This window comes from Acanthopagrus latus, chromosome 18 (assembly GCF_904848185.1).
Source record: "Acanthopagrus latus isolate v.2019 chromosome 18, fAcaLat1.1, whole genome shotgun sequence".
Taxonomy (NCBI): Eukaryota; Metazoa; Chordata; class Actinopteri; order Spariformes; family Sparidae; genus Acanthopagrus; species Acanthopagrus latus.
This window is the reverse complement of record NC_051056.1, coordinates 7,151,060-7,211,050: the sequence shown is the minus strand read 5'-3', so window position 1 is coordinate 7,211,050 and position 59,991 is coordinate 7,151,060. Positions and strand designations below refer to the sequence as shown.

The 59,991-nt window shown below is 40.3% G+C and overlaps 1 protein-coding gene and 1 long non-coding RNA gene across 4 annotated transcripts; one reads left to right on the top strand and one right to left on the bottom strand.

The window, feature by feature from the left end:
* Window positions 1-34,852: 34,852 nt before the first annotated feature.
* On the bottom strand, window positions 34,853-37,003 carry LOC119007733. The gene is made up of 4 exons (XR_005071216.1): window positions 36,516-37,003; window positions 36,257-36,335; window positions 35,867-36,155; window positions 34,853-35,047 (listed from the first exon to the last, which is right to left on the bottom strand). It is a non-coding gene; the product is annotated as an uncharacterized LOC119007733 (long non-coding RNA).
* Window positions 37,004-44,511: 7,508 nt separating this feature from the next.
* Window positions 44,512-47,483, top strand: LOC119006908 (golgin subfamily A member 6-like protein 22). 3 transcript variants are annotated; one of them, XM_037076042.1, is made up of 7 exons: window positions 44,513-44,808; window positions 45,098-45,418; window positions 45,522-45,785; window positions 45,916-46,161; window positions 46,293-46,556; window positions 46,687-46,950; window positions 47,084-47,475. In XM_037076042.1, exons 1-7 carry the CDS (start codon window positions 44,779-44,781, stop codon window positions 47,276-47,278), a joined length of 1,584 nt encoding a protein of 527 aa, XP_036931937.1. In that variant the 5' UTR covers window positions 44,513-44,778; the 3' UTR covers window positions 47,279-47,475. The 3 variants fall into 3 exon arrangements, with proteins under 3 accessions (XP_036931938.1, XP_036931937.1, XP_036931939.1); XM_037076043.1 differs by lacking the exon at window positions 45,916-46,161 and having other exon boundaries at window positions 44,512-44,808; window positions 47,084-47,483; XM_037076044.1 differs by lacking the exon at window positions 46,293-46,556.
* The last annotated feature ends 12,508 nt before the right edge of the window (window positions 47,484-59,991 follow it).

The following is a 59,991-nucleotide window of genomic DNA, read 5'->3' as shown; positions in this document are numbered from 1 at the left end:
TGCATTACACAGTGCCAAATGTTGAATGCTACACTTCCTTGTACACCTCATTGGATGTTGCTTTCATGGCATCAACCATAGCTATTAGGTTGAGTAGGTGTTCGTCGAATAGGTCATCGTTCAGAAGCACTGACACATCAGCAAACTCCACTTCTTCACTGTCCTCATCCTTTTCTGGTTGAGATGCATCACCAGGATCACCATCACTTTCAACTGCCTTGTTTTTGTCATCTTCACCAAAAATTTGGAATGCTTTAATGAAGCTGTCTGTTGTTCACACAATCTTCCCCCAAATTTCAGTCAGAGTGGATGTCCTTCGAGGTGTTTACCAACACATCAAATGTGCGTGAACCTCTCAGTTGTTTTCAGGCTAGAGCTGCTGAGTATCTTTTGAATGTGGGGATTAATCCAATGACCAGTAACACTAATGAAGTGCTGCCTTCTGACATCCGTCGGTAGTGATGGCGATATGGTCCACTACCCTCATGGCCTCAGTCATGCCTCCTTCATTCCCTTGGACATCATCAGTCATGGAGCACAAAGTCAGATTAGGTTGCAGTGCATTCACAAAATATCGAAATGGTTGTCGTTGGACAACACTGAAGGGCTCTTGGACCACATACTTCAAGATAGCTTTGCCAATGGACCTCAGAAACCCAGTCCTGGTGTTTACCAATGTGGTCTGCCTGATGGCGGAGGTGGTGGGGAGAGTCTCAGGAGCCTTTTTTCTCTTTGTTGATGTCAGCTCTTAATACTTTTTGAGTTGGTTTACATGCTCTCTCTGAAACAGTGAGAAAAATACATTTTATATGCAAAACAACTTTAGCTACATGATTTATATATTACTCAACACTAACATGTGTGTGACATCTTATTCTTCCTCCTCTTCCTTTTTAGCTTTGAGAACTTGGCAGTTGCCAACAAACAGGCATTATGTCATAATTTCGAATGGAGCGTGCATTAACTTGCAGTCTGATTCACCAAACCTTCTTTCTTGCAGACTAACACATTTCCTCTAATTTTATTTGCCAGAAATAAAAATAATGAACTAAAGTACAGATACATAAAAATGCTGACAGCAGGTATGTTGTTCTTGGATTTAAAGGTCTAACTTAGGAAAAAATAGTAAAGACATTTTAGCACCGGACCATCAAAGATGTCATTTCTACCATGATGGGGAGTAATCCCACACAGGAGCTGAAATCCATCCCATTCAGCAATGACACTGTGGTACACATAAATGAATTGGGGGCAGATAGAGAGGAACAGCTGTGTGACATCCTGTGGGACTCTCCATTCAGCCTTCAGCTGGATGAGACAACCACCTCAGAGAACAGCTCCTTGCTTACGGCCCATATCTGCTACAGGCTCTCATACAGGCAGGAGATGGCAAATGAATTTTTGTTTTCCAAATACCTTGAAACAGACATCATGGACATTTTTTTTTCTGTACTGTTCTGTCCAAGTCACCCACATTCTCGCATGCACCTTTGATGGTGCCCCCTGCATGTTTGGCAGGTACTGTGGCTTCACCCCGCATATTCTCACAGTTCACCATGTCTTCCACCGCCACAACCTTGTGGCCAAATCTAAAAGTGCACTGCTCTGTCTCTCAATGCCACAGCCAAGGCAATTAAACAGAATAAAAGCCCATGCCCTGACCGTTTCCACAACTGTGTCAGGAATACAGTGACACATTTGAGTGTCTTTTTCTCCATATTGATGTCTGCTAGCTCTCTTTTGGGAGCAGTTTGCGGAGTTCCTGGAGAGGGGTGATGCAGCTCTTGGGGAAAAGGTGTCATCCAGATAAACGAGTTCATGCTAAAGCTACAAGAAAATTGTGTTACTCTGGTCCAGTGCAAGGCAGTCAATAAGATTCTCATCTCCAGGCTGGATCTGTGCAGGGAGAATATAAGCAGAGGACTATTTCCCCCTTTCCAGCAGCTGACCAAGGAGATATACTATTTTTCAGAAACAAGGCTAAACATATATAACAGGCCTGCTTTTGTTATCATTAATATATGGTAGTGCTACAAATATATAAAACAATATATATTTTCGTTGTATGAATGCATTACGTTGGAAGTCAAGACATGACTTCTCTGAAAATATTGACATGTATGCATTATTATGCAATGTATGAAGGTCTAATAGACTAATTAGCATTACTAGATCATTATAAAAAACAATTAAAAATCTGATCATTTCCAAAAATATACACCAACAACAATTTGCTGGTTATACTCATTGGCCATGTCTGAAGCTCTTACTGTTGACTGCCTCGTCATTTATACCAACCACAAGGCCGACATGTTGATCTGCTTTAGGGACCTCCAGGACCTTGATATGCATCCTAGGTGGTGCAGCCATTTCAGGTCGATTGTTAGGCCTCCATCTAGTAAAATCTTGTGGACATCCGGTGCAACGACCAGGCCAAAGGCCATTCTTCGTGACCCTGGCTGGAGCAGCATGTGGGTCAAATTTGCCCAGCTGGCTCTCTGGCCAAGACTCCTTCTTCTTGTTTTTCCCACAACATATCTTGTTGAGTAGGGGAATAGCCAGGTTCTCCAAATGAATCGCTTGAACTTGACAGCTTCAGACACTGGCTTAAAAGCACCAAGCAAAATTTGACACAAATGTTGCAGGTCAGTAATCAGTATATCTACACAGAGATATATAGAGGAGGCAGAAGTAAGAAATATGCAGCAAAGCTTCGTATCCATTGTACCGCAATGTGCAATCAAAAAAAAGTTGACGAGCCAGCAGCGTTGACAAAATACAACTGACTTTTTCCATCAAAAGAGACTTTTAATGCTTCACAGGGACATTGCTGACAAATTGGATCGCTACAGTGCACACAGAATTGGACAGATTCAGATCAGAGTTTGACTCTATGTACATAATCAGTGGTGTCACCCAAAATGGGAAAGGGTCTGTAACAAGAACACTGAACTGCTGATGGTGAGTTATAGGAGCTTAATACCTACCCCCCTGAATTTCCCAACATTATAGTCCTAGTGGTCGCCATTCCACTATCAGCCATTTCCAAACATATGCCACTGACACAACATACATAAAGACGTAAAGTCTGTCATGATATACAAAGCAGATTACCTGGTGCACAATTATTAATAGGGACTTCAACCACTGGAAGCTCAGCTCCTCCCTGTTTTAAATCAGGCAATTTGTTGCCCACCCCAGATGAAAAAAATGAACTATCTATCTTTTCTATGCTAATGTAGAGGACAGTTACTCACCCACTGCCCTACCTCCTCTAGGTGGCTTGGACAATAAGTTGGTGCTGCTGTCATCTAAGTATGACCTATTAGTCCACAGACAGCCTACAGCTAACAAATTGGTGCGCGTATGGTCAGAGGAAGCACGTGAGAAACTGTAGGGCTACTTTTAATGCACCGATTGGTCCGTTTTTCATGATGAGGACAATAATGTGGGCAATGTTGCCAACGGTGTCAGTGAGTTTTTACAGTTTTATGTGTTTGTTTGATTGTACAGTGTAAAACTATTAAATGTTTTCTAAATAATAAACCTTGGTTAACCAGTGACACAAAGGTTGCCATTAATAACAAAGTAAATCAGCACAGGAGGTAATTAAACGTGTTATCAGACGGGGTAGCTGAATTGTAAACATAAGGTTGAGTGAAAACAGACCTTAGCAAAGTGACATTGGAGGTTAATGGAAAGGCATGAAGCAAATTACAAGTTATGTGCCAACTGTAGCCAGGTTACAGGAAGTGGCTTCCAGGGCTGAAGAGGCTAACCACTTTTTTGCCAGGATTGATGAACATCATTTTTCAAGCTGAGCTTGGATCTTTCCAGTCTACTCTCTTTTTAAGGGGTCTCATGGTGACCATAGTCCCCCAACAACAGTCAGCTCTGATGAGATGCACTCCCAGCTGCAGAGGCTCAGAGCAAATAAGGCACCTCGTCCAGATTCGGTCTCACCAAGTACCCTTAAAAGTAGACAGTGTAGAATGTAGTGGCATCTAGCAGAACAAACATGGCAGAAATGGAATATGATATTCATAAATGTTATAATTAGTGTATAATCACCTGAAAATAAGAGCTGTTGTATTACCTTAGAATGAGCTCTTTCTATCTATATAGGGATCAGGTCTCCCGCCATGGACTTTGCCATGTTGCACCGCTATGTTTCTACGGTAGTCTAGAACAGACAGACCTGGCACTAGTGAGGGCCTTTCACAATTTTAAATTTGGTGGGCGGCCGGTGGAAATGGCTGGGCTGGAAGAAGAAGAAGAAGAAGCTGCTGTGTCCCCCCAATCAATATGAATTGTGAGATGTTAGAAACCACAATCCAATAAAGGATGGCAAGAAAAAACACACGAATCGTTGTCGAATTAACAAAAAACTGTAGGACACCAAACGAGATCGGGAGTGACAGCATGAAACAAGATTAAACACTTAGGCTGCCTTTCCCAGATGGAAATCTCTGATGGTATAGAAATGTTTGCAGACGCTGAAGGGTTCTGCTCTGCTGGACAGGTCAGAGTAGCTTTAAAGATTATTATAATTACACTGGCTGCTAACGGTACACAACCTAAGTAATGAACAGTGTTTATTAACAATTAACTACTGAATATTAATATAGCCTTGGTTTGTGCCTCTGATCCGCAGGTGGTAATGTTGGGCTAGTAAGATTTATTAAGATTTTTTTCTATGTCTGTTGCAGTGAGACAGCACATGAAACGATTACTAATATTTTTGGGCTGGGAGTGTGCCAAAGACAGTCAAAGTAATGACAAGTAATGTGGCAGAAAAACTGAGGAAAAAACTGTCTGCTCATCGCCCAGGTTATAAATCCTGTGGATATTTTTCACAGTTCTCCATAGGTTCTTTGTATGAGTTCTAACCTATAGTTTTATAGATCACTTGAATTAGTAGAAATACTCAATGCTGTTACCACAGGGTTCTAACAATACAGCGGGCTGCGTGTCGACCAGAGCCTAAATGTGGCATCCTTACACTAACAAAGCCTGGTAAATAAAGGAAAATGCACCAACCTTAGTGTCCAGTAGGTGTCGCCGATTTTTAAAGTTTTATAGTTTAGCTGCTGTAGTTGAATGATAGATGTTTGTTGATTGAAGTATTATTGATCAATTTGGTATCATTAATATATTCTATTCTATTGTACAGAGCAGATTTCTGTGATTATTCATGCATGTGTTTTGTGGTAATTGCTGGCTGTGATGGTCAATTGCTTGGATTCATTCCCTTCACTGTTCCTTTAATTCTAAATATTAAACATTATTTACATTCGAAGGGAACTCTTCTTTTGAGTTTGGTTACTGGTTCCTGATCCAAGTAATATACTTTGATGATTTGATTATTCATTTTTATTATTGATTGTGATAATTATTTGAATTAATGGCCACTGTAGCGTCTGGAGCTTCTCCAACATGTCAGGAAAGGGAGGGGTGAGTGATGGAGTGTTGCAATCTAAACTTTGCCGCTAGATACTCCATATATTGCACACTGCACCTTTAAGTTGTGCCCAGACCAACTTTGTGATGTGCTCCAGTTTATTTTCTCTCTATTTTACTGTCAGGCCCATAGCTGTCAGCCCTCAGCTTATGAAATGCTTTGAAGTAGTTGTTCTGGGGCGTTTCAGCAGGTTGGTTGGTTCACTCCAGTTTGCATACAGGAAGGGTGTGGGAGTGGATGACACTTTACTTAATATTCTTCACAGAATCTACAGCCATGTAGATTCAGCCGGTGCATCTGCAAGAATCTTGTTTTTGGATTTTTCTAATGCTTTTAATACAATACTACCACATATTAGTTTGGCCGAAAAGCTTATTGAGTTAACATAAATAAGCACAAATATTGCATGAGTTTCGGACTACCCCACATCCTGACTCCAGTATGCCATGCTTGGTATGACGTATCAAATACAATTGCAACCAACGCAGGTGCACCCCAAGGCGCTGTTCTGTCTCCATTTTCACTCTGTACACCTCAGACCGCAGGTTGACTTTGGCGTGTGGCTGTCATCTGCAAAAAGTTCCTGATGATCAGGATGGCAGGCTCCATTATGATGACCCCTGACTCACTTGATGTGGTCCTGGAACAAAGAATGGGTAGGAAGCTCAAGAGTGTCATGCAAAATGTGGAAGTCTTTTGTATTGGCTTGCAGCGAGTTTTTTAATGAACATCGTTCCTGTCACTGTATGATGAGGTGACCATGTGCTGTCGATGACTTGGACTTTGACCAAGCTAAGGACTGCTGAGGAAGGCTGCTAACTATGAATATGTTGAATATGTTAGGTTGCATTCACACTGATGTTTAAACTTTCAGTATGTATGGTGCTGTGCTCTCTTATTTTGTACTGCCTTGAGTTGTGTATGTCTTCTTTATTATTGTCTACTTGTGTGTCCTATAGTTTTGGTCACACTCAGTTTCCCCTTTAGAGAATTAGTCAAGTATTTTGTATCTTATTGTATTGCATAGTTTGTGTGGGACACATACTCGAGGACAAATACACTATTGTGTAGTTTACATATTTTGTCAAAATGTTAGATTTATTTATGCTCGGCCACTCAGACGTTGCTTTTAGGCCAATTGTGTCCCACAGTCTGCCAGTTGATTAGGCCGGCTTTATGTTGTTCTATACATGCTGTTTATGTACACAACAGAAATGACAGCTCCTGAATACAAATCCACCTCCGTCATCTTTAGTTTTGTTCGAACTGTTTAGTTGAAGCTGTGCTATTCTGGACTGAAGCAAGCACTGCTCACTTGGAAGAAAGGAAAACAAATTAAAATTAAAATGTTCAGAGACAGACATGCAAAAGAGGAAAAAACTGAAGGGGAATGAGGGAAAAAAAGTGACAAAGAAAGTGGCAAAGAAAGTCAAAATAAAGGCAGAGACAGACAATTACCGTTTTTCATCTACATTTCTGGCTCTGAACTTTTTTTTCATATTTATTCCCTTTTTCTCTTTAAACGCCAACAAATTGAGCTGTGCAGAAACGATAAGGAGACTGATGGCTTCCTTATCTCCACTTCATATACCTAAATCAACTAGACAAAAGCCATTTAAAAAAAAAAAATAGAAAACAACCACTTCATTTCTTTTAGTTATGATTTATTAGATTCATTTGACCCATGCTGTGAGTGTGGAGGAAAAGAACACACTGTGTTTGGATTGGCCCACCTACTGCCTGAAAACACATGCACACACACACAAACACACACACACACACACACACGTCTCCAGAAATTGCCTCAGATTTACTTTTTTGTTCATTTTTTATCTGTTTTCAGAGGAAGGTGACCTGTCAGTGGCTAATCTGTTGCTGGTGCTCTGTGGCCTGTGGGCAGCCATTGTCTCCCAGCTTCGGACACAGACATAGAATTCCCAATATGTGCATGTGGGGGCGAGATCTGCAGTTTGCTGATGTCATCTGTACTTAGATTCCAGATGTTTTAATTGTACATTTTGCTGCGCTGGAATTTTGTAATATCCAGACCTCTCACTGTGTGACCAAAGTACCTACCTAATTATTGTTGTTTAATGGTGTATACCAGTGATGCAAGTTTGGCGGAATATTTGTGTTGATTTGTGTTGTCATAGTATGTATTGCTTGCCAGAGCACACCAGAGCATTACATTATTATACATGATTATTGTCATGATTTCATTCTGTCGTGGTCTCCTTGTGTTTTGTTGCTTGTTTTTTTTCTGTTGTGCTTGCAGCGGTGTACTGAGAGGCTGGGTGGAGTTTACTGTCTCTGGAGTTGCTTTGCTTTGCCTTGCATTCACCTGAGTGTCTTCATGCCAAGCAGTACACCAGTGGCACTGTGAGCTACCTCTCCTCCTCCACCGAGACTCAAGCCTGAACAGCTTCTACCTTTGCCTGCCTTGCACTCCTGATCCTGCCTCGTATCTGCTTTTGGGTTCAACAAGCATCTACGCAGTGTAACACTTATGGCATGTTTTGAGCAAAGGTTGACATCTTCTCGACAGAAAAGGTGAACATCTCTTGCATTACATTATGTAACATATGTGACAAGCTGGGCACATTCAGTATCATCCTGTCATTCACTCTGTGAATGAGGTGAGAGAGGCTGCATTTTACCTGACCTACACACTCAGAACAAGAACAGGAGCAGAAGCAGCCACTGTGTTTCAGGCTTGAGCCAATTCTATTTCGGTCTAATCACCAAAGACTGCTGGCATATAACTTTGGAATATACCAGGGATGTGTGTACTTTCCTTTTGCATGCGTGCAGGACAGATAATACTAACATATCTTCACCTCAGCTTTGGAGGAACGTTAGTGTTTAATCAAATATATGCCTCTCCCCTCCGGATGTGGTGACCTGATGTAAATGCTTTGTGCTCATGCATAAAGCCCGGAAAACCGCCATTATACATAGTACATACATCAGCAAAAGCTCTGCCAACTGCATTGTGTTAAACATGTAATGATTCTGTCAGGATTACAGTAGAAATATAAGTAATAACTTTGCCGGGTTCATTATTAGCCATTGAATGGAGAAACAGCAGAAAAATGTCCTGATAAGGACATAAGCCAAGCCACTGTCCAAAGCCAGGAAGTATATAAAGCAAGAAGCACGAACTCAACTCGCTCCAGCCTTGAATCAACACATCAGACGGAGTATGAAAGCAGCCTAATCACTGCAGAAAGGACTTCAAGAAATCTTCAGCAGAAATAGACAAAGAAAATAAGAGTGCAACGGCTTTACCATTTTTACCATCAAGCTGTGGATTACAATTTGGACATTGGAGTACTTTTGTTCACTCTGCTGGCAGGAAGTTTGAACTTTGAGGAAATTAAGAGACCTCGGGCAGGGTTGTGATTTGCCTCAAGGATCTGGTATTTCAGCAGGAAGGGAAGGGCAAACCATGGAAAGACCTGACCCCCTCCATCTCACCTACATTCAAGTCATTTAACCGGCCTCATCAACTTTACCATTAGGTGACAGTTGCGTCCACAGTTTGTAGTTACTTATAGTCCCTCAAACAATATAATGAAGATACGCATATGAGGGGATTTAGAGGTGGGTATCCACAGTGCTGACTGAAAAAATGTAGTTACACGACGTATAGCTGCTTCATGATAAATGTTGCACAGTTAACAGCGATCTTCATATACCTTTACCATATACCCCAGACTATAAGTTTCACTTATAGGTTTATGCAAGAACAATCAGTAACATTACACATCATTAGCATTTGTCCACTTCCTGTGAAGTCAACCAGCCGAAACAGCGTGAATGAGCACATGAAATATAATCCTGTCATCACAATTTAAAACTCTGCTGCCACCTACCGTCTACAGTAATCAAGTGCAGCTTGACTACCCCCCCCACAGCCACGTAAAAGAGAGACAGCTGTTCGCCAGAGTCTTTTTTTTTTTACAGTCAATTAGATATTTCAAAATTTCAGCCACAATAAAAAAAACAACTACCAAACAAGTTTTTGAAATAGTTGTAATAGTGCCGAATGTTTGCATTTCACATTTAATCACATGTATTTCATCTTTACACTCCCCAATGGTGTGTGTGGTGCCCCTGTGCTCAGCGCCCTGAACAAGTTAAGCACATTAAGAAGGAAAGCAGCTATACATGCTGTCTGGCTTTGCTTTTCATAGCTGAAAGGCCACTGTTATTATCCCGAGCGGCGAACAGCAGTATTTTCTCTAACGATTCTTCTATTTTGTTCATTTTATTTATCTAATCTCTAATCATACACATCATAGATAAGTAAAAAAGTCAATGGTCCAGCTGAGACAGCAGCATCAATTGTAACGTGAAAGTTACAGTCAAACAAAATACATGGAAGCACAAAGAGAATGACATTCACACAAGTTATATAACTGTGGAAAGGGGGAAATATCAGAGGGGGAAGAAGTCTGACCACATTGAACCAGTGTGCATGTTCCAACTCTAACCAGTGAGATGGCAACAAATACTGAGAAACTCATTGCATAAGATCATTCCAACACATGGAGCAAAAGACGGCACCAAACCAACACTGAGTATGAGGTGGATGAAAAAAATGAATAAATCATGGCGCAGACTGAACGGACGGGAAAAACTGGTATTTTCCTTTGTTTAGGCTACCATCACACAATAGTGGACAGCAGGTCCTGACAAAAGCAGTTTTGGTGATGTTGAAGGACCATGTGTTTCTCTGCAGCAGGGCTTCTGCAGGTTTGAACAAGTTAAATTTAAGACTTTTGTAGATAACTTTGTGGTCAGAAAGTATCTGTCTCTCATTAGATCAAATGATTCCTCTGATTGGAGGTGAACAGCGTGGCAGCTGTACATTATGTAGGAGACTGCAGTTTTGGTTTGAGGAGAATTTCTTTGAGGTCAAACTGCTCTTCGACCCTTAATTTTCAAAAGAATCCATAACAAGCTTCCCTGAAACTATGCGTTGTTGTGTGTTCACACAGAAAGTGCTGCGCGCCAGCACAGACCTCCCAGGTCGGCTCACGATCTGTAGTAATTGTTCCAGCATCTGTTCTATTTTTTTCACGTGCCACGGGAACAATAATCTATTAAAAATTGTGTCTCTACTGTTTGTGGTTGTGTTTTTATGTATTCTACAGAAGTGAGCAGACACACACGTTCATACAGGCTGCAGGCGTTAGAGAAACCTCTCCCCGCAGATCATCGCACAAGTCTTTCATCCTTTCAGAGTGATTGGTAGAATCTTTTGATGTGGGGTTGTATGAAGATTTATCCCTTGTCAGTGACTGCTTCTGAGATTTGGACACTGCACTTAGCTACATTCAAGATTCAAGATTCAAGATTCAAGAAGACTTTATTTATCCCGAGGGAAATTGTCTTGCAACAGTAGTAAAACAAAGTGAGAAAGGAATACAAAAGTAATAAATAATGGTAAAGTAATAAATAAACTAGTTACTAAGTACACAGAATGCAATCCAACCGTGAGCAGCATAAAACTGAAAAGAAAGTACACAATAAGATTGAATAAATAGTGATTTTGATAGTATTTCAATTGACTGTTCAGCCTAAATTTAGATGTTGCTGAAAATTCAAAATGCTCTGCAAAAAAGATAAAGTAAGAACAAGTAGATCTTATAACAAAAACAAATTGCTGTCCATGTGGGTGTGTGGGTGCTTTGACTTATATGGCTGAAGGATAGTCTCTAGCTTCGGCAGTGTGTCCCACTCAGATGTGGTCTAACTTATGCTTCCCTATTGTCAGAGTTGTCTTCACAGCCCCCTCCACAAACCAACATTATGAGATCAAACAACAGTGATTGGGTAGAAATCAGTGTCCTGTGCTTTTTCAAAAACATGGTGAATTTATACATGGAAAAATCGCTGTCTGTCCTGTCTGTCCTACCGAGTCTTTGCGACACGCCTGGCAGCTCCCTCTGATGACTGGCAGTGGTTATGTAATGCAAATTCAAGCAAATTAAAAAAAAAAAACTCACATGTTTTCATCGTCATCCACTATTGTGTTGTTGTACTGTCTTCAGAAACTTAGAATGTAGAATCACATAATTTAATGTGGAAAAGTCACCACAACCCAGTCAGCCTTCCTAAGTCTTCACTGAGCCCCTGGTGTAATATAGTGCCAACACACACTGCTGTTATGATGTTACACACAGAAATGTGTTACCTGGTCGAACCAAAGTAAATGTGAACAGAAACAGTATTCACTGTGTTCCGAGTCTTCTATCATCGCGCAACACGCACACTGAATCAGGACAGCACAATAAACGGCAAAACTCTCCATGAGTGAGAACCAGACAGGGTCCGTTATTTACTTCCTGGTTATTCTGTGATGTAACTGAGAGCAAAAAATAACTTTCCACGATGAACGGTGGGCTATAGGCTTTTTGTTGCAAGAGTGTCTCCAGGCTCCTTTTGTGGTGCCAAAGCAGGCTGGTTGTCAGCATAACAAGCTGCTGCAGGGCTCCACCAACCAGTTTGTCTGCTTCACCCGACGAGCCCAGAGACAATGCAGCAGTGACAGCAAGAGTGACAGAGAAACTTCAGCTCACAATCTGCTGCAGCAGCTCGCCCACTGGCTGCTTGTTTTTTATGAGCCAAATATAAGGGGAAGACATGACATCTCTGTAACTCCAGAAATCCACTGACCTTTATAGTATTAATGAACTAACAACGGAACAGTTACACTGACAGAGATGTTTGAGGCTTTGGTGTTCTGCTGGAAAACAAGAGGGAGATAGAGACTGCGGCCAAGTACTTGTTCTCTGCTGTCTTTGGCCTTTTATTAATGTGATTAACATGGTGTCATGGACTACTCATGGTGATAATATCATACTTTTGGTAGTGTTACATCCTTAAAAGACACATTTAGGCATATGGATATTTTCACCAGTTTGATACAAATTCCTGGGATCTTTTGAACATGTTATGATTTTTTTATTTTTTTTTATTTTTTGCAAAGAACTTAAATTAAATACAATTGTAAGTTCCCAAGTCAAATTTTACTGACTCTTTCTTCCCTGAGTGTAGCAAACACCAAATCTATCATGCTATTTTTCCCTTGCCTGTACCACACACCCCACAATAAAATGTCAGGAAATGACCAGTAGGTGAATAAAGGTGAACTGACAAAAAGAGTTCTTTCACATCACCCCTAGCTGGACTCAGATGCATGACCTCAGTATTTCTAAAATCCTGGCCAAGGCACTGCTTGTGGGGTGAGAGAAACATTGTGGAATTCAGTGGTGTCAAAAACAAACTGTGCATGATATAAGTTTAGATTTCATTAATCTGTCTTAGAAATATATCTTATAGGTCAAAACCAATATTAGGTTACTTAATGTTAATGTTACTTTATGTATGTATTTTTGCATAATTCGCACCAGACATTTTGGCTGTTGATATTGTTATCTCCCAGACAATTACATGGCATACCGGCAAAAGCTGTCTAACATAAACCCTGCGTCACTTTATGGTAGTAGGAGAGGTCAGCTGACTGGCAGAGATGGTGACCGACCCAGGAGCAGGGATTTTGGCTAACTCAGTAGCAGACTCATGAGCTGGAGCGATGTCGTCTGTGGAGAGCAGAAACTCCACGATGCTGAGCAGTGCTGAGGGCGAGGAGCTCAGCATGCCGACAAATAGTAATAAAATTATCATCTTTCTATTACTAGCACTTTCCTCTGTATTGTAATTTATGACAAAATCTCTCCCTCAGTTGCCGACGGTATCCCCAGTATGTCTCGCTGTTTTTGTCTTTGTTGCCTCATATTCCCCAGAGTCCTTCACCCGCTGTTCTCCTCCCACGTCTCCTCCATCCCTCAAGTCATGTAGATTCTTGCTCTTCTTGTCCTTCTCCTCCTCTTTTCTCTCTGGTGAAGTGGAGAAAGGGTAACATTTGGATTGGTTCAAATCGTATATCTGAGAAAAGGCCAGCCTGACATTTTACACAGCTGCTACATTTTACTACAGTGTGTCTCAGTGTGTGTTGTGTGTGTGTGTGTGTGTGTGTGTGTGTGTGTGGGGACAGGGGGTGTGGAGGGACAAATGTGCATAATGAAATTGGATATGAAGAGAGAAGCGAGATGAAGATATGGTTTATAGATTGAAGCATCCCCTCTCCCTCCATCTACACCCTTTTCACCCTCACAACCCCCTTCTCTATTAACCTCATTCATTCTTTTTTACATCATTCTTTGAGATTCCTCACCTCTTCTCATGTTTAAATCGTCTCATGTGGAAAAAAACGATTTTCACTGAGATGTGTTGATTCTATGAATGCTGGCAGTTTATTCCCTTGTTGTTAAAATTTCAGAATTTTTACTTGAGGGTTCATTACTAGCACCTTCTGGATCAGCTGTGTAAAGGTTTCCAATATTCAGTCACACAAACAGGCCATGGAATGACATTCCCCCACCACCGCATAACCCTGCGGCTAATTACTGCATCGCCTGATTCTGTCTGGATGAAAACCAACACTACACCAAAGCTAGTTCTGTTTTTCTGCTGGTGCCATATCTAAAAGTACTTGACAAGAATTAATATAAAAGCATTTATAACAGTGCTCATTTACAAGCTACTGGAAATTAAATCAATCATTACTGGTAGATGAGCATTTATCATATATCACGACAACTTATTTAGAAAATAATTTCTATAAACAATGGTTCTGTAGATATCGTATGGGAGGTTTTTAAATGTGCATTTCTAGGTCATGCTATAAAGTACTATTCTCTAAAACATAAAAAAAAAAAACATGTTGGATGAGTTGCAAAATGGTGTAACATCTAAATCTGATCATAGTGATGAAGATCCAAAAATGAAAACAATTACTGGATCTGTAACAAAAAGAATTAGTGAGACTCTATCAGCATTAAAGGGATTAAATGTAGAACTAAGGCGACAAGGATTTAATATGGTAAATAATGTACCAGACATTTTCTGCAGCTTCAAAATTTTGAAAAAAAATAAAACCTTTGCACGAACATGGAACCCTTGTTACATCTGTGAGTACTATTCTTAAAATTATAATGAATTATTATCCTAGTATTTCTGAAGATGAACATATTCAATCAACACATTTTTCATTCTCTGATCTTGTGAAATCTTGCCCTTTAAACTTACAGATGAGCAGTGGCCTTTATGTGAAGGTCCAATTAAAGAGAAAAAGTTATATGATGCAAGGTATTCTTTTCAGAATGGCAAGTCTCCTGGATTAGACGGGATACCTGAAGAGATCTACAGAACCCTCCTCCCTGAAATTAAGGAGGTTCTATTTGCCTGCATTAATTTATCTTTGGAAATTGGTCAGTACTCTCATGGAGAAGAGTTAAATTCTCTAATACTAAAACATGGTGCAGAAGCCCAAATGATCCTATGAAGTAAAACAATTAGTGACCCTTGACACTTTTGTGCTGTGGTGCTTGTATTTTAGCCAAATGTGTTGCAATTAGATTTGTGCAGGTTATTCATCAACCAAGACATTTCAACCAAACTGGTTTTCTGGAAGGTCGATTAATTGGTGATAATATAAGGCGTCTTCTGAAATAATTGAATATCATGACAAGTGTCATTTGCCAGTCTTGCTATTTATAACTGACCTTGAGAAAGCCTTTGACACGAAATAGAAATGTGTTTGCAATACTATAACTTTGGTGTTCATTTCATTAAAGGGGTACATGCATTATATCCAGATCCTTTCAGTAGAATTGTAAACAATGGGCATGTTACTGACCCAGTTAAATTATCCAGAGGCGTCAGACAAGGCTGTCCTCTTTCAGCTTATTTGTTCTTTCTTGTTACAGAAATATTGGCTGTTAAGATAAGAACTGAGGGTTTGGTGATTAATGGGTTGGAGTCAAAAGCTTGTTTTTGTGAGGATGATGCTAACCCTTCCATGTAAATGCAGATGGTCTCTTTGTGGAAACACTTCTCCTTGAGTCAAATTGTTTTGCTTCTGCTCTGAAAGATACCAATTTTCAAGTACCCTGTCAGGTTCCTATTAAATGATAAGATGGCCCTGACAGTCTTCTGGAAATACATATTCCAGCTGCTAAAAACCTTTTTGTTAAATACAATATTGATATAAAACTCAAAAAACGAAATAGAATTCTATAGGCCTGGAGGGGCAAACGTGTCAATACACGTACTGTCTTTTGTCTTTGCCTTCTCGAGATGTTAACTTTTTCAGAGCATATTAATAAATATATATCTAAATTCATTTGAAATGATAAACCAGTAACAATTAAATTACCTGTTTGTATAACATGGGTGAAAATGGCAGTCGTTAAACATGTCTTTCAGCTGCTGATAATTATATATTAATCCTGATTAGTTTTCATCCAAACTATTAATTTCTCTATGTGTTACATTCTTCACTTGTGCCAGCTTATGGTGAAAAATGTACTCACTATTTTTTTTTTTTTTTTTTTTTAATATAGATTCCACGTGTTGAGAATGTGACAGACAGAGTGAAGCAACGTGATTTTTTTTTTCTTTTTTTTTTTTCTTTTAAATCATTATGAAAACGAGGTGGGACCAGTGGGACTGGCCGCAGTCATGGTAATTAATGGAAAACGCTGTCTTTAAACACTTCGACCTGAAAAAGCTAACAGGAACACTGACGACTGGGTTGCCATGACGTTTGCTGACATATTCCTGCCCCTCAGAGGATTCATGTGAATGTCCTAGGTGAGTCTTTGAGCTCTCCTCGGCGTTATTGCCGACAAGCAGATAAAACAGTTCAGGCATCAACATTATAACTAATGTATCAGAAAATATAAGATAGAAAATTAACCGTTTATTTAATTTCATACCACATGTGGTTTCATACATAGTTGATAGAGAGATAAGAGTGGGTGCAGCTGTTTGTTGTGGACACTGAGATTTAAACATCAATTTGTGTCAAATAACAGATAAAACCAGAATCAGGACACATTGATCAGCAGTTTGAATGGAACTCCCGATCCCAATCCAATCTATCAGTAACACTGTGATATATGATTTTATTAATTCTCATAGCAGTGTGTCACTCACTTTATACATACTCCAATCTCATGTGGCTTCTTCATACAGATTTATACATCACTACATTTATGGCAGTTCAACATTTTTTTTTTTGTTTTTTTTATGCACTTGGACATCAGATCCTGCATGTGAAGAAAATATATTTGATGGGACACTAAAATGATCTGATAGTATATGATTACAGTACAAATGCACTGTGGGCTTAAGGACCTTGACAGAAGAACACTGTAAATGCAAGCCAACAGGCTGTGGACAACATTTTGAATTGAAAAACACTCCAACTCTGTGGGGATGGGAAGACACCATTTATGAGATAGAAATGCAGTGACAGAACAAAGCATAAAAAGGCCTACTTTGTGGGTGAATATGGAAATAGGGCAGTGCAGTGCAAGGGGTCCTCTGAGGCACTTTAATTATGAATAGAAAATGAGAGAGACGGAGCAGAGTGGATGATTCTTTTTGTCTTTTTCTCTCACTGATGTCTGTGACAATGACACTAGGACATCTTTTGGAGGGGAAGGAAAGCAATATGCTTCGATGTGTCTGATGGAAACACAATGTCAGGCGGGTCAGCGTGGTAGTGTTTCCAGTTGCACACCAGCCACTCTGAGGATTCATACACAGCACAGGTCAGGCTTTAGATGGAGTCCGCTCATACTGGGGATACTGTTCTTCTTCCCTTCCAAAAGAACAGACAGAAACAGGCCAGTCCTGTCCCTTATTGTAACAACATATAGTACGCACGCTGAACATTATAAACTGATTGTTAAACAACTAGGTTTCAGTGAGAGTGACCTCCTATTGAGGAGAGTGTCTCCTGAACCCCTTAGCGACAGGCTTATGCACTGATACTGTCTGTTAAGTCCATGTGTGGAGGGCAGTTTTTACACAGACAGTACAGAAAGACGTCTTAGGGATCACCTTGCCGAGCATATATAACAGCTAACAGCAAATTATTCTTTACTGCACAAGCTAAGGCCCTTCATTTTTAACCGTACCACATTACCATCCCATACAGTCTGGTCCTCTGTCTCATTTATCAGTCTAGTGCTTATAGGGTGCATCACGTTTTTTGCAGGTTGGGCTGGGTACAGGTTGGTGATTAGCGCGTATGTTAACAGGTTGGCGGGTTGGCTGTCATAACAGATTCGGTGGGTGTACGTATTAAAAAACATTTGCATCATTAGCGGCCGGTAATATTTTCTGTCATCTCCATGTCAGGTTGTCTGGGCGATTCATACTATGTGACACTCGACTGTTCCTTTTCTCATCTGCCTTCTTTTCTCTGTCGGAGAGATTTAACTTGTGTGACACACTGAATGTAGAGGGAAGAGAAAGTATCCAGGGACGCACACGCCAACATAGTCTGTCCATTTCGGAGCACTGTGAGAAATCCTGGTGGACTAAATCGCTCTGTGGGCCTCTTGAGCATCCTCTCTCTCAAAGTGCAGCCCCCACAATGTACCGTGTTCCACTCTAGTGCAGATCATACATTATGATTACTATTTAATGCTTAAGTTGATCAAAAAAAACTGAGTCACAATATGAGTTAAGGTGAGAAAGGTCAAACAAGTCACATGTATCACATTTGACATGTCCAATGATTGAATAAAGTTGTGAGAATTCTCCAGAGCTGAGCCTTTGAAAAAAAAAAAAAGAAGAAGAAGACTGAATGTGAAACTGAAACACTGCTGCCACAAATTAAACTGAGTGTCTTGTGTTCGCCAATCTGAGCTGGTTTAATAAGAAAATAATAAACGGGGCATGTAGACGTAATGTCTTCTTTTCATTTCCTCTCCCACATATCACAAACAACAACAACCATTGCAATAATGCAACTCTAATGGGGCAAGGCAATTATATGTGCTCCTTTGAATCACCATGTTACAATGGTCAGAGATCAGTAGTAGTCCATGGATGTCGGCAGCGATCCGCAGATTTGTGGTATATCCAGCGGAAAATCTGTGGATTGGGTGGTTCACGTCAAAAAAAATAAACGTTCTGAATAATATCAGACGAGCTGCTAGAGGGTGAAATAAAACATGTCACTAATGAGGAAAACATCACATTACCTGCACTATAACAAAAATATGTGTGTCTCTCTATTAAGAGGGTTGTGTGCAATTACGCATGCATGCAGGCTTTGTTGGCAGGCTTTAAGTTGACTCAAACCCTGCCAACTCCCCTCCAGTGAGTTAGAACTGAAGAAGCCTCTTGGATGAGAGGTGAAGCGTCTTCAAGAAACTGAAACAAGTCCAGCTGGCCTACAATACAGCACTTAGATTTACCATGACCTGGATGACTGGGAACCTTCATCAACATGCGGTGAAGTACATTTTTGAGGTACATGTTCTTTTGGTATTTCCATCTTATGCTTACTTGTACACTGATCCTTTTCAGAGGCAAATGCTGTACTGTTAACCCCACTACATTTATTGATAACTATCTTAATTAAAGTCTAATATGCTTAATACAAAATGTCATCAGCAAATAAATTGTGATCCACTGTTAATGATTAAGATAAAACTGTATCGATCCATGCAGGGAAATTCAAAGCCACCCAGAAAATAAAGTAAGTAGATCATTTAAACCAGCTGTACCAGCTTCAACGTTAATGTGCACATTAATGCATGAATCATCTGAGGTTAGCAATATTCATTTTCTGAAATGTATCATTCAGCATGATAAATACAGTACACATTTGGTGTCTGAAGTATATATTTGATGCTTATAATACTGTACTTTGTCAAAACCATACACATGCAGGACTTTTACTTGCTATAGAGTATTTCTACACTATTGCTTTGTTTAATTAAGTACAAGAGCTGAGTACTTTGTCCGCAACTTATCATAAATTGGATACCATAATTGCCATAATTATCATAATAAGGGTCTATAGCTTTGTCTTGTAATCCCATGATGCAGTGTGGGTGCCTGACCAATCCGAGTGTTTGAATAGCTGGTCAATCCTGGCGCTTGGACGACTAGCCAATCCTGGTGCTCGAATGCTCCAGAGGGGTGTGTCTTTGTGAGACTTATAGCTTCCATAATAATGCATATGCTACTTACAACAACTTCCAGATGCCAACAAACAAAAATCATCTCAAAATTGAGAGTGAGGACTTCCACACACATTTGCATTTAATTGTGTTTATTAGCACATCAAAGAAAATCAGATAATTAGTCTATTTTTTTCTTTTACAAAAAATGGAAATTGGATTGTTTGGTTGTTGGAAAACAGCTTGTTTCCAGATTTTGGTTCTCTCATTCAAAACAGAAATCCTTTGGCTGCCAAGCACAAGGACTAATCCACTTCTGTTGTTATGGGTATTGGCATTGTTTTAGGGAGATAAGTCAGTATTTCCTACCATCCAGGCGTTCTAATAGGTGTTCTTTGTTTTAAAAACAACTCTTATAGTAGTCCAGTTCACCTAAGTAGTCGCTATCTTTGGTAAGTGTAGTCCAGAGAGAACGCAGGTCGAAAATAATCAGTCTATATTGTTAACATGTGACAATTTTTATTCTGATAGGTTGATAAAAAGGATTAAACGTACCCCTTTACAACAGAATTTCATTTGGTTTGGGCTCATTAATCCTGATTTAGGTGTTAATATGGAGCATATTTATATGTTTGGACATTTTAAAGATTGGCTCCATGTAAACGCACCCAATGATAATATTCTGGAATCAACTTTCCAGAGGGACCAGAGGAGAGTTCGAGAGCATCTTATAATGTCATTTGTGTTTATTTAACAGTTGTCATTACCGAAAGCTTAAAAAGACATAAATTATAAAAGAATACATCCTGGTTTCAAAATGTGGCCCAATACAGTTTGTATATGAATAGTGCTGGTCTAGGATACGGGAAGAGGCCAGCAGCTACTTGTGAATGTAAAGAAACTTTGTGTGTTTGCTGGGATTTCATGAATATTTTGGAGAAGTTGCATTCACTACAACAGCAGGACAAATGTTTTCTTCTGGAAAGCAGGACTTTAGTAGGCCAGTGTGAAGCCTTTGTATTATCTATTTGTTTGAATCGCAATTCATTATTAGAGCAACCTGGATACAGGAGAGGAGAACAGATGTGTAAACAAACATTAAAGTCTTCTGCTGCTCTGATTGGGGTTGGACATGAAATATTCACCAATAGGTGTGTGTGGCATGTCACTCGGCTCTCAGCCAGGACCCTCATCACTCCACGTCTCTGTTTCCTTCACACCACCACTTCCTTCTTAAATGGAAGAAAGGCAATACATGAGCCAGATGGCCACAGCTCCCAACCACCCCAACCCACATGAAATATTCAACCGGGATCTGCAATCTTTATGATTGTCTTAAAATAGGATAGAAAATAAACAAACACCTTTTTATAGGTTCAGCTGCCCTCCCCCGAAAACACCATTCTTTCTGCGAGTGCAGAGCTTTGCCTTTTCATTACTTGAATCAAGTGGATGTGAAGACCTTTCTTAACGACAGGTCTGCATAATCCATCCCTCCTTTCAGAGCGATGCTGCTAGTTGTCAGCATGAATATGTTAGAGTGAATATTGTTACTGTACTTCTTTTACATTCATTCATTCATTTTTTTCAGTCTCTCGAGTCCTAAAGATGGCATTTTTATGACTTTTGGCCATTTTTTTGTTTTTTTAAGCATAGATTGAAAACTTTCAATCAAAAGAAAACTTTCTTTCATTCCCTGCGCTCCCCACAAAGGTGTACTATGTTCATATTTGAGAAGAGTTGTGGTGCTGTCAAATAGTACCTCCTATGTCCTTTTCTAACCGCTTTTCCTTATCCCCCAATGGAAAAAGTCTTGAGGTCAAGGAAAGATGTGATGGGCAGCTACAGTGCTGAGAATATACTGCACTTACACTAGGCTAGATGATTACGATAATCAGCAGATGTTATTGACTAGGGCCAGCTGTGCAAATACAACATCTGGATGCTCTCAGTGTTCTTTGTTTCTGGGATGCTTCAACTGTGTGCTCTTCCTACATGGTGCGTGGAAGGCTGCAGATAAAAGTGGTGAATAAAATGTACAACATAATGAATAAACTTATATATCTACATTTAGCTGTTCTTGCTCATCAAACTAGTTTGACGAGAATTAATAAAAAAAAAATTCAATTAGCAAATTCCAGTAGGTTATATTATTAATGGTTATAATCTCCACCGTGCTGTGTTCCAAGTGTGTCTTATGATCATGAACAAGAACAGGCACATTAAATTGCTTCTACCCAGGGCTGCGCCCCCTTTCTGTCATGATACATGCCAAAATCTGCTGTTCGTAATTCTGGTACATTTCCTGAATTCAGTCATTAAAGGTACAAAGAACATGTCTTGTTAGCAGACACCAGACAACATTTTAACATCACTTTTCCACTGTCGCGCTCCCCGTTTTTTGCAAGAAAGCAGGTACTTTGACTGGAAGGTCACAAACTGTTTTTGTTTTTATCCCAACAAAGAAACAACTCCTCCCTGTAACGGCAGCACTCTACAGTTCCGGCTCCTACCTCCCGTTTCTCCTCAATAAAAGTTGACTGGTAGAAGGACTGATTGTGCCTGCTTGTGGCCTACTTTCTAGGTGTTATGTGTTGTTGTTCATCATCGCAATCTTGGGGAGAAGAGCAAGTCTTCAGGGAAAAAGCCTCCCCGAGGGAAGAGAGAAAGATCTCGGTCCCCACTGATTCTGAACAGATACTCTCTGAGGAATAAGGTAGTGTTATTAAGGCCGACACGCTCACACACACACACACACACACACACACACACACACACACACACACACACAGATGCGGATCTTTAACCACAGCATGCGCACACATATATTCACTGTGTTTCACTGAATACGTTTTATGATGTTTAACAGAGAATTTATGGATAATGGCAAACCGCTGTTGATGTCATTGCTGATATCTGATGCACTGCTTAAATGACCCATTTGCAATTAATATATACTTTTGATTACATCTAATTGCATGTGCCTAATTAAAAGACCAACTCCCCTTCAATGCTTCATGGTATACTGCTTACCTCATTAACTGTCATATGAGCTTATTCCGAGGGATTCCCTGGTGATTACTGTGCAACACTGAGCTAATTCAAATGGGGTGAATAGGTTAATAGTTTGTACATGTGTCAAGATAAAAAAAAATGCAGGGGCGCTGAATGGGCCTTCATAGATTTGATGCCTTACATAACTCATAAACTACCGATGTCATCATAGCCATAAGAAAGCACATACCTCCTACAGTCAACCTTGCTTGTGTCTCACTTGAGAACATTACCACACTGAAAGAAAATCCCCTATAGAAAATATCAATATGTGCAACTACACCTGTGTGTGTGAAGTAAGTGCATGTACGTTTTGTATGTGCAGTATTTAATCTTCATTTATTACTATTAAGCAGCAATAAACTGCCCAGGCAGTATGAATGTTGTCGTATGCTGCAGTACAATGACAGTTGCAATCTGTTCTATTCTGTTCTACATTTATCTATATTTACATTTCTTTATTTTGTAAATTGCAGCAATAACTGACATACAGAAATAATGTCAAGGGAAAAAGTCACAGCACACATCCACAAAGAAAAGTAAGATGTTTTTTAATGAATTAATCCCAAGTGAAGGACAAGATGTAAATCATATTTTTTTCACAGAATTTAACGATATGGTTATTGAGTAAGGTGGATTTACCACACTTACCAGTTGCCTCCCTGTTAGCCCTGTTAGAGCAATGCAAGCATGGTTATCTCTGTCATGTCTCAGCTTCCTTCAGGTCATGCTTTTATTCTGTTTTGTTTTGTTTTGGGTTTTTTTGTCTTTTAGTCCTGTTTCCTGTTTTATTTTGGTGTCTAACTCTCTTCTCGTTTCAGATCCCCCCCTGCCCCTGTCTGTTTTCCCGCCAGTGTGACTGTCCGCCTCTCCCCGATGTGCTACACCTGTGCCTTGGTATCCCCTCCTCCCTTGTGTCTGTACTCTGCATGCTCTCTGACTTCTGTGCCAATTTGTCTTTGTCTCCCCATAGCAAGCATTCCAGCATTTCTCCTCCTGATAGACTTTCTAATGTTTGACCCTGTTTTTCGATCCTGACTTTCTGCCTCTGCCCCTTTGTCCATGTTTGCTCCGCTGACTGATCTCCTGTGCACCCAACTTGATTCAAGTTTTGTGCATTTTTAAACCTGATTTGTCTTGAGCTGTGCACTTTGGTCCGAGTGTATTGTGTCAGAACTTGTTAAGTCAACTGCCAGTCAGCTGCCGCCCCTTCGTTCAATTTCAGGGTGGCACCATGAGATGGTATTTCCCTCTCAAAAAACTTATACTGCATATATAACCTTTAATCCTATACACATCTCCTTCTACCCCATTACATCTCAGTGGCAAATATCACACTTTAATCCCATTACATTTATTTTAAAGTTTTAGTTAGTTCAGTTAGCGTTAGCCCCACTGGTTACTTAAGTTTACTTAGTTTTTCTTTTTTTTCTTATTTTTATCAATAATCTTAAACTGAAGCGAGAATATATTACTATAAGTCAAGCAACCTAGCAGTATTCACAGTTATTAAAGTAGTCCATCCTTTACCTGCTGCAGCCGTAAAGTTATGAACACATTCAACATCAATAAAATAACATATATTATTCTGAAATAGACCATTTGTATATTTGGTCATGAAAATGAGGACCATGTGTTTATTTAGTGTGTTTAAGCCCATGAAATGAGTCAATGAAGATCTTTATCTTCTGATTAAAGCATCTTCCTCTGATGCACCCCAGTGGCTCAGTTGGTGGAGTGTGTGACTCATATACTGACAACCTGTAGAGCCCCACCACTAGAGCCCGACCCTGGTCTCTTGTTGTGTGTCATCACCCTTCCGCCCGTCATCTCCCAAGCTGCTGCGCCTAGAGCGGGGAAACATCTCTGCAACTGGATTTCTTGATTTGAGCGAGGAAAAACTTGCCATATTGAGAAAAAAAGCCTTTTAACATGACAAAATAACAAAATATAAATGATGGAAGAAACCTCAGGAGGAGCCACAGACGAGGGATCACTCCAACGGGCAGACAATAGATGTAGAGAAAAGAGCAACGAAATCATACAGCAATACTAAAAATGTGGTTAAATGTCCCTGGGCCATATTTTCTTTAATAGGCACTTTTGATAGCCATCCACTTTTTGCAGTCCTCTGGTTGAATTTTTTACCATTCCTCTTGACAGAATAGGTCAAGTTCAAGTAAATTTGTTAGCATCCTGGCACATACTTGTTTATTCAGCACAGTCCACCTGTTCTCCATGGGGTTCAAGTCACAACTTGTGAAGGCCATTCCAAAACCCCAATTCTAGCCTGATTTAGACACTTCTTTACTACTTTGATGTGTGTTTGGGATTATTTTACCTGTTGGAACACCCAACTGCACCCAAGATTCAATCTTACGGATGATGATTTTAGATTTTAGGAATTTGGAGATAATCCTCCTTCTTCATTGTCACTGTCAGAAAAACAGCCCCACAGCATAATACCATGACCACCATGCTTGACAGTAGGGTTGGTGTTCTTGGGGTTAAAGGCCTCACCTTCTCTCCTCCAAACATATTCCTGCTCATTGTGGTCAAACAACTCAATCTTTGTTTCATCTGACCACAGAGTTTTCCTGCACTTTATACTTAGTCATGTAAGCAAGGACCGCCACTGCAGCCTGCACAAGCTGCATGAAAGTCCTGGTTTGCAGAGAGGTGTGCTGGAGACGTTCTGAAAGATAAACTGGAAAAGACAACCAAAACTAGGGAGGGAAGACCACTGGGGGAATATTTTGTCATCTAGGACTATGTTTTGGCCGGCAAAGTAGTGGCTACAAGCTTGAGTAGTGATACAGCAATGATGAGCAAGCTGTGTCCTCTCAACATGTGTGAGGTGATATCTGGTTAAAAATAGGCTACAGCAGTATAGAGCAAAATAGAACCTATTAAGCATTCACTTAAATCCTAATTCATACAAAACAAAAAGAACAATATGTCAGCACATATGAAGGCTTATTTTCGGTAAAATAAATATGCTGTAGATAACAGGGAGGATTTTGTTTTGGCAGCGATCTGTTTGCTTTCAGTTCTACAAAAAATGAAAAAATAAACAAATGGATATGGATGTATGGATATATATGTGCAACTGCTGTTTGTGTGTTTGTCTGCAGAAAACACACACCGAAGTTGATAGTAATTAATAAACACAATGCTCGTATCATTCAAAGCACATGCTAAGGACTGCAGAAAGCACTGAACAGCTGAATGTCTGTTAGCCAGCCACCTGGTTGAGGAGAGAGAGAGTGTGTGTGTTAAAGGAATGACATGATGTGGCAGGTTAAACTGAGCTTTCAAATTCATCTCAGAGTCCAGTGACTGAAAATAAACTTACATTTACCCAGCTTTCTGTCCTATGCTCAAAAGCCTATTTTCCTGTTGTTACTGCCACTCTGATATTAAACACATTTCCCCTGACTGGTGTGCATGTACGTGCCCGCATATGTGTGTGTGCATGTTTGTGTGTGTGTGTGTGTGTGTGTGTGTGTGTGTGTGTGTGTGTGTGTGTGTGTGTGTGTGTGTGTGTGTGTGTGTGTGTGTGTGTGTGTGTGTGTGTGTGTGTGTGTGTGAGCTTGTGTACTTCTGATGCAGAGCCTCGGGGCAGGGCAACAGCCATTCTCTGACCTTAGCAGAGTTTGGAGAGATTCAGTCCCCTGGCTGTAGACCATCAGTCTGCAAAGAGGCTCACAGTGGTGAGGGAGGGAACACTGTGCTATGTCTACTCTATCATTGATCCAAATGCTCGTTTTGTCATCACTCCAAATATGAATACAGAAATGTAACCAAACACAAAGCATAGTCCCATCACTGGACTGGGCTGTGGTAAAGGTCAGAATGAGTATTTGGTTAAAGGCCAGTTCTACAAACTCACTGGAAGGGGAAATGTTGCATTTTTTCTCTCTCTGGGCTGAAACTTTATGGCATGTTTTACTTTTGGCCACATGTTAATCTCAGTGACACTGACTTATATTGCAAGTAAAAATCAGAAGAAATCCTGCTATGATGCGATATCGCTAAATGGGGTTCAGCCAGAAGTATAACATACACTGTCAGACATAGAAGTACAGAATCCATTTCTGTCCCCCGAGGTACAATCTACACTGATGTACCCATAGGCCTAAATAATGTATTTCAAGTAAATATGTGTAACCTTTAACGGCCAATAAGGTATGTATATGTACCTTTTTTTTCTAAATGTCCAGCTTTTAAGAAGGTCATTTTTTTTTCCCCTTAAGTGATAGAGCCGATCTTGTGATTGTTATTTTCTGATGGATCATTAGAATCAGTTCATTCAACAGATTTGTTTAAAATAATTGTTCAACAAATTGTTCAGTGTGTGACAGTAGCACCAATGTGAGACTCACATACTGACCTGAACTACTGCCCTGTATTAAGTCAAGCAAACTGAGCGTGGAGATTTGTGGAATGTGAACTTATCACTGCACCATTCTCTCATAGTGTAATGATCTGGGACAGTCTCAGGCTCTGGCACCAGTTTACAGGACCATCCGGAGACCAGGGTTAGCATCCAGTTTGTGACCAAGAATCAAGGGTAATTTGACATACAAGTTAATGTGCCTAAATGACATAACCTACGATACCTCTGTAACTTCTCTTATGAGCCTGAATGTAGTTATGCTAACTGCATCTGCTCACCGAAACACCTATTAGGAAATAAACGGTCTGATTCTGCTTCTTAGTTTAGGATTTTAAAGACAAGAGAAGGGAGAGGGGCAGGAATGGGTGACCATGAAGTACATTCAGTAGAGATGGTAACTCAACTATACCATCAAAGTTTTCCTGAAAAAGAGCAATGGACAATGTGACAGCAGCAACCATCATTAGGCAAATTCAAAAGTGTGCCACTTTTTTCCCACAGAAGAATAACACAAAGGACATCCCAAGCCATGGTAACTACAGAGCAACTTCTAACTTCTTTTTAGGATAGGATAGGATAGGATAGGATAGGATAGGATAGCATGGGATAGGATAGGATTGATAGGATAGGATAAGGTGGGTAGGGAAGGTAAATCATTTTGTCTTTCCGCCTTTATAGAGCCCCAATAACCTCCACTGCCTATGTTCAGCCTGTGTTCATGAAATGGACCGAGGACTTCACAGTCATTTCTTCCTTTGATTTAACTGCCCGTTGCTCTGCCCACTCACAAGGTGTACTAACTGATGAGTGTGTAACTAGCAGGAGGTCCAGGTGTCTACATCTAGTTTGTGTTTGAATCACTGTCTCCTCCAGGGGACGGGAGCTTCGCCTGGTGCTGGGCATGCCAGACTGGAAAGCACGGCAGGAGGCAAAACACTGATTTTTAATTGATACATTAAACAGTCAAACAGATTGCACAACCTCAGGCCATGAACAAAACAGCATGCACAACTCATAGCCCAAGGCAAGCAGAGAAGCACTCTCTCTCTGTCATCTCCCTGTCCTTATTCTTAGACGTATTCTCTATTCCGCAGGGATGCGCTTTTATTGTGTTGTCTGGTTCAGCTACAGAAAAACAGTCTTCAAAAAGACCTACACAGTTTATGGAGGAGCAGCTACTTCTGCAGCACAGGAATGGGATCTATTGACCCTGTTTTAAGGAAATGTAATCTTTAATTTTAATTATTGTTCCAAACCGGAAAACAAAGTTTCAAATTGCATTGTGTTCTTTCTTGTGCGTGTGAGTGTGTGTGTGTGTGTGTGTGTGTGTGTGTGTGTGTGTGTGTGTGTGTGAGCAATATGATTTGCAGCTCCCACTCCAACCAATGTGCTTTAAATAGAAGAGTGCTTGTTGTTTAGCCGGACTAATTAAAATGATTTATGCTCACATTACAGTGACAACAATGGAGCCAAACTACAGGCCACCAGATAAAAAAACTAATTAATTTATCTGTTTACCAGACACATATACCAGGATTTATATTAGACGGTATATGGCGACATTTTGCTGTTATGACATGTAATTGTCTGGTGGATGAATATCAACAGTGAAAATTTCCAGCAAGAAATATGCCAAATAAATACATTCATTAACAGCATATTTGAATAACTGAACATCATGTAACTGTGTGTGTTGTCAAGATAGCTTAGATATAAATTTATTCTATTTATACTACCTTAAATACTAAATTTACAGTAACCGGAGTTTAGAGCCTAAACTTCAGCCTAGACCCATCAGTCCCCTTCTGTACTAGCTCATAGATAACAGTCATACATATATATGAATAATACATAAATATATATAACATAAATATACATAATTTTTGTCATCAATATCAATGAATTTCTCCATTATAAATGTTTCTGCAATCTGTGAGTCTCATCCTCCGTCCAATCTTGCAGACAATCGAACCAACAAACGGTCGTGAAAACACAACTTCCTTGGCGAAGGTAATAACAAGTGATGTTTTTACAAATACTGCAGGCCATTAGGACAATAGAAGAGTTGAGATAGAGGAGTCAATCTGCTCTTCAAGAAAAGGAAAACATGACAACAGTTTCAAACCAGAGTGGAAGGCGAAGTTTAACTCGGCAGCAAAACTATTGTTTTCAAGTGCTGTGCATCACGATTTTTCAAGCAGTTTTTTGGAGTTGAAATATTCTCAGCTTTCCAGCTGAAGTCGCAGAGTCACACACTTGACATGTCACACTTGCTCAAATAGCCCTATTTCACAGCCACACCACACACACCATCTGGGTATGAAAAGGTGAATTGAATAAACTAAATGTCCCAAACGATTTTTGAGAGCGCAGGTCGGACAAATCATAACAGATTGTAGCATTTTTTGTGCTTTATGTTTAATTGCCATGGGTGTCATTTATTCTGGGGGCTGCTTGGGAAATGTAGACAAAAAGCGTGAAGTGAACCTTAGAGAAAAATAAAAAGAATTGCCAACCAGGCCTACCAGTCTTAAGGTCAAGAAATAAATTTCACACTCCAGTTGTGTGATCGACTAGAAATTGGTGTTGGCGAAATGGCCATTTTGTCCCCATCACGTGTAGAAAGCATAATTTCTTCAAAATGAAAAATAGCTTGCACTACTAATTGTTAACTATAAGATGGCTACTCACATTACAGTGCAGCATGCCATTTGAACTCTCTTGGTACCAAATAGACTGAAGCCTATCAAGCTGCTACTTAGGAAAAAGTGTACATCCAAAACAGCTGGTTAGAATGCCGGAGACAACACCAATTTCTGGTCGATCACACAACTGGAGTGTGAAATTTGTTTCTTGACCTTGAGACTGGTAGGCCTGGTTGGCAATTTTTTATTTTTTAAAGGTTCACTTCATGCTTTTTGTCTACATTTCCCTTGACTTTTACCAAATCTACTGGACTTTATCAACGGATAGGGTTGCCTCAGTGGTAGTCGGGTTGGTTCAGTTGTGATAGCTTGCTTTAAATATGGAACTTCAGTCAGTGAATCAGTGAAACAGAAAGGCCCTCGGACAAGATATTGAGTGAACAGCGGAAACAAACAACATGAGCTCAGCTGTCTGTGACCACTAGACCAAAAGCACGCCGTGCATCCAGCGGGAGGAGGTCAGAAGTCCATCTACATGGTGGTGGTAGTGTTATGCTGTTGGGCTGTTTTGCTCTCAGTGGATCTGGTGCGCTAAAGAAAGTAAATGTAATAATGAAGAAGGAGAATTATCTCCAAATTCTTCCGGAAAACCGAAAATCACCAGCCCAACAAATTCAGTTGAACCTCATCAATTCTGTCAAGAAGAGTGGTTCAAAATTCAGCCAGAGGTCTACCAGAAGCATGTGGATAGCTATCAAAAGCACCTAATCGAAGTGAAAATGGACATTAACCAAATTTTAGAATTACTGTATGTATATTTTTGACACAGCAGATTTGGTCACACAGATTAATTACTGAACCAAACTTGAACCAAAGAGGTATGTGTTCGAATCTGATCCACAGGAATGGTCCAGTCACACTGGAGGAGGGAAGCAGGAACAGTAGAAAGCTATCAAAATACATAAACTCTAGAGATGCAGAACCAGTATCGCTGGAGCTGGCGACAGTAATCTGGCACCGCGCAGAGGGAAGGTCTGGGTGTAAGAGTAGGCGCTGATTACACTCAATGCACTGCTGGTGTGTGGATCGGCACAGCTCTGACCAGCAGCAACGCCACGCCCAGCCTCACCAAGCACCTCTGAAACACAAAGCACAGAAAACAGACCTCAAACAGGCGACCACAAAGTCCAGTCATAACAGAAATCTTTGGACCTCAAGACTTCCATGATATACATGTTTTTTACAAGTGTATGTAAACATTCTACAACGACCATACAGTGTGTCTGCAGCATTCCATGTCTGAACCTATGCTTACACCATTTCATCAACATATCCCATTTTCACTTTTGAAACTGCAGATTTGAAAGAAATACTATGATCTCTGTGTACAGTGGACACCAAGTTGACCTTCCCCATCTCAGACACAATGGAGGTCGAAGAGCAACTGAGAAGACTGGAAGACTTTTTGGTTGTTTGCTTGATTATGGCAGACTGGTTTGGTGTTTTTTGTTAAGTATGGTCATTCTGGTGTTTGCTGTATGTTGCATCAGGTCACATTCATTTTGTTATGGTCAAATACACTATTATTTGTGATGGATAGCAGTGGGGGGATATTGTGCTAACCCACCTGCAATGTGAATTGACTGGTTTGTGCAAAAAAAAAAAAGATGATTTTGAATAATTTAAAAAATGAAAAATAAATATGCAGGTGTTTTTGCAGGAAACACATGTTCTCCACAGGAATCAACTAAATTGTGCTGGGATTGGGCGGGAATTGTATCCTATAGTGCTGGTTCATCAAAGAGTCGGGGTGTGGCTAAATCAATATTATTTATTTAATCAATTAAGTGTACAGTTTAAGGTCAGGAAAGAGGTTAAGGATGAGGTGGGCAATGAGGAGAGTATTTATAATACTTGCAGATTAACAAGGATCCTGATTCTGCTCCCAATATGGATTATCCACATTTTTTTTGTAAACTTTAATGCAAGTTGCATGATATTGGACAGTGCAAACAGTGCTTGTTTTAAAAGAGCCTTGTATCTCTGACACCCAGTGAGACCATTTTAACACAGATCAACTCTAATTTCTACTTTAATTCAACAAAGCCTTTCATCTATATTTGTAAGTAGTAGCATTTACTGTACACCTTTTCAGATACCCGTTCTTAGACTTTGTCTGGTGACATACTTGATAAGGCAAAAGCAACACACACCTTACACAAGTAGTAGTCTAATGGATGTGTTTGTTTGTGTCTGTGAGTTTTCACACTTTAGTCAACAATGTGAAAATCTCATTAACTGCTTTTGTAGCTTTGACATTTCATTTGCATCCAGCAGGACGAAAGCGCATCTCTTGATTTCACACTTTACTCTCCCAATTTCCTCTTCGGTTATGCCAGCACAAAAGGAAACAATGTATGACAGTAATTTCCGCGGCAGTTTGTTATTGCACAGATGTCAACTGCGGCAGCACACACTACAGCATCTGTCTGTATTGTTCCCTGGGTGTGGTAGTGAAGCTGTCAGCACTGTTAATGACCTTAAATCCACCTCGTGGATGAATCCTCTGTTCTCATCTCAGTTTCAGATTCGGGGCAGTGCAGTAGGTACTGTATGTTTGCCATTTCCCACGACAGGAACAGAATGAATGCATCCGTTTTCTTTCAGGACTATCATGCCTGGTGAATGCTTGCAGCGTAATCGTGCTTCAGTGAGGAGCAAACAGAGGTACCTTAGCTCTGTCAGGCTGAACAACACTGAGACCAAAGGCTGGACTGGCACCGTGCACTAGTGGACTTGTTGTGGGTAATATCATTTTATCTGCATGATTAGGGGGTTTCCTGTTTCAGTGCCAGAGCTGCATCAGTGGATTTGCATCTCTGTGAAAGTGTGAAGTGAGATCCGCAGTAATTTACTGGTTTCTCTGTATAAGGTTGCAAGCGGGAATACAATATTCAGTGGGTAATTACAGCAAGCAAAGTGTTGCTGTGAGAATTTCAATAAATAAAGCTGCTTCTGTAGAAAATCACAATAACCAATTATGTCATACCATATACCTATAATTACTGTGAAAATTACATTGTGCTAACCACTCTGACAACCGTAAGTGAACATTAATATTTTCATATTTAGCTCAGTTTCTTCACATTTGGGAGATTCATTAAAATGACGCAAAACAACATGATGTATGTAACTGTAAAAATAATGTATATGTTTAAAAAAAAAACTTTAAATGTCAAATCTAGATATTTAATTTAAATGAAAATGATAAATCTAAATGATAAAACTGAATATTAAATCTAAACCTAACTACTTGATCTACATATAAATATTAAATCTACATCTAAATGTTACATTTTAATTTTAAATATTAAATATGTTTAAGGCAGTTGGTCTTAGTCTCACAGAGTTTCCTTCAGTAAGGAGTTCAGTTCATCATTAAAAATGTTATCAGATTTAGTGGGCCTATATATACCAACAACTGTAAAAGACATAAGAGGGGACAATACAATGAGAGACAGCAATGCTTTACAAGTCTTACAATCAATTAGGATGTACTTCTACACATTAAAAATGACTTTGAACACACAGGGTTACTCTTTCTTCTCTGTCTATTTTTTTTTATCTTTCCTAAAAACTCCAAGTGATCTCCAAGTATAAAAAAAAGCAGTTCTTTGGGATAGATTAGTTAAAATGATTCCAAGAGAAAAAGAAAGTCCAAATTCAAATAACTCATGTTGAAATGTCTGCCAAGCAGTCCTTTTGGTTTCATTATTTCTTTTACCGATTGTCAATATAGTGTTCTCTTCTATATCCCCTTCTATATACATACGATATGTTACCTGTAATATTTGATCTGTGACCACCATAACATGTTTGAAACCTTGTTCCCTGGGGTGCCGTTTGCCTCAGTGGGTAGCACGTGCGTCCCATGTGCAGAGGCTTTGTCCTCGCTGCAGCGGATCCGGGTTTGACTCCCGGCAGGGGTCCCTTTGCTGTGTTTTACTCCTCCTCTCTCTCATCCTGTTTCCTGTTGAAATCTTCAGCTGTCCTATCCATCAAGCCAAAAATACTTTTAAAAAAACAAAAAAAACAAAAAAAAAACCTTGTTCCCTGACAAGAAATTCATTCCAAAACACCCCAAAAAATGTTTTAAAACTTTGGAAAAGCAATTATGCACAGGTACCAACTCTCTACTGATATTCAAAATAACATCCTTTGTTGTGGACCCATAAAGACACCTAAAAAGTATTGAAATCAATTCTGGCAGTGTTGATCCGAGTATGCAGATTTTGCTGTGCACCTACTGCCACAACTGCTGCTGCATCTTCATCTAGTACACCCTCTATCAGTTTTTTTATCACACTGTTTTTATACTGATTGCTTAATGCATTTTGATGTTTGACGTTAATGTTTTATTGATATTCTTTTTATACCTTTTGCTTTAGCACAAAAAGTTTTCTCTAAACAGTTTTAGCCTTATACGTAATTCATATTAGTAATGATTTATGGATGATGTATTTACGTATTTTGCTGTACCGTAGGTATATTACATATGTCAGGTTTCATGTTTCTGTGTGTGATGTGATATTGTTTTTTAAATTATTTGAAGTCAATCGAATGTCTACCATAACACTTACATTTAAAAATTACAGCACCGCTTTCATTAAACACAAAATAGTTGTCAATAGTGAAAGGTTTAAGCGTATGATTTACTGCTACTGTCCTTTAAATATTACTATATAGGTGCCATTTTTCAAAATATTTTGCATTTGGATTTATTTATTTGCTTTTCCTTTGGTCCACAGAACTGAATTACAAGAGTAAAACATCTGTTCAAAATATACATGTGACAGATGTGCACATACACAAACATCATAGTGATTTGATATTGTTAGATTTTTATTGCCTTCAGATTAGGGATTGCAGTCGGAAGCCACATGATTCCTACTGGGAAACACTTTGGGAGCGGACTGCACTTGTTCTGATGCTCTCCAATCAAACCAATCTGATTTTATTCTTAATTATTTTCAGATTTTCTTTGTTTGTTATCTTGATTATAATTGTATTTCTAATTGTAATCAATCATTATAGATAGGCTGAACTCCACACTTAAGCCATGTAAAAGACGCATCAATGACACTCCCAGAGAAACCTAGAGAGCAGACAGTGAAGCCAGGCCAACAGCCATAACAGCAGCAGTCATAGAGTGTTTTCTCAATCTTACTGGCTTGATATCAGGTGCTGCCATCTGTGCCAGCCACATCTCACATTCAGCTCCTCTTTCTGAGCCCAGAAATCGAGCAGGCAGATTCTCCTAAAGCCTTGGCATTACATAGGGAGTGGAACAAATGGGATTTCTCTTGTCTTTGATCTTTATTTTCAGTCTGATGCCATCTGCATGCAAAGTCCCTGGCATGGCCCTCCACTGCAGACAAGGGAGCATCATTAATATTTAAATGATTGCAATTATCTAAAGAGGCCACGTGCACACCCATTGTCACTTGCCCCATTGTGAATGCTGCAACTGCTATTCATAATCTTTTACGGTTGAAAAAAAAAAAATCACGGGATGCATGTGTATCATGCAGGGATGATCAGTTATTTGCATATACAGTACATGTGGTTGTTTCAGAACCCCCCGCTGTGCAAACAAAATGTGCACTCCTGTCAAACTGATTCCATTTAGTGTAACGATGGCACTGCTTTTAGTTGTCACTTTGAGGAAAATGTTTAGGCATAATCACATGAAATTACAGTGTATTACCATAAGAAGCACAGTGTACTGTGTAAAGGATGAAGAAGAAGTAACCCCCAGTAAAGGCGGATGCTGCTGCTCCCTGTAGCTGAGCTTTTAACTTTCCTCACTGTCCTCTAAAAATTAAACATCAAAGCAACTTTATTCATAGAAAATTAATACCCAGTAAAACTCTTTCTGAGGGAATAGTTAGTGCACAGTGGAGTAGTTCTGCATGGCTGATTTCACCCCCCACCACCAGAACTGGGGTGCGCATGAGTCAGCAGTGGGCACTTGAGTCACTGTTATAAATCTGCAAACTTTTTATCTGGTTGATATAGTTGGTAAAGGCTTTTTGTCATCGGACATCCAGAAATGAGCTGAGCAATTGTTTGGGACAGCTCGTCTCGTAGCTGCTCCCCAAACAGTGGCAGCAAAACGCTCTCTTAAAGTTGAACTGTTACCGGTTTTTATCATGGTTGTTCAGTATTAACCTTCAGAAGAACATACATTGATGAAATCCTGAGCCACTCTGGAAGATGATGCCTTCTTCAAGCACTCCATCAACTCAGCCCGGCCCAGGAAGAGCTGCTTTGGATAGCGCTCTTCTGGTTTCAGGTCCCTGAATGTGGACCGTAGCCTCCTGTCTTACTTTGGGATAGTTTATCTCATTATCACAACAGTGCAGTTCTGCTTAAAATTGTCAGACTGCCAGACTTCCTACCTGTTTCTCTCTTTTCAGACCAACTATCTGCAACATACTATAGTATGTACCATTTCACTGTAGGCATTAACTGCGCTGAAAAGACAATTTACATAGCACCAAATAAAACACTTATTTTGTGTCACTTTTGTAGACCGTAATATTTATGAATATTAACATTGATTGAATAATCCAACCAGCCCACTCTGGAGTTATGATCTCCTGGCTGGCTCTTGGTACTGGCTCTTCTTCACTGTCCCTGAGGGGCTCCTCCTCCTCCAAGACAAGACAACATACTATTTGCAAAGTACCTATTCGTATTGTATACATTATATGCCATAATGCCACGCAATTCATTAACTCAGTTCATACATTTGAACTGTGGTTTGCAGGCAGCAATATTCATTGTACTGTGTTTAGCAAGCATGGCATGTTGATCTTGCACCTCTAGCTTACCTGTCTTATCGTCTCCATCTGGCACTTGGAAGGAGCTGTTAGAAGTTATCAATTCCTCTTTTAGCCGTGCAGCTTACATTAGCACTCCTATTAGTTGACTGACATTAAGCCCTGGGTGGCAGGAGCCAAACCCAGCAAGAGATCCATCTTGGTGCTCTATTCCCCGTTATTGGTCTGAGATGTTGCGTTACGTCCCTCTCATCACTTAACCAGCTGGGTTCACTCAAAGCTCCTGGTGCTTCAGTTAGACGAATGTAGCTGCATGGCAGGGTGCACGACTTGTATTCAAATAAGTCATCAATATACTAGTCATGAGGCCCCTCTTCATGTCTCTCTCGTGCTGAATGTGATTTTAAAAGAGAAAATACTCCAGAATTGTATTTCTTACAACTCAAGTGTCTTCAGAATGTCTGTAGGAGAGGGAGACTCAAGGGTGTTGCCATTCCATTGACTGTTTTCTGCCTTATTTCAATATAAAATATGATTTATACACCACTTAACAGAACATCTGTGAGGTAGGCCTCTTCATATTCAGAATTCCTTTATTCTGTTTCCAGTAAATGGTATTCATGACAACTGGCCCAGTTCTGTGTGTGTGTGTGTGTGTGTGTGTGTGTGTGTGTGTGTGCCGCCTACGATATATGATAATAATCAAAGCATTTTGGTGGTGAATGAAGACCTGGAGATAGTGTCATAGGAGTGTGTGTAATGCAGGCATCCAGAGTCAACACTGTGTCCACGCTTGTATGTACAAACATGCATGCATAATTGAGTTCATCTCTAATCCTCACATATGTATATGTGTCTATGTTGCCTTTATTTCCTTTAACCAAAAGCAGCAGTAGAAAGAAGATAACAGCTCCCTCACATTTTTAAATGTTATGTGAGATGGTAAATCCTTGTTTCATGGTTAATTCAGTCTAGTACTGTTGTTTTGAAACAATGCTGAATTCTTAAATCATGTTTTTGTTGTTTTTTTGTTTTTTTTTCACCTCCAGCCAACCACAAATACCTCATTATCTGTAATGTGCAATTAAACTGAGCAGAGTCATTGATCTGTTGCAGTGAAATCCCCCAGGGGCCAGCTTATTTTACACCTCAAAACAAATACTTAGCCAATTAAAGATGTAAATGTCATTGCCTCGCATGATATTAGTGAAATGTGGAGACATCAGGGGACAAATGCCAATAGGCCTGGAACATTCAGGGTCATTTAAGATCGTAGACGCAGGAACTGTGATCGTGACTGAGGTCATCGACTCAACGGATGAGATGCAGAGAGTAAAACTATTGACCCACCTGATTTAAAGTTGGAAATGGATTCCAATATATGGTGCCTGACTGAAACAAACATGACAACCTTTTCAAACTGTTTTTCGAGTTAATGGAGCCAGTATCTTATGATCCCCACTACTGGCTGTGGCTGTTAAACATTGTAGCTGTTCAGTGTGGGTTGCTTGTCTTTATGTGTAATCTGCGACTTATATTCCTTTTTCATCACGAAATTCCTCAACAACAAAAAAAAAGCGAAAAAAATCTATTTTCCAACATTTTCTTGAAACACTCCCCGTACATACACAAGACAATCACTCAGTATCACTCTAAACCCCAGAGCTCTACACACACACACTACACAGATTGCTTAGGGCCCCGCCTCCCCCGCATGTCAAAGCCAGTGTTTGCAACTGAGAGATGAGATCCTTCTGATCACATGAAGAGGGAAAAGAAAACTGAGTGAGAATTAATTGAGGAAACGTCAGGTAAACCTTAAGGAACCCTTCAGTCCACGTGTGCTAGCTCGAAGTGTGAGTGCATTTCTCTGTCATGTCTGTCTTGCTAATAGTAGCTGAGCTCAGCAGTGCACCTCTGCTCTCTCCGGTGGTGAATCTTCAAGGCCTTCAAGGTACTCAGACAATCCTGAAATCCTCAGAAGGCCCAGTTCTGATAGGCCCGGTTACCCACCGGCTCTCTCTCACTCCTCTGTGTCCTGGTACTCACTTTCCCCCACCAACCTCTGTGACATCAGTCCCGACAGTGTATGGGCTCAATGACGTGCCTCTGTGGTGCACATGTTGTCAATACAAGATCATTCATATTTAGTCTCAAGGTTTAGTCAGGGGTGGAAGAATATTCACAATAAACCGTAACAACAAAGTGTATGTATTAATATGTAAAAATGTACTTAAAGTATCGAAAGTAGTCATGGTGCAGTAAAATGTTAATATTACTGTTGCAATAATGTGTATATGTCATATATACTGCTGCAGATGTTTATGGTTGAGCTCTTTTAAACTCCTTTATGTATTGCTGAGCTGAGCGTCATCCTGACGTGGCTGTCCTGTGAGAAACATACATCTGAACGTCAATTTCTCTCTTTTTAGCTGTGTGAGAATGTATCTTTGTCTAATCCAGTAGGACTTTTTTTAAAAAAAATGTTCATTTGGCTTATAAAGTAGATTTCTTTGAACCCATTAAGCATGAAAAGTTGTAATGTGAAAGGTAACACTTGACTTAAGCTGTCAAACTAATGTAGTGTAGTAAACGGTGCAATATTTGCCTCGGGGACACAGTGGAGTGGATGTATAAAATTTGATACAGAACAGAACAGAAATACTCAAGTGAAGCGAAAGTTACTTTAATTTTGTTCTTAAGTATAGTGCTTGATGTAAATGTAGTTAGTTTGTTTTCAACTTGTGGCTGTGGTTTACATGCCTCACAGGTCAGCACTGTGGGCCCCTCATCAGAATTACATGTTATCATCATATTATTTCTTTGAGCATTCTGCATGGTTGGGGTTTGGTTACACCTGTGTTGTTTTTGTTGTTGGTTTTTTTGTTTGATTTTGGCCACTTGGAGGCAGCCACATCAAGTTGTGAACACAATATTGACATCAACCTTAAAGTTGATGGGACAGCTTATTAGCATACAAGTCTTGAGCTGTTTAAGATAACTGTGACTGCCGCTGAGTGGCTCACTCCCAACTGCTCAATAATGGCAGCTAAGTCAGAACACGTTACGACTGGACTGCGGTGAGCTGCGGCGTGCAGCTGTACTTAAACTCTCCGACCATCAGGCTGTCAAGCTGGAACTGGCGGCGCATTCAGGTGTGCTTCCAGTCAACAGGGGAGGGGATTTTCAAACCTGGGGAAATGTAGTAACCTTTTCCTTTGTTTCCAGGCTTTCTTAGTACATGCAGGCTGCATGTTAAGGCTTTGAACCTGAGTCATCTGTCAGAGGACCAGCAGCAGCAGGTATAGCAGATGCTGGTAAAGGTGCGTGACATTTTTGCAGAGGATGACTGGGACACGGGGTGCATTAAAGATTTAGAGATGGACATACAGCTGAAAGATAACATCCCTTTAAAGAAAGCATACAAAGCAATCCCTTGACACTTCTACCTAAGAAGTAAAAACACATCTACAGGATCTATTTAACAGAGGTTAGATCCAGAAATCCTTGGTCACAGTGTTGGATTGGGGAAAAGGCCTATCACAAAGGCTTCATGACTGAGTGAAGCAGGTCCTGTACCGCATTCATAACATCATGTAAATGGGTAAGAATTCCATTCGTACTCACCAGCCCTATTCACACTGCCCTTGCAGTGTAAGGATCATGCTCCGGTTCTCTGCATCTTCCTCTGTGGGAGAGTTTCCGATGCAGCGAGGGGTGAAATTTCGCTGCGGCTCTGATGCAGAGGTCATATCAGAGGGGCAGCAGAGGCCAACCAGCATCTGTGGGGGCATGTCGATCTGATGGTGTTCACAGTCTGATACCTAACAGATCCTTCACAAGAACGCGGCGTCTCTCTGTGAAAAGGACTGATGTTCTTGCAGGCTTTTACTATAGTTTACTGTACTATTCAGCAATGCTCATTTAAATGAATACATGTTGACATGTTTCTTTAAGCTCTCATGTTAAAGGGATAGTTCGGGTTTTTTGAAGTTCATTTTATGATGTAGCTTTCTGAGACATTTGGAGTGTCATGTAATTAATTAGCCATTAACCAAGGAGGTTGTGTTTTGTTTTCTATTCATTTGTTTCCTATTCTAAAAGTTGGATACATTATGCTTAATAACAGGTTTATTTAATAATTCCTGCATTATTCAGTTATGTTGTACTGTAATGCAAATGCAGGGGACTTTTGTAAATATCTTGGAGCGCCCTCTACCACTAGCCAGGATGAGGAACCATCTACCTCTGCAGCCACACACGTCTCCACAAATGCTGTCTGATCCTGAGGATGAAGACCCATTTACCTCTACTTCTCCCCAGTAAAACTCAGGTGAGTTTGTGTGCAGGTATGTCTGTGTGTGTGTGTGTGTGTGTGTGTGTGTGTGTGTGTGTGTGTGTGTGTGTGTGTGTGTGTGTGTGTACATCCCTGCAAAGCATGTTGTGGAAATTTTCCTTTGTGAGGTAGAGAGAGTTGCTAAGTCTCCGAAGAACTTAAGACATCAGTGTATGAATCAGATCTCTTTAATAACACGCGGCATGGAGAAGAAGGCGAAAGCGTTCTCTCTCAAACTCTAAACTGTTATCCTTTAAGTACAGAATCAGAGAGGAGGTTACCTTTATTTACAACAGTCATAAACATTTTCTTTACATAATAGTGACTCTTTGATGTTTGGGTGTATCCTGTCTTCCCAGGACAGTGATTCCTTGATATAACAGATGGGACAACAAATGTCATCTTATCTGAAACTTCTGTGTCTTCCCACATTGGGGGATGTTCCCCCGACCTGTGGCTCTTATGACACCTCAAGCAAAATGTCATTCTCCAACTTCCTCCTCCTGTCCTTACAGCACATTTGATCACTAACAGGAAGACTAGTAATTTCTCACAAGCATTTTGCAGACAGTTATAATGTTATTATCACTGGGTATGTGTGATGTTCTGCATTATAAATGCTGTGAATAATGTGTGTATACTAATGCCCTTGTGCTCTCCATTAGAAATGCCTGGAGCAGAATCGTCTCTTGAGGATGAGCCTCTGTGCACTGACCTGCTAACTGGCCTTCAGTTCTGACTGTGAGAATACAGACGCAACTGGTTTCCAGGGGACCAAGTCAGGTAACATCTGACTTTGTATTCCCTAGAAATGACAGTGATGGAAGAAGTTGCCACCATCAATACTTCAGGAAGTCATTGGTTAGTGGGGAAAATTTATCGAATTATATAGAAGTTGGTTGGTATTCATTTTGTGTTACTTGTACAAAGTGTAGTAAAATTATTATATTCTCTTAAGTGTTATTGTACTTGTGTGATGAAGGATTTGAGCAATTTAAAAATTTGATTCACTATTGTATTTGTATTTCATTCTACTATACTAGTTCTTTTGATTGTTGGTACCTATTTGTATTTATGATTGTATATATGTTTTATTGTAGCCATAACTAGCCGTTTTTAGACAGAGCACCAAGCCCCCAATTTGCCCGTCCTTTTGGCGGCTCGGTCCGTGGTTTTAGACAGAGGGCGGCAAATTGGGGGTCTGTTTTGGTCCGCCGATTTGCCGCCTTGGAGGGTACACTTATTTCCGCCTCGCCTGCTATCTAACACCGAGGCGGAAATGTGCCGGCCCGTGGGTGAGATGGGCAGAGGTATCAATGACCTGCACTGTTGTGCGACCCACAACCGAGGAGTTTTAAAACCAGGAAACACCTGATCACAGCAGTCAGTCCATCCCTTCATCCGCGGACATTAAGATGAGCAACTGGACAGCCACTGAGACCCAGGAGATGCTAAAGTCTCCCGGATCTCAGCGGCTGTTTGGTTGTGTTAGCTTGTTGTTGTAGTGCAAGCTAGGAATGGTCGCTACTTTCAAATTAAAAGTCCCCGGTTAAGAACCCAGTTCTAAACTCCATACTCAATGTAAAGCTCTTATTTTGAAGACAAATTTGTTGTCACTGTTCACAGCCCAACTTCAAGCTTCACGTCACGTCACATGTTTATGCCAACCACAGAGGGGGCTTTTTGAAAAGGAGGAATATTATGCCTCCATTTTAGAAAGACAGGCTGGCAAATTGACGCCCTTACCTTGGAGCAAATGTGCCGGAGGGGTTTAGAGTTGAGGTTCGCCCAGGGCGTCATGAAAGCTAGGACCGCCACTGCTCACATTCCTAGTAACTTTCACTGCACTTAATGATGTGACCTGTTAGAGTGCTATCAGTGGCATGAATGAGTTCCTCATGCCCAGAAGCTTGGAAATACATATTTGTACATCTTAAATTAAAGCTTATGTTCTGAAGAACAAACCCTGAAACTTTCATGTTTCTTTCATAAAAAGCAAGATTATTGAGCTTAACAGCTCCACTACGTAGTAAGGGTGTCATGATTTCGATTTACAATCAAAACAGACCGAAATGAAGTCACAGTCTCAAACTTTGAATTAAAAAATGTGCTCGTCGATGCTGCCACACCCCCATGTCACGTCCGGTCGGCTTGCCAAGTGAAAAAAAAAAACACACACGTGTTGAAACGCTGCGAGTCAACCTCCTCCAACTTAGCTACTAGCTAAGCCAGTAGCTATTAGCTACAACCAGCCAAATGATAGCATGGTGTTACACCATTCCTGTTCAGCTCCAGGACCGTGGTCGGGAAGCACAGGGGAGATGATTTTCTCCAGGGCTGAAGTTTGTGATTACCTTCAGGGTGAACCACTTTCACATGGTCGGGAAATAATACCAGGGAGCTTTGCTGTATCTGGAGGAGCCGTCGCCTTTATTCACAGTTAAACTGCAGACTATACTGTACACTTTATTGCTGTTGGTACTCCTGCTACCCCTTTGGTTTTTCCTTCCTCTCCCATTCATTCACTGTCCCTCACTCTCGCTCGCCCACTCACACCTTACGATCTTTACACACACACCTCACACACCGCCCTATTCCTGAAAGGGGCTACATCACTCTTACAAGAATGGCAACTGGAAACCCATCGACAGAACTTGAACCCCCTCCTCTTTCACTGAATTTGCAGGTGTGGAAGTAATTTGGATATTCATTGAGTTATGTTGACAAAAAAGCCACAGTTTAGAAAGCTGTGCAGAAACTAGATGGCAGGTGTTATATTATGTAGTTAATAAATGTTTTAAATTTGACAATGTAGTGTGGTACATTGCGAACAATGGTCAGATATTATATCTCTTAAAAGTCTAGACAAAAACTGGCATAGCAACCTGTCTTTAAATGTAAAAATCGAGAATCTAATCAAACCATGACCTTAGAATCGTAAATGTAATCGAATCGAGGATTTGGAGAATCTTGATACCTGTACTAAGTAGTTGGCTTTCACCACTGTGGTCCACACTGAGATATCTCAACAGACTGTTTGGATTATCAGCAAACTCTGTACAGGCATTCATTCTCTCCAGAGGATTCATCCTCCTGTATTTGGTGAAGCCCTGACTCTTCATCTAAAACCAACCAGTGAAATATCTCAAAATTTCTCAGTAAAAACATTGTACAGACATTGATGGTTCCCAAAGGATGCATCCTAACGACTGTAGTGATCCTCTCACCTCATCTCTAGCCATACGGGTTGGTACTAAAGATATTTGATGTCTGTGATAACTTCATACAAAGCTAGAAGAAGCTGTACACAGAATCAGGTATTTGATAAATGTGAGTGATATAGGCTACCTCTGATTATACAAACAAATCTCTTAAAAATCTGATAAACACTTGACATATTTTCATCACAGACTTGTTTTATGTGTTTAAGAACGTGGGCTCTGGGTTAGTGAGTTCTAATATATGATTTGACGGCCAGACCGTGAAAGTCTTTATTTTCTGTCGTCTTCACTGTCTCCATCTGTACCATGTAGAGCAGAAGTCTGTTGAACCCCAGCACAATTTAAATATAAACACTGTCTCTGCATGCCTTTGTTCATTGCTTGAATTTGAATTCTGACTTTGATTTCAAATTTTTAGAACTTTGAGAACCCCCGTTGCCACGACGATCGGAATTTTGACACCGGGGTGAAACTTTAAATTGCCTGTGCTCCTGTAAAAACCTCATTTGCGTTCGACAATCTGAGCTGTCAAGGTCTTATTGTCATTTCTGAGAAGAAGCGTTTAATTACTCGACATTCAGTGGATACCTTCTGGATATTTTGTATTCAACGGATACCGTCTGGATTACTCGATATTTAACGGATACCTTTTTGGATTAACGCAATCTATCAAAGTCTCTCTGCTCGAAGTTGAGCTTTTAAACTTTGATTTTGACAACTATTCTCATTCCAACTTTGAAATAGTCACTGTGTTGCCATGGACAGACGTTTCAGTGAAAATAACCTGGTAAGATTTTCTTATTTGACCTGAAGAGACTTTTTTTCAGCAGTGTGCCTCTCTAGTCCAGCATAATGTTTAAGTCAAGGAATAATATGTTCTAAAACTTGTCTTATTAAATGTTTTCGGAGAATATGTTTGATTTTAATTACTTGACAATGTCATGTTGCTCTGTATGAACTGCTGGCCGTGGACTACAGTATATTTTATTGTGTTAACGAGTGCACAGGTTTTCCCTTCTGTCTATCCAATGTCAACCCGAGACTTCATGACTGACGCATGTTTTTCTGTCTTTCAGCCATTGCAAATGCAGTTTGTTGCTGTCGCTAACGGCCCAGACATGCCGGCAGTAGTACAGCTGAGGACCCATGAGGAGCCCCCTCACCCAGGACTCAGAGAGTCCCTGTACTCAGCCATCAATGAGATTAAGTCTCTGAGAGATCAGAACAAATCTCTGATGACTGAGAATAGTGAACTCAAGAAAGAGCTGACCAGCAAGGAGAAAGCTCTAGAAAGGGCCAAAACCGCCAACAGTGTGCTCAGTTACGCATCAGAGGAGTGGAGAACGAGATGTGAGGTCCTGGAGAAGGGCCTCGCCGCCAACACGTTCCAGCTGCAGGTAAGCTGCCTTAGATCATCAATTTACTTCACAATAATCTCCTGTTGGATTCTAACAGCTGCATTGAATTATTAAAATAAAAATATTGTTTTTCTCTTTTCAGGAGCTCAACATCAAACTGCAAGAGCAGAAGCAGGTGTTGAATGGCAGGCAGGTGGAGGTGAGCCGTCTCCAAGAGGAAGTTCGGGAAAAAACTTTCCTCCTCAACATGGAAATACAAAAACATCAGGCTACAACCAAAGCCCACGTAGAGACCCTGCAGAAGCTGTCTCGCAAAGAAACCCAGCTCAACAGGATCGAAGGACAGTGGAAGAGCCGGTGTGACGCTCTGGAAGAGAGCCATGTCTCCAAATCCACCCAGCTGCAGGTAAGCTGCCTCACATCATCAATTTACTGCACAATAATCTCCTGTTGGATTCCAACAGTTTGTGTTGGACTGCTGCACAATCAGCTTTTTTATGTAAAGTAAAATAAAAATAATGTTTTTCTCTTCTCAGGAGCTCAACGCCAAACTACAAGAGCAGGAGCAGGTGTTGACCAACAGGCAGGTGGAGGTGAGCCGCCTCAAAGAAAAACTGAACCACAATGAACACGTCCTCATGACGGCCGTCCTGAAAAGGAGGCTCAACACGAAAGACCGTATGGACACCCAGGACCAGTCGGCTCAGACAGAGCAAGAGCTCAAGAGGAGCTGGTGTGATGCTCCGGAAGAGAAGCATGTCTCCAACTCCACCCAGCTGCAGGTAAGCTGCCTCATATCATCACTTTACTTCACCATAATCTCCTGTTGGATTCTAACAGCTTGTGTTGGAGTGCTTCAGAATCAGGTCTTTCATGTAAAGTAAAATAAAAATACTGTTTTTTCTCTTTTCAGGAGCTCAACATCAAACTACAAGAGCAGGAGCAGGTGTTGACCAACAGGCAGGTGGAGGTGAGCCGTCTCCAAGAGGAGCTTCAGGAAAAAACTGGCCTCCTCGACAGGGAAATAGAAAAACGTCGGTTGAGAACCAAAGCCCACGTAGAGACCCTGCACCAGCTTTCTCTCAAAGAAACTGAACTCAAGAGGATTGAAGAACAGTGGAAGAGCCGATGTGACCGTCTGGTAGACATCCATGTCTCCAAATCCACCCTGCTGCAGGTAAGCTGCTTTATATCATCAATTTACTTCACAGTAATGTCTTGTTGGATTGTAACAGCTCATGTTGGACTGCTTCAGAATCAGCTTTTTTATGTAAAGTAAAATAAAAATACTGTTTTTCTCTTATCAGGAGCTCAACGCCAAACTGCAAGAGCAGGAGAAGGTGTTGACCAACAGGCAGGTGGAGGTGAGCCGTCTCCAAGAGGAACTTCAGGAAAAAACTGGCCTCCTCGACAGGGAAATAGAAAAACGTCGGTTGAGAACCAAAGCCCACGTAGAGACCCTGCACCAGCTTTCTCTCAAAGAAACTGAGCTCAACAGAATTGAAGGACTGCAGAAGAGCCGGTGTGACCGTCTGGAAGAGAACCATGTCACCAACTCCACCCACCTGCAGGTAAGCTGCTTTATATCATCAATTTACTTAATAATCTCCTGTTGGATTCTAACATCTTGTGTTGGGCTGCTTCAGAATCAGCTTTTGTTATGTAAAGTAAAAAGAAATATAAATTTCTTTTCTCTTTCTATAGGAAGTCACTAAACTTGCAGACCAGGAGGAGGAGAAAAAGAAAGAGGAGGAGATGATTGAGAAGAAAAGGGAGGAAGAGAGCACAAAGATGGATACTGATGTGGAGGAGATTAATGTGGAGGGTAAAAGTGGAGCGAGAGAAAGGAAACATACAAAGAGTCATCACAAAAGGAGAGCGAGAAGAAGGAATCACTGAAATGTTCAGTAGCAAGGAGGAATGGTTGGACTCCCCCCAAAACTCCAACCTGCCTCCTACTTTACCCTCTCCTGGCTCAGTCTTCCCTACTCTGTACCCACAACCCTGCTACCCTAAACCCTCCGCACCAGCCTCGCCCCACCCGCTACCGTCTCCACCCACATTTATTTATTTATTTATCTATTTATTTATTTATTTCGTAAGATACTTACTTAGTTATCTATTGAATTATTTATTAATCACTTAGTTAGTTAGTTAGTTATCTATCAATTTAGTTAGTTAGTTAGTTAGTTATCTATCAATTTAGTTAGTTAGTTAGTTAGTTACTTACTTAGTTACTTAGTTGCTTAGTTATTTGTCAATTTATTTAGTTAGTTAGTTATCTATTGATTTAGTTAGTTACTTAGTTACTTAGTTACTTAGTTCTCTATCAATTTATTTATTTATTTAGTTACTTAGTTACTTAGTTGCTTAGTTATTTATCAATTTATCTATTTATCTATCTATTTATTTATTTATTTATTCAGTAATTTATCTATTTATTTATTTAGTTAGTTAGTCAGTTAGTTATTTATCTATTAAATAATTTATTTAGTTAGATAGTTCTCTATTTATTTATTTTAGGATTATAGCTAGTATTATTATTATATTTGTTCTTCTTCTTCTCATTATTATTATTATTATTATTATTAGTATTATTATTATTGAATATATTATTGACATTGTTATTGTTACTGTTATCATTTGTACCATTAGTATTATCATAGTTATATTTCTTATTAGTAATATTGTTTGTACTATTATTATATATATATATTTATGTTTAAAAAATAAACATATGAAATATGAATAAATGTATGATATTAAAAACTAGACAATTCCCCGCCAGGGAATCATGAGAGTGGGCTGTGCGCTTTGCCCCGTGACGAAAAAGCAATCATGGTATCGGCAAAATTTCTTCACCTTCAAGCGGGAAAGGCCTTAAAGAACACAGTCAACAAGTTTTGTGGTCCCACTTTAAGAAATGTGCTCATAGGAGCGAGTTAGAGAAGGGTGCAGTTTCGCAAATCCTCTTCCCGATTTACAATGGAGTTAATGGGACAGTTGAGACCTACTCTTGTTGTTTAGAGGCCGAATATTCAAAAACCATGAATCCCACCGAGAAAATAGACACATTGGGAAAAAGAAGACAAGTGTGGCTAAACCTCTGGAAATTTTTACTGTTTTTGAGTGAAATTTGTGGCTGGGAGCATCATGTAAAAAGAAAATTTCACTCACCATCATTCAAGGGCCAGCATTCAAAAACTATACATCATAGGAAAAAAGTTCAAATACAACTTCAATAGACGAGACTTGTGCCTACATTTAAAAGTTTGAATGGTGTTTCTAGGTCAATGTATGCCAGAGATGCAACTTTTTTTACCTCGTCCCATTCATTTCTTATGGGAAATGTTTGGCAGTTTTGATGTTCTGAAAAACTGAAAGATAGCATACCGAATAAGATCGAGCCGCACGGTTTGATGTCTTGTTTGTTTCTGTGTGCTCAACGGTGTGGGACGAGTTAGCGACAGAAAAAAGGGCTGTCGCCGTACAGTGGATTGTAAAATAAACAGAGAGAGAGACAGACAGACTGTCTGTGCTGGCCCAGCTGATCTCCGTTGCCACGGTGATCATGCCGACCCCGCCCCCCACCGCTAACGGACTGGGACAGCTGATTTCTCAGCCCTTTCAGCCTCACATGCAGGACGTCAAACTGGTGCTATATCTTCAAAACCATACATGATAGCAGCAAAATTTTTTCACGATCAAGCCAGAAAGGCCTTAAAGAACACGCTCACCAAGTTTCGTGGTCCTCGTGTCAGAAATGTGGTAACGGGAGCGAGTTGAAAAAGGGTGCAGTTTCGAAAATCCTCTTCCCGATTAACATTGGGGTGAATGGAGCCAGTGAGAGCTACTCTGGTCGGTCAGAGGCAGGTAATTCAAAAACCGTGAATCCGACCGAAAAAGCAGACACATTGTGAGAGAGAAGACAAGTGTGGCTACAACTCTGGAAAATATCACTGTTAGTGAGCGTAATTTGTGGCCGGGATCATCACGGAAACCCAAAATTTCTGAGTTTAATTTTGAGTCTCTCTCACTCTGTCAGTTGGTCTCCTGCACTCTGCTGCGCGAACATTCCGCCATACACACTCATTGAAAACCCTGAATTTTCCCGAAATCACTCATCATCGTTAAAGGGTCAGAATTCAAAAACTATACATCGTAGGAAAAAAGTTCAAATACAACTTAAATAGTCGAGACTTGTGCCTACATTTTAAAGTTAGAATGGTGTTTCTAGGCGAATTTATGCCCGAGCAGGAGATGTTTGAATAACGTTGCAGATTTGCGACGTTTTTGACCCCGTCCCATTCATTCTTTATGGGAAATTTTTCACAGTTTTTCGCGACTTACGGCGCGAAAAATCAAAATTTTGAAAATCTGAATGATAGCACACAGATTCAGATCGAGACGCACGTTTTGATATAGTGGGCTGTGCGATATAGTGGGCTATAGCTCTGCTATAGAGGTGTCCATAGTGGGCTGGCGAGCACAGCCCACTAATTAAGAAGAGGCGCGAGCAATAGTAATAGTAATCGCAATAGTAAAAGTAATCGCACAGCCCACTATGGACACCCTATAGCTCTGCTATAGAGGTGTCCATAGTGGGCTGGCGAGCACAGCCCACTAATAAAGAATAACTAAAAAGGTCAAAATTTGCTCAGACATCCAAACTTCAAAAAATCATAGTATGTCATTTACAGCTATAGGGTATTGCAAGTTCTCATGAATTTATTAGAAGGTTCAACATGTTATTTATTCATTTTATTTTTTCAGGTAAATCCATGACGTGAACTTGGAGACCCAGTTATTAAAACTAAACAACACTATCGTCAGTGATCAGACCATTTAAAATAATCATTCAAAGGGAGAGGCCCATAGAAAAAGCTCTCCTTCTGCCTCTCTCTCTCTCCCATCTATCAAAATTGTGCTTCAAGCGAACATTTGCATGAGTTGAAATTACTGAACCCGAGTGAAATTCGTTCACGTTGCTGATGTCCTGATATTGACATGAAAAACACTGGACGAGAGGATAATTGTCTTTAATTGTGGTCATTTGCGGACACATAGAGCTGTACGATTACACATCTCCTCGTACAGAGACAGGACAGGAAAGGAGCTGCTGTGGAGGGAAGTGACTGAGAAAGTAGGACTATCCGGTAAGTTTTGGAAATACGTCTCAGCACAGCATAGCTCTTAGCGATCGGGACTTTACTTACGGAACAAGCATTTTAAAAGTTATTTGCTTGTCGTCTGGCTGGCAGACCTGACAAAGCACAAATTAAGGTTTTTGACAAGAAGGCATTGTCATGTTGTTATTTCTGCGACCTTCTGATCCTGTTTTTTGCAGTCAGATCACGGAGAAAACTCTTTGCTCAAATCCACTGAGCTGGCGGCCACACGCTTGTGCTTGTTGTTATTCGCAAATATTTTCCTCACATTTGGTCTGAGGGCAGCATAAGAAACACAGAAACTTTCACAGGGGCATTAAATAACTGAATCAACGTTTCTTCTGCAGATCATTGTATGGTGGCAGAGATGTACCCCCCTGCATTACAGACTTAGTATGTGTACCTAGCAAACCTCTGATAGTATACTGAGCTTAGCAGAAATTGTATTACTTTTCTTAAACACGGCTGACCAGTCTGGTGATAGAACAGGAGAACCTGAGTTACAAGAGCCATGTGAGATCAAGAGACAGACCTAAAGAGACGAAAAACTGAATGCAGTCTCTCCCTTTTTACAAGGAGCCGCAGAGACTGACACTGACACTGAGACCAGACGACCTCGGAGACCAAAGAGGATTCCTAATGTTAACTAATTCCAAGTGTCATAGCGGGACCCTCAGTGAGATAGTTTTCTTGTCTTTATAGGACGATAGGTGTCCCTGTTATGCCCTAATCATATTAATCTTTACTGCACACTGACTCACCCAGTTGTGCTATGCCACATGGCATGTCATTTGTTTATGTTTTCGAACGTACAAAGTTATGAGGGAATGCCTTACATTGGTGGGAAGCGAGTGTATTAACCTGATAAATATCAGTTATTTTTAAAAGGTGTGGCTACTTCCAGTTGTTGATAAGATTCCTAAGTATTATTCTAGTTGTCATGGCTAAGTTTCTACGTTAAAGGTGCTATTTGAGTCTCAGTCATTCCCAACTCAAGTAATGGCGCTTTAGGATTATAGGATGGGTCGGCTGCCAAAATGTCTGATACTTTATAGTCAAATACATTATATTATATTATATTATATTATATTATATTATATTATATTATATTATATTATATTATATTATAATAAATGTCATGGTTTGTTGTATTTCAATTGGTTCACCTGCCTATGAAGAAGAAAGTGCATTGTAATACAGCAGGAGGACAATGGCGTACAGCAAGAGCCGAGAGACATTATTTATTTAATCAAAGTGTTTTTTGCATTTTAATATTTGTTAATATGCAACCAAAAAGCTGAGATACTGTGTTTGTGTGTAACCGCTTTGTGTTTAAGTTAATAAGGTAATTCAAATATTAATGTTGACATTTTATTAAGGTTTAAAAAAAACAGGAGTACTCCCGCCAGCCTCTGATTAATTATTAAAGAGAGTAAGCGTCTTAGTTACCCTAGATACGTTTATTTACACCAGGATGTCTCTTTCACTACATGAGGAGATGTTTGAGTTTTAAGGGGATTAATGCTTTATTCAGTGCTACTTAAAGTGAATCCATATTTTATGACACGATTACATTTTTTATATTTATCAGGTTATACATTTATATCCCTCCATTCATAGTCATAGAAGTTTTGGCATCAGTAGATAACTTTCCTTGAGGGCTCCCATAAGCCATACTGAAAAAGATTCTCCCACAGTCTCCCCCCCCGCCCCCCAACACACATGCCTGTAGCACTTGCTTAATGCTAATTTGACCCATGTCAACCTTGCTGATTCGGTCATTAGTTGCTTCCTAACATCCAGTCAGAGGTTTCATTTCCTGTGCCCTCTGTGGTTTAATGAGGTGAACGGCGATGGGGCGATGGTGTGGGGGGGCTGTTATTGAGAAAGTTTATTCTGCCAGCGTTTCCTGCTCTGCTTGGCCTCATTTGCATTGTGGGAGAAGGCAAGTTACTCAACAGCAGGGAGTCCCTGCAGTCCCTAACAGTGCCCAAAGAATGAAAGCTAGCAGACAATAGATTATTTAGGCCAATTAGGCTTTCCAAACAGCGATGAGACAGCAGCAGTTAAGAAGTCATTAGGCAAGAAGGTGTTCATTTACACAAAGGATCATGTCATCTAGCCACTGAAGTTGGACATGTGTCTGTGAGCTCCTGGTGTATCTGAGATTGTTTCCTTTAGGATGTCTGATATTAGCTTGAAGCGCTACAGCTGTAAGAGTGAGAAACGATCATAACTATATTCAACAGACCAACTAAAGATCTTCCTCATGGCGAAGATGGCTGTCACATGCTCCCCCTCTGCTGGCCTGGACATGCAGCTGTGGCTGACGCTTGGCCTCCTGCCTTTCCATGTGATAGTGGCTGATTATGAATAACCAATGAGAGGGGCTAGGGCACTAGGCTCTGACTCTGTCTCTCTCCTATAGACCTTACCAGAGATACAGTCGTGGTATTAGCTTTTGTCCTTTGTTTATCTGATGGGTGTGGTTGTCTAGTTTTCGTGGCTTTGTTTCAGTTGGGTTTAGTTGTTTGTCTCTATTAGGGTAGAGTGTTAGCCACCAGCTCTGATGGCCCTGGAAGGCTGGTTTGGGAGGCTGTCCTTATTTTGTTTATTTTGTCCGGCTCATAAGTTTGTTTGGTCATCATTCATTTATGTCATTTTTTTTATATCATACCTCTTTTACTGTGCCTCCTCTAGGGGGTCACAACGATGGCCTTGACCAAGCCAATGCTCAAATGAAAGCAATTCGGGATAATGAAGATCTATCACATAAATTAGAAGATGGGCAACATTCAGACTTTGTTGATGAAAATCACGTTGTCACTCTCAACAGTTGTCAGGTTGGTGAACAAGTTGTGGATTCTGTGCTAAATGATGATAACATGAGAGAATCCTGTGACTCTAATTAAAATGATGGAAAGGGAGATTGCTTATCTAAAAGACAAGGACAACGACCTTGAAAAATGGAGCAGAATATCAAACATAAAGATCACGTCCCCAGAAATCTGAAAGCAAGCATGTTACTTAAAGTGCCTTATTCCACAACTAACTTTGCGTCCCTGATCACTTCAGGAGTTCAGCAGCTGGGAAGAGCCTCAGACTGGATAAGACTCATCACTGTGGAAAATTAACTACAGGGAAGCTGCAGGGGAAAAGGCAAGGTTAGCCAGAGAGAAGGAGGGTGTGTACCTTGACAGTTAGCAAATTCCACTCAAGAATGAACAGATTTAATGACATTTAGAAGAAACCCTGCAAGGAAAACACTGTACATGCCATTCGTTACCTGGCTGACCTGTGGATCCGGCTGCAGGATTTAAGCTCTTCTCTGCATCATCCAAGTTGAGACTTTCCTTACCAACATTTAGAGGAATAGAGGGGACTTCACATTACCCCAGGTCAAAAACCCTTTTTTGCAGTGATTTAACCCAAATTACAGTTATAGTCAACATCACACCATATATAGCTAACATATACAGTCGTGGTTGAAAATGTACATACGTATTAGAGAACACTGATATCATGGCAGTCTTGAGTTCCAGTGATTTTCACAGCTCTCATTTGTGGAACACACACTTTAATTAGGTACTGTCTTCTTTTTATTTGGGCTGAATTTTTAACCACTCCTTCTGACAGAACCAGCGAAGCTCAATTAAATTTGTTTGCTTCCTGGCAAGGATTTATTTCTTCAGCACTGTGTTCAGACTAAAATGGGCCCAGAGAGTCATAATCTTTTATATGATCTGATCTTAATTTTCAGAAGACATTAAGAGGCAATGCTACAAAGCAAATTTGATTCACACAACTTTTCTATATTCACCAAAATTCATCGTTCAAGTTACAGTATGTATATTTTTGACACATTTCATGAATGTTTTTGGTGACAAAGTAGTTATGTGTTCCTCTCATTACAGAAAAATGAGAGCTGTAGAAATCATTGGAACTCAAGTCTGCCATGATAAACGTGTTCTTTACAACTGGATGTAAAGTTATGACCACAACTATAGATGAAACACCTCAACCAGTTATAGTGTGTAAAGTTTACAGGGGGGACATCTTAATAGCCATACCACCCAATTATGGGTGTAGAATAGGAAGTCACAGCTGAGTTTTGTTTCACAATATGTCCTGTATAATGAATAACAACATTGTGTGTGTGTGTGCGTGTGCGTGTGTGTTTTGGAGAAGTGGGATTAGTCTAGTCCTCTTCTATTCATTGATATAGATATTTTGAAACAGGAAAATTATGCAAATAACACTCCAGTTTACTTAGCAGAGTTGGTAATTTGATCTGAATTATAATTCTGTACACATTAACAAGTCACCTAAGGCCACAATATTTCAAATGGTTTAAACCAATTAACGAGTAACCAAATATTTAAACCTCCTTTAGGGTGCCTTGCCTTGCCTGTTTTCAAGACTGTAAGAGATTTTGACCAACAAATAATTACCCCACAATCAGCATTCAGAAGACTTCTAAGATTTATGATTTATGCATGATGCTCCAAACAAGGTTGTTGTTTTTGACCCTGCTAAAGACACAGTAGATCCAGTGGCAGTAAAATATTCATGTGTCTTCATTTTTATTTGGATTGCTGCTCGCGCGCTCGCTCTCTCTCTCTCTTAGCAGGGAGGGCTGGAGGAGGAGGTTGGGGGGGGGGGGGTAACAAATGGAGGATGGTGGCTTGGAATCGGCTGTTGCAGTTGATCCTAGCTGGAGAGCACTGTGCTCAAACCCAAACAATGACTCCTACCCTCTGCCAAGAGATATTAAAAACAGTAATTGCCTGTCAGAGCTGCTTCATTTGGCCATCCCACCAGATGCCTGCTGAAACAAAAACTCTACTAAAGAGGCAGGTGTGTATTTGCATATGTTTTCACCTTTGATAACAGTATGCCAGTGCATCCATCGAATTTCCTTGTGTCAGTGTGGGCTGTTTTACAGTGATTTGGGCTGAAAGCTTTTAGAGGCTACAGTGTTTTCCTGGAGATCTCATAAGGGCATACACAGAAGAATACAGCACATACAGAAAAAAACAATCTGTAACTGAGATGTCATTTATCCTTTTTTTCTGGCAGCAAATATGATGACGTCAAGTTTACATTTTTTTTACACAGAGAGAACCACATTTTTTCCATGACGTTGTTAGGTTGCTGGGTTGCAAAGAGCACAACAGGTGAATAGGATGAATGGGAGAATAGTACTTGAGTGGAAAGTGATGGGTGAGATAGATGAGGGGATGGAGCATCAGCGAGGAGAGAAAGAGGGAGATATTGGCCCACAGGCAACAGAAAGGACGATTTCTTTATCCAATTGTCTAATAATTGTGGACCTTGTCAACCAGTACTGTCAGTTATTCTCATAGAATGTAGAGGGGCAGGCATTTTTCATCTTTTTTTAAAAAAAAAAAAGATCATTGAAGGCAGCTTTTGAAATTGGTGACCTTGAGTTACAAGCTGCAGAAGTAGAGGAACAGAGAAATCTTGTCCTGTTTGATAGCCATTACTCTTTAACTAGCAAGGCAGGTTCTGATGAGACCTCGTGCAGCCAAAATCAAGGGAATTTCTCAGTGTATTCTTAGCTTTCTTAACTGTAACTTCCCAGCTTGGGATAAATAAAGTATATCTATCTATCTATCTATCTATCTATCTATCTATCTATCTATCTATCTATCTATCTATCTATCTATCTATCGATCGATCGATGTGACAGTGTATCTATATTGCACCTTGAAGCCATATAAAAGAAGCAGGGAATTCAACAGAGGTCTCACTACTCTCCAACAGAGCCCTGAACAAAGCTGTAGATTAAGTTTTGTCGAGGCTGGCTCACAGCAGACCCAAGAGCTCCAGAGACACTGTCTCAGTAAACTGGAAAAATGCAAGAACCCCAACAGAGGCACTCCAAACAGTGAAAAAGCTCTTTTAAAACTAAAGCTGTTGAAAACCAAACTTTGCAGCTTTCGTAAAAAGGATACATTTTCAGTGGGGTTTTTTTGTTTTGTATTTTTTACTCGGCAACCAAAATGGCTGTTAAAACCAGCCACAGTGAAGTCATGGCAATTCACAACAAGTAAGTTGCCGTTACGAATGCAAACAAGACTTCTCCGTGATTATGCTCATGGTTTCACACTGGGACCTTCACTGTTTTGTTCAGTGTAAAGAAATGAAGGCTGTGTAAAGAAGGGTATTCATTGTGGTAGTTTACCTTCCTATGGGAGCGGATGATCCAAATTAAGCGTAAACGCAGTGAGGGCTAGAAAAAAGGGGGCACAGCCCGGTGTATTTAATTAAGATTAAAGATGTGTTGCCCTTACTGATTGGTATTTCTCTTTCCTCCACACATAAGATATGAGGTTCAGTGGTCATGACATGTGGTCATGGTGTGTGAGCTGTGGGGTGAGTTTTAATTAACCCTGAGAGGATAGGCAAGACTGATGCTTCCTGCTTCATTCTGCATGTTGGTCAAGCTGAGTTGGCCCCTGAGGTGCAGTCAGGAGAGCCCCTTTGGACCCTAGCTGCCTCTCTTCTGGCATAGCAGTGATGACCAGTGTTTACACTTTCACTGCCTGACAAAACTGATGGTGGATTGCTAATTTGAGGTAGCAGGAAGTGACAGCACCATAAACCAACATAAAGTTGATCCGAAGACAGAAGCTCAGTCTGTTTCCTGATATTTAAAGGATGCATTAGATGCACCTACACAGGCAGGTTCACGCCGTTCATGCACTCTGATTTTATGATTTGAGAGGCTGCTTTCAGTTATTTTAAACATTTCCATGAACACAGTAAGGTCACAGTAACAAATATCATGGCAGATTTAATCAGCAAATCTATAAACTGTAGTTATAAACTCTCCAAAGAGAACAAGTCAGGAGTATTCAATAATCAGTGAAGTCAACCAGCTGTTCCTCGTGCACACATGTACATGTTCATGTAGAGATATTATTTATGGTTTCTGCTGCTGGAGGATCGCTGCAGGTAATGTCATTAATATTTTCCTCTTTAAGGATGTATTTCCCCCTCTCATCCCACCATTATTGATCTGGATGATCCTGATTCACAGACTGAGATCAGCACACACACACAGAGGGACAGCAGCGCTCCTCCTCTGTTTAATATCAGTGCATTTTTCCATATGCAGTCAAACAGAGTTGTTGGTTAGACAGATGGTTGTGAGATGGCAGGCAGAGGGTCTAGTAGCAGAGGACCACATCCACGGCCCTCTGCATAGACAAGTGCTACTGTTTAATATGTGTCAGGTCCTGGTGCACCTGGCTCTTAAAGGGAGTGGGACACTCACATTGGTTTGATTTACGTTCTGCGCAAAACACACTCATGACTCATTCGGAGTCTAAATACCACGTCTTTGCGATGTGGGCCACAATTTGCGTTCAGATTATCCATCGTTTAACTAGTCACTAGCTCGCTGCATGTTTTCTGTGCTATAGGCTGTGTAAACAGGGCCCCATATCCCATCTGGGAGGACATTCTCACAGATCTTTTAAGTGCCACAATAAAATCAGGGATGTGGTTTACGCAGGGATCAACCTAGAATTAATTTGAGCTCTCTTAGTTAAGGATAAAACACTCTCAGCCTATTTCTGCTTGCATCCTAGTTAACCGTGACAGTAACAACCAAAAGATGACTTCATTAATCAAAAACATTTAACATCTAAACAACGTTTGGCAGGAGAAGGCACAGCAGCTCCTCCAAGATAGCCTCTATTTAGCACATCTGCTTGGATGAGGATTTAATTTACAGTAAACATCATGTCCCTTGGGGGTAAGCAACTGCAAAGGCAGGGGTGGTAGTGGGAGGTACATACTATATGCATGCCCCTACATTTCTATGCCTTTATGGGTTGCCTTTAATGATGAATAAATCTTCAAAAGAGGAAAAAAAGAAGGGGAGAAAAAAATATCTGCGAACATCAGCATCAGTGCTTTCGCCACAGTGTGATTGATGTCTCTGTCCATTCCCTGTTGGCTTTGTCAGAGAGAAGTCATCGGGACAGGCAGGCACTGACACTTTATCCCTGGAGAAAAACACTGAAAGGCATGGACACTGTTTATGCATACACTAAGCAAACAGTGCATTGTCCCACTTGAGAAGCAAAGGAATGTTGTTTTATTGTTGCTTATTTTTTGGAAACCTAGGTAACACTGCAGCAAAGAACTGCTTGATGTCTGTGTACATGAATTGCTGATGAAAAACCCCTCCACTCAAACTTTCAGGATGACAGAATGACATTCATGCCCACGTCATCCAGTGATTGACCAGGATTGCTGTTACTTCCATATTTTGCAATTATCGTCTCTCATCATCATCTTGTTGGAAAGTGATAATTAAATGGTTCAACGTTTTTAATGTATACAGAACATGTGCTGCATGTAAGCACAGAGAACACAAGTGGCCCTGATTCAACTGCAGCACAGAATGTCTCCCAACCTAGGTTTTCCTAAATTTACAGAGAAAAATATTGCACTTTGTCCACTACATGCACGATCGACTCAACTCATAAGAGCTTCTCCACAATGAGCAAGCTGCTGCAGGAGAGTGGTGAGTTGTGTTGTCTTTTCAATAAAAATGGGACCCTATTTGTACTGTTGCTAAAGTTTGGTGCTCTTCTGAACATTATTTGTGGCTTTTTGATGGTGGTTTACTTTAGTGTATTGTTATTGCCTGGTCTTTTCTGAGGTTGCTAAACCATATAAGCTAGCAGTCGGAAAACTTGATCTCTCGGGGGGGGGGGGGCAGTGTCTTACTCGTGTTACAGTGTGTTAGACCATGGATTAAAGGTATGGCAGAATATCCCTTTAAGGCCCAAAGAGGTCATATATTGGTCAATATCTCACAACAAGTTCAGATTTTCTTTAATGGTACATTTGCTTGAGTAAAAGATGCGTGTACCTTTCATATATATATAGCATCTCACAATCATCTCTTCAGGGTATGAAACATCCAACATGGGGGGCCACTTACCTTCATCTCTGTTCATAGATGGTGTCTGGTTTCAGATGGGAAGGTCTTCTTCTTTCCATTTATCCACTTACTCCTGGTCAATGACCTTTGACTTCTTCTTGGTTGCAAGGAAGCTGTAGTCAATCTATGCAACACTCAAAATACTTTTATCTATAGACGACTGTTGAAGATGAACTGGGGAGTCTCCCAGCCTTGGGAATTAAGCTGCGCTGTAGTCTGGTGGTACGGCAGTGTGATGTTTCCAGTCAGGACCTCTTCCGGTGTTGATGAGTGTGTTTTATGGGCCATACTGTGCATACTGTCCATTATAGCTTCCATAGGTAGTATGTGCCTCAGTCATATAGCCGAAAAATATATGTAAACAAAAATTTGGCTCCATCCCCATAATCCTCTTCTTGCGCTCAATATTTGTGTGGTGCCCCATAATTCTTTATACCCTAACAGTACCATTTAGATAC

Excerpts from the sequence above, each read along its gene's own strand:
- LOC119006908 (XM_037076042.1), top strand. The coding sequence starts at position 44,779 with ATGGACAGACGTTTCAGTGAAAATAACCTG. Across the intron at positions 44,809-45,097 it reads GTTTCAGTGAAAATAACCTG|CCATTGCAAATGCAGTTTGT; the intron begins GTAAGATTTTCT and ends TCTGTCTTTCAG. Across the intron at positions 46,951-47,083 it reads CCAACTCCACCCACCTGCAG|GAAGTCACTAAACTTGCAGA; the intron begins GTAAGCTGCTTT and ends CTCTTTCTATAG.